Below are 72,089 nucleotides of genomic sequence, written 5' to 3'. Positions count from 1 at the left end.
CTAGGGTTGTTCTGCCTGTATCAAAGGAAATTGAGGGGAGAATTGATAGAGGTGTATAAGGCTATGCCAGTTTTAGATAAGTTGGCAAGGAAAAATTGTTCCCATTAACTATTGGTACAAGGACTTGGGACACAGATTGAATGTTTTGGGCAAGAGATGCAGGGGGAATGTGCGGTAGAACCTTTTTTACACAGTGATTGGTAATGATCTGCAACTCGCTGCCCATGAGGGTGATGGAAGTGGAAACAATCGATGATTACAAAAGGAATTTGGATGGGCCCTTGAAGGAAATAAATTTACAGGGCTACGGGGATCGAGCATTCGAGTGGGACTGACTGGATCGTTCCCTGGAGAGCCGCCATGGATTCGATGGGGCGAATGGCCTCCTTTTATCCCACAAATGACTCAGTGACTCAATGACTCCAGGTCACTCGCAGAGTCAAGAAAACAGAGTGATGGATTTAACACAACATTACAAGTTATGTTTGTTTTGACAAAATGCAATAATAACTCGTCGCCACTCCTCGTGTTTCGAAATCCCACACATTCACTATAATGTGAACAATTATTTCCTGTTGTGTCTCTCTCAGATTTGTAAACTTCACTGTATTGGAGTGAGGTGACATCTACTGGCAGGAAACAAGAACTGCAATCAAGCGGCAGAAACTCCATAGTCTGTCAGGGTTAAAGAAACATTGCAATGTGAGGAAATAGCGAAGTGGTTTGATTGGGTAGATGGAGACATGATTCCACTTGTGGTTGTGTCCGAAGCAAGGGCCGGAAATATGAAATTTTCATTCATAAAAGAAATGAGGAATTCATGAAAAATGTAATTACGTAGTGAATGGTTAGAATGTGGATAGAATAGAAAGTGAGATTGGATGGACAGAAGCAGTCTGAAAGGATGGCTGAGACAAAAGGTGAACACCCTGAAATGTTAACTGTGTTTCTCTCTCCACAGATGCTGCCAGAGCTGTTGAACATTTCCAACACTTCCTGTTATGATTTCAGCATTTACAGGATGTTGCTTTGATCTGAAAAAAAATGGATGAACAGCTTTTCCACAGGAGCTAAAAACACATGTACTGTAAGTGGATTGTTGGTCTAGAGGTATGATTCTTGCTTTGGGTATATAATTGGTTAATATGCGAGAGATCCCGGGTTCAACTCCCGGACGAGCCCATTCTCATTTGTGTTTTTAGTTGAAGGTCATCGATCGGTTGCAGCCTGACAGCAGGCGGAATTGACTTTCATGCGGAGCCTGTTTGAGGACCAGAGAACTGGATTCAAAGAGCCTGTCGACAAAATTGAAATGAACAAAATGTACAGATCACCAAAGGGGTGTATGAAGGTGGAGCAGTAACTGAGAGCTGGATACAGGAACAACACGACTAGTATCTGGTATGGAATGGAATTCTTCTGTGTTTCTGTTGTTTGTCTTGGATTAACTCATGGATTTATTGGTTTTTCACTTTTTTGATGCGTTTGAAGAATTGTGGATCCTTCTTCAGGGTGTTTTCTTTCACCAGGTAGTTCTGACCTCTGATGATGTTGATCGTAATCAGCTTCAACTCACGGATAGTTTTGGAACTGAGCAGATTTCCTTTTCTTAACTCTACAACATGTAACTCAGACTGACATGTGGATCCATGGGAGGATTTGAAAGCTGCCCCTGCATTGGAGCATACAGTTGCATCCATCCAATAAGAGACTGAGTAGAGGTGACAGTTCAGTCAGTCGAACATGAGACTTTTAATCTCAGGGTTGTGAGTTTGAGTGCCATTCTGTTTTTCCCTTTTTTTGGGGCTTCATTAGCAGAGAGTACAAGGAGTGTGTGACATGAAATTCAACAACAGTATGAGAAAGTCTCACTTTGATTCGGGACTCCTCTCTCTGTAGCATCTCGCTGTGAAAGATTGAACTTTATCTCATTTCTTTCTCAGCTCGGGGTCAGTGTGGCTCAGTGGGACTTCTGGCTGTAGAAACATTTGCTATTTGGTTCTGTAGCTTAGTTGGTTAAAACACCTGCTTATTAAATAGGAGATCATGGGTTCAACTCCCAGTGGAGCCTTATGTCATTATTAGCAACATGCTTTAGAAGTTCACATCTGTGTCTTGTGAGCTTGAGCTCATAATTCAAGTTACATGATGAATTTCAGTCACAGGAGAAAACAACCTTTGTGAAGGATGTGAGTTTGGAATGGCTGTTCCTCCTTGTCCAGAAATTTCAAAGGTAACTTCTTTGATAGAAATTTGTTCACCGTTCCATTCAACCTGGAAAACAGCTTGACATTAATCTCACTGAAGGAACGTGTGACCGTGTTCTGTGTTATTATGTGTTGCTTTTAACCGAGACTGGGACATGACGCAAGTGGAAGATTAGATTTTCGATACAGCACTGAAACAGGCCCTTCGGCCCACCGAGTCTGTGCCGAACATCAACCACCCATTTAGACTAATCCTACATTCCCACCAAACATCCCCACCCGTTCCTATATTTCCCCTGCCACCTACCTATACTAGTGACAATTTATAATGGCCAATTTACCTATCAACCTGCAAGTCTTTTGGCTTGTGGGAAGAAACCGGAGCACCCGGAGAAAACCCACGCAGACACAGGGAGAACTTGCAAACTCCACACAGGCAGTACCCGGAATCGAACCCGGGTCCCTGGAGCTGTGAGGCTGCGGTGCGAACCACTGCACCACCGTGCCGTCCACAACTGGGTTTACCTGAGGTTTGGAATATTTGTCAATCAGGAGCAAGAAAAATCAAAGTAACCAAATAAGAAAACCTATGTCTCGTGGTTTCCAAGAAAAGTTCAGAATATATTAAACTTTGTTCCATTCAATACAACTGTGTGAACTTTGACCTTTCCTGCCTTTTATAAACAGTATTTGAAGTGTCTCAGTAAAAATGTTCAGTGTTGATGAGAGTGGGGTCTGGGTGAGCATCTGCTGAGTGTGACAGGGTCAGGACTGGATGCAGGAAGTTCTCTGACAGTCTCTCTCTCTCTCTCTGATGGGTTGAGTTGATTTTCAACTGGCAGCTGTTGGTGTAGTATAAGGATGTAAAGGGTTAATGCTGAAGAGAGTGGGATCAACCCCTCCCACTGTCAGAGTGGTGATGTAACAGTCACATGAGATGAGGTTTGGGAGAAGAGAGAGCAGCACCAACGATGCTAGCTTCGGAGGCTTGATGAGTGTGTATATAGTATTGTGTAAATTAGAAAAGAGTTCTTAGTTCTTTCAGCAGGAAATGTGTCCAGTAAATATCGAGAAACTCACAATTTTATTATTCAGGAGTCGGAACACAGATATTAACACCGAGTGACATTTCTGGGTTCATTAACAAAAAAAAGGTAGCGAATAATATTGCTGACTGATTGAAATCCCCCAGTGAGGAGACAGGTAAACAGGTGATCTGTTGGGACATCCTTCGATCCAAGCTTTCTGCAGCGTTTAATCTCCCTTTTTGGTGAAATTCTCTGTTATTTGCAACTTTTTAAAATCCAGCTTTGATGGGCGAGTGGAAAAACTGAAAAAAATTGAACAGTTCCATTCTTTCTTTTCTTCCTTCTTCCCTTCTTTCCATCAGTTTCGCTTTTCTGTCTCAGATCAATATAGTGATGAGAATCCCAATTTAATCTGTTGTTTCTGGTGTTTTATCAATTCCAATCAGAATTCAACATTCCAATCTAATCTATTTGTTATTCCACAGTGTCTCTCCATGTGTTTTATTCTGTTGCATTCTCTCACAGTCTGTTTGATGATCAATGTTACATCTCACTCTCTGTTCTGGTGAAGATCAGAAGCAGTGATATCTGTTTACACCACCCGACAAGTCGGTCTGAGGCTGTGCCTCGCTGATCATGTAAGGTTCGGAACATAGGAACAGGAGTCGGCCATTCAGCCCATCGAGTCTGCCCCGCCATTCAATATGATCATGGCTGATCATCCACTTCAATGTCCTTTTCCCCACACTTTCGTCATATTCCCTTATGTCATTTGTATTTAGAAATCTGTCAATCTCTGCTTTAAACATAGTCAATGACTGAGCTTCCACAGCCCTCTGGGGTACAGAATTCCAAAGATTTACAACCCTCTGAGGAACAACATTTCTCCTCATCTCTGTCCTTAGTGGCTTCCCCCTTATTTTGAAAATGCGTCCCCTGGTTCTCGACTCCCCAACCAGGGGAAACATCTTAGCTGCATCTACCCTGACTGTCCTTTAAGTATTTTGTAGGTTTCAATGAGATCACCTCTCATTCTTCGAAACTCTAGAGAATACAGTCCCACCATCCCAGGAACAAGTCTGATGAACCTTCGTTGAACTCCCTCCATGGCAATAATATCCTTCCTAAGGTAAGGAGACCAAAACTGCACACAGTACTCCAAGTACGGTCTAACCAAGGTTCTATACAATTGAAGCAAGAATTCACTAATCCTGTACTCAAATCCTCTTGTGATGAAGGCTAACATACGATTAGCCTTTCTAATTGAGTGCTGCACCTGCATGTTAGCTGTCAGTGACTTATTGACATGGATACCAGGTCACCCTTATACTTTATACCTCAGTTAATAAAGGAAAGGATTCCAATAACCTGCTGAACCACCTTATTGACCTGTACTGCTACTTCAGGGATCTGTGGACATTCACTCCAACGTCCCTCACTTCCTCTGCACCGTTCAGTGTTCTCCCATTAATTGTGTATTCCTTTGCCTTTTTTGACCTCCCAAATGCATCACCTCACACTTGTCCAATTTGAATTCCATTTACCACTTCTCTGCCCACCTGACAAGTCTATTGATATCTTCCTGCAGTGTACAGCTATCCTCCTCCCGATCAACAACACGGACAATTTCTGTGTCATCTGCAAACATCTTGATTGTGCCCTCTATATTTATGTCCATATCATTAATATATACCACAAAAAGCAGGGGACCTAGTTCTGAGCCCTGTGGAACACCACTGGAAACAGTCCTCCAGTTGCAAAAACACCTGTAACCAATTCCTTCTTGTTTCCTGCCACTGAGCCAATTTTGTATCCAGCTTGCTACATTCCCCTGGATCGCATGCGCATTTATGTTTTTTTAACCAGTTTGCCATGTGGGACCTTGTCAAAAGCCTTGCTAAAATCCATGTCAACCACATCAACTGCACTATCCTCACAATCCTCATTGTTACTTCTTCAAAAAATTCAATCAAGTTCGTCAGACAGGAGCTTCCCTGAACAAATCCATGCTGATGATACTTGATTAATCTGTGCCTTTCTAAGTGACAGTTTATCCTGTCTCTCAGAATTAATTCCAATAATTCGCCCACTATTGAGGTTAGGCTGACTGGCCTTTAATTGTTCCCTCGCTTCCTTTTTCATAAATGGTGCAATGTTAGCAATAAAAACAAAAAGTGCTGGACATACACAGCAGGTCTGGCAGCATCTGTGGAGAGAGAAGCAAAGTTAACATTTCAGGTCAGTGACCTTTCATCAGAACAGAAACATTAACTTTGCTTCTCTCTCCACAGATGCTGCCAGTCCTGCTGTGTATTTCCAGCGCTAATAGTTTTTATTTCAGATTTCCAGCATCTGCAGAATTTTGCTTTTATTGCAACGTTACGAGACCTCCCATCTTCTGGCATCACACCTGTATCCAGTGAGGGATTGGAAACTGATGGTCAGACCTTCCACTATTTCCTTCCTGGCTTCTTTTAACCTCCTGGGGTACATTTCATCCGGCCCTGATGATTTATCCACTTTCAAGGATGCTAATCCCATTTATACTTCTTCTCTCCCTCAGTTTATCATGTCCAATACTTCACACTCCTTCTCCTTAATTACAATATATGCATCACCCCCTCATTTGTGAAGACAGTAAAGTATTCATTAACAAACATACCCACATCTTCCACCCTGATGGGCCCTACTCTTTCCTCAGTTGCCTCTTACTCCAATGTATTGATGAAATATCTTTGGATCCATTTTGATTTTGCTTGTCAATATTCTTTCATGCTCTCTGTTTGCTCTTCGTCGCTGCTCCCAAATGCCTCTAGTTAAGTCAAAAGACAACTTATCAGACGTGGGATCACAGGGCCGAAAGTGGGGATGTTCACTGATGATTGAACAATGTTCAGCACCATTCATGACTCCTCAGATACTGAAGCAGCCCGTGTCCAGATGTAGCAAGACCTGGACAACATCCAGGCTTGGGCTGATAAGTGGTTAATAACATTTGCGTCACATAAATGCCAGGCAATGACCATCTCAAACAAGAGAGAATCTAATCATTTCCCCTTGATGTTCAATGGCATTACCATCACTGAAACCCCCACTATCAACATTGGGGGAGTTACCATTGACCATAAACTGAACTGGACCAGACACATGAATGCATTTGCTACAAAAGCAGGTCAGAGGCTAGGAATTCTGCAGTGAGCAACTTACCTCCTGTCTCCCCACATCTTTACATCTTTCCACCATTTACGAGGCACCAGTCAGGAGTTTGATGGAATACTCTCCACTTGCCTGGATGAGTGCAGCTCCAACAACACTCAAGTAGCCTGCTTGATTGCCCCCATCCAGCAGCTTCAACATTCACTCCATTCACCACGAATGCACAGTGGCAGCAGTGTGTACAATCTACATGATGCACTACAGCAACACACTAAGTCTCTTTCAACAGTACCTTCCAAACTCTGAACCTCGACTACCGAGAAGGACAAGGGCAGCAGATGCAAGGGAGCACTACCACCAGCAAGTCCCTCTCCAAGCCACACACCATCCTGACTTGGAACTGTATCGCCATTCCTTCATTGTCGTTGGGTAAAAATCCTGGAACTCCCTTCCAAACAGCACTGTTGGTATTCCTGCATCTCAAGGACTGCAGCGGCTCAAGAAGGCAGCTCACCACCACTTTGTCAAGGGCAATTTGTAATGGGCAATAAATGCTGGCATAGCTAGCGATGCCTATGTCCCAGGAACAAATGAAAAAAAGTGAGGAAATAGTGAAGGGCTTTTATAGAATACACGGAGACATGTTTCCACTTGTGGTGGTTTCTGAAATAAGAGCCAAAAATATAAAATCAACATTCATAAAACCAATGAGGAATTCATGAAAAATGTATTTATGCAGTGAATGGATAGAATCTGGAATTTTCTATCACAGGGAGAGGTTGGGGTGAATAGTATTGATGCACTTAAGGGGAGGTGGAACAAATGAACAAGTGTATGGGGAGAAATGAATTGAGGGATATACATATCGGGCTTCATTTTTAAAAATTTGCGCATATGAAGCAGGATGGCTGGAAATATGTGTAGAGCATAGAGCAGTTGGGATGATCCCAATGCAGTGTTTTGTCTGGATGGATCTGCCCAGAACACTTGTGATGCAGGAGCTGGGAGCTTCAGTACTTCAGTGGAGGCTGATACTGACACCGGTTTTCATTAGTGGGTGTTCTTAATGATTATTAATTGAGAAATTAAATTCACCTCTTTGATATTTTGCCCCTCACCTGTTCTTGAGTTATAAGATATATTTTTTCTTCATTGAGGCAAATATTTGAAGATATTGTGATGAATGTGATGGTTGCTGCACTCGAGGCACAAGGAACAGTGCAGCCAACTCCTCTCACACACAGTAGGTACATTATCACTCAGAGTAGAGAGGGATAGACAGTTCATCAGTTCCCTAGTCTCAGACTGCAGAAGTAGTCAGGCTCACATTGATCCCGAGTTCCAGAGACACATTTTCAATCAAACAAAGCAGGAGAAAAAGAAGTTGTTTCCATTTCGCCCCAATTCAGTCCCACTGACAGTCAGATTCAACAATCCCAGGTCAAAATCACACTCATTAACAGATTGAAATACAATGTGTCAATCTAAATATAATGCAGACTTAGCTAGCAATTAAATATCAGATAGAATTGGCACACGCTACTGATTGAATGGCACAGAATCTAAGCTAATGATGTACCCTGAGATTTAAATTAAATATCATACCCAAAGCTCACACCCATTCATTATAAAGGATGTTTAAACATCCCCATAGTGTACCCTGAGATACAAGTTACATACAAGTCCAACATTCATTACAGAGAAAGTTTCAAAGATGCTGAAAGATATTGTAACCTGAGACACAAATTAGATACCAGTTCAGAACTCACGCACGCTGTGAAATTGAAAGATACAGAATCAATTCGATTAGTGTAGATTGATCTAAACATTATATACCATTCTAAAACCTCATACAATATCAAACTGAAATACAGTATTAATTCCATTAGTGTAGATTGATCTAAACATTATATACCATTCTAAAACCTCATACAATATCAAACTGAAATACAGTATTAATTCCATTAGTGTAGATTGATCTAAACATTATATACCATTCTAAAACCTCATACAATATCAAACTGAAATACAGTATTAATTCCATTAGTGTAGATTGATCTAAACATTATATACCATTCTAAAACCTCATACAATATCAAACTGAAATACAGTATTAATTCCATTAGTGTAGATTGATCTAAACATTATATACCATTCTAAAATCTCATACAACATCAAATTGAAATACAGTATCAATTCTATTAGTGCACATTGACCTGAACATTACATACTATTCCAAAAACTCATACAGCATCAATTCCATTAGTGTAGATTGATCTAATCATTGCCAGTCCAAAAATCACACACAGTATCAGATTGAGCAATGCTGATATGAAGTGTAAACTGTGATGTAAATTAGATGCCTGGACAGAACTCACCCAGACTGCGGAAATAAAAAATACAGTTGTCTATGATACGCATTATTTTCCAGCCAAAAACATCTCATACATGATCAGAGTGAAATAGATTATCAATTCCATTTGTGTAGACAGAACTCCACATTATGGCGGCACAGTGGCGCAGTGGTTAGCATTGCAGATTCAAGCTCCACTGACCTGGGTTCAGTTCTGTGGAGTTTGCAAGTTCTCCCTGTGACCGCGTGGATTTCTGCTGTGTGCTCCAGTTTCCTCTTACAGCCCAAGAATTGCAGGCTGTTAGGTAAATTGCCCCTCGTGTGAAGATGTGGGAGGGAATATGGGATTGATGTAGGATTAGTGTATATGGGTGGTTGTTGGTTGGCACAGACTCGGTGGGTTGAAGGGCCTGTTTCAGTGCCGTATCTGAAAATAAAATTACAAACCTGTAAAAACTCTCATCCAGGGGTATGGTGATTTTGTGGTTACTTTACAGGACGAGTAATCCAAAAGTCTCCACTAATGGACCAGAGACATGAGTTCAAATTCCACTGCAGCAGCTGGGTAATTTATAGAATCAAAGTAAGTTTATGGCACAGGAAGAGGCCAGTTGGCCAATTGTGTCTGTGCCAGATGAAAACTGTCCACCCATTCTAATCCCACCTTTCAGCATTTGGTGCATAACCCTGCAGATTACGTCATTTCAGGTGTATATCCAGACTCATTTTGAATGACTTGAGGATTTCTGTCTCAACTCCCCTATCAGGCAGTGAGTTCCAGACCCCCTCCACCCTCTGGCTGAAAAAAAAACTTTTCCTCATCTCCTCTGTAATCTTTATACCAATAACTTTAAATCTATTCCCCGAGTCACTGACCTCTCTGCTAAGGTGAACAGGCCCTTCACTTCAACTCCATACAGGCCCCGCAAAATGTTGTACATTTCAGTCTGATCTCCCCTCAGCCTCCTCTGTTCCAAGGAGAACAGCTCCATCCTATCCAATCTTTCCCCATAGCTGCATTTTTCCAGTCCCGTCAACATCCTCTTAAATCTCCTCTGTACCCTCTCCAGGGCAATTACATCCTTTCTGTAATGAGGTGATCAGAACTGTACACAGTACTCAAGTTGTGGCCTGACTAATGATTTATACAGTTACAGTACAACCTCCCTGCTCTTATATTCTATACCTCGTCGAAAAAAAAAGGATTCCATATGCCTTTTTAACCACCTTATCAACTTGTCCTGTTACCTTCAAGGATCTGTGGACATTTACTCCAAGGTCCCTCACTTCCTCTACACCCCTCAGCATTTTCCTATTAATCGTGTATTCCTTTGCCTTGTTTGACCTCCCCAAATGCATCACCTCACACTTCTCTGGATTGAATTCAATTTGCCATTTTTCTGCCCATCTGACCAGACCATCAAGATCTTCCTGCAGCCTACAGTTATCCTCCTTGCTATTTACCACATGGCCAATCGTTGTGTCATTTGCAAACTTCTTGATCATGCCCCCTACATTTACATCCATGTAGACCACATCATAAACTGCACTACCCTCATCTATTTTCCTTGTTAATTCTTCAAAATTTCGATCAAGTTGTTCAGGCAAGATTTTAGATTAGATTAGATTAGAGATACAGCACTGAAACAGGCCCTTCGGCCCACCGAGTCTGTGCCAAACATCAACCACCCATTTATACTAATCCTACACTAATCCCCTATTCTTACCAAACATCCCCACCTGTTCCTATATTTCCCTACCACCTACCTATACTAGTGACAATTTATAATGGCCAATTTACCTATCAACCTGCAAGTCTTTTGGCTTGTGGGAGGAAACCGGAGCACCCGGAGAAAACCCACGCAGACACAGGGAGAACTTGCAAACTCCACACAGGCAGTACCCGGAATCGAACCCGGGTCCCTGGAGCTGTGAGGCTGCAGTGCTAACCACTGCGCCACTGTGCCGCCCTTAACAAATCCATGCTGACTATCCTTGATTAATCTGTGCCTTTCTAAGTGACATTTTATCCTGTCTCTCTGAATAGATTCCAATAATTTTCCCACTATTGAGGTTAGACCGACTGGCCTGTAATTATTCGGTCTAGCCCTCACTCCCTTTTTAAACAGAGGTACAATGTTAGCAGTCCTCCAATCCTCCAGCACAACACCTGTATCCAATGAGGTCTGGAAAACGATGGTCAGACCTTCCGCTATTTCCTCTCTTGCTTCTTTTAACAGCCTGGGGTACATTTCATCCATCCCTAGTGATTTATCAACTTACAAATAAGCTAATTCCATTAGTATGTCCTCTCTCCCTCTGTTGATCATATCCAATACTTCACACCCCTCTTCCTTATCTACAATATCTGCATCGTCCCCCTCTTTTGTGCAGACAGATGCAAAGTATTTATTAAGAACAATGCCAACATCTTCTGCCCCTACATATAGGTTACCTTTATGGTCTTTTCTGTGCCCTCCTCTTTCCTTAGTTATCCTTTTACTCTTAATGTATTGATAAAACATCTTTGTGTTTACCTTGATTTTGATTGCCAATATTCTTTCATGCCTCTCTTAGTTTTCCTAATTTCAATGTTGATTTCCCCCCTCCACATTCTATAGACCTCTCAGCTTTCTGTAGTATTGAGTTCTCTGTGTCGGGCATCATTTTTCCTTTACTGCCATATCATACCCATAAGCTCCTTGACATCCATGGGGCTCTTGATTTGGCCTTCCCACCCTTTTTCTTTGAGGGAACATGTTGACTCTGAACCCCTGGAATCTCCCCTTGAATTCTTCCCATTGCTCTGACACTGATTTACCGTCAAGTACCTGTTTCCAGTCCACTTTCGCTAAATCACTCCTCAGCTTAGTAAAGTTGGCCTTGCCCCAATTGAGAACTCTAACTCTTGTTGTATCCTTGTCCTTTCCATAATTATGTTAAAACTGACTGAATTATGATCACTACCACCAAAATGCTCTCCCACTGCCACTCCTTCCACCTGCCCATCTTCATTTCCTAAAACTGCGTCCTCTCTTGTTGGACTTGCTACATATTCGCTAAAATATTTCTCCTGAATGCATCACAAGAATTCTGCTCCCTCAATTCCTTTTACACTAAAACTATCTCAGTTAATGTTTGGGTGGTTAAAATCCCTTTCTATTGCTGCCGTACTGTTGCTTTGACAAAAATTGCCACTCTCCCTCCTTTCTTATCTCCCTCCCTATCGCGTCTGAAAACCCTGTAACCAAGACTGTTGAGCTGCCATTCCTGTCCCTCCTTAAGCCATGTTTCTCTCAGAGCTATGATATCATACTGCCACCTGTCTATCTGTCCTCAGCTCATCTGCTTTATTTGCTATACTCCTTGCATTGAAATAGATACACTTGAGCACTGCCAAACACTTTTTTAATTTTCTAAACTTTGTTTCCTCAGTCTTCCAGACTCATCCATTAATTCTCTGCCTTCCATTTTCATTTCTGATTTTGTCCCATCTGACTCTACCTTCCAGTCCCCATCCCCCTGCCAAACTAATTTAAACCCTCCCCAACAGCTCGAGCAAAATGCCCCGCAAGGAACTCCGTCCCAGCTCTGTTCAGGTGCAACCCGTCCGACCGGTCCCAAGAATCTAAAGCCATGCCTCCTGCACCATCTTTCCAGCCACACATTCATCTGTCTTCTTCTATTCCTGTACTCACTTGCGCTTGGCACTGGGAGTAATCCGGAGATTATTACTTTTGATGTCCCATTTGTAAATTTCTTACCTCACTCCCCAAATTCTGACTGCAGGACAACATCCTTATTTCTACCTATGTTGTTTGTTCCGATGTGGACCACAACTGCTGGCTGTTCACCCTCCCCTTTCAGGATGCTCTGTAACTGCTCAATGACATCCTTGATCCTGGCACCAGGGAGGCAACATACCATTCCTGGATTCATGTCTGCGGCTACAGAAATGCCTGATTGTTCCCTTGACTATTGAATCACCTATCACTATGGCTTTTCCAGTCTTCCTTGTACCTCCCTTTGCAGCTGAGTCACCCATGGTTCCATGGACTTGGCTCTGGCTGCACTCCCCAGGGAAGCATCACTGTCCTCCATATTCAGAACTGAATACCCGTTGGAGAGCGTCATGCAGTCAGGGTGTCCTGCACTACCTACTCGATTCTTTTTGACTGCCTGTTGATCACCCATTCCCTCTCTCCCTGCATACTCTTAAGCTGTGGGGTGACCACATCTATAAACGTGCTATCCATGTAGCTCTCTTCTCACGAATGCACTGCAGTGTCACCAGCTGCCTCTCAAGTTCCAAAACCCAGAGCTCAAGCTGCCACAATTGAGAGCACTTCCTGGCACAAATGTTCTCGAAGATAGTGGAAGCATCCTGGAGCTCCCACATATCACAGGAGGTGCACTCTCAAGGTTGAAACACCCCTGCCATTAGTTGACCATTTGCTACTGCTAAAAAAAACCTTAACAGTGCTACAACACCTTAGAATTATAAATAAAACTTTCCGAGTACTGATAAATCCCACTAAAAATCAATACAGTTCACTAGTTAAGATAAACCTTACTCCAAAAAACTCACCAACGATTCACTTGTCCCTTATTATTAATACTTAATTTATACTCTTTTTATTCTGCCTGTTGTTGAAATGCTATAACCCAGCCATTTGCACACCCACCCTAACAGTGGTGTACTAACTATTTACAGTTACTCCCTAACAGCCGTTAATCACAACCAGTCACCTTGCAGCTTTCCTGTGATGTCACTATTCACTTTGTTTCCAAACTCCAGCTTGCTTGGACTCCTGTCCACTCCGCTTTCACCGTTTCCTGCTCTCTGAGTGAACCCTTGCTTACTCTCTCTCTCCCCACCCCGGGCTCTTTATGCTCCACTCTGCTCTCACTGTTTCCCGCTCTCAATGTATGAATATTTGTTTGCGTTGTGTTTAATTTAAAATATGGATTAACTGTATTTCACAGTTGTAGGTTTTATTTGGTAGTCCTGTACAAGTTGTGGATTGGTATTCAATATTTAGCTCTGTGAAAATTATTGTGAATGAAAACATAACTTTCAATCTTATACATGGGCTGGTCTGCAAGCTCCAAGTCCTTCACTTTGTAGTAATGGAATTGATACTGTATCTTTCAGTCTTAATCTCTGTGGGATTTTTGAACTGGTATGTAATGCATAGCTCGGTCTAACGTCTGATGTACATTATTGGGATTCATAGGATCATAGGAAATAGGGGCATTAGGCCAATCAGCCCATTGAGCCTGCTCTGCCATTCAAACAGATCGTGGCTGATCATATCCCTCTTTGTCATTTTTCCCTGCTATCTCCATATCCCTTGATCCCGGTAGTATTTAGAAATCTATTGATTTCTGTCTTGAATATGTTCAGTAATTGAGCCTCCACAGCCCTCTGGGATAAAGAGTTCCACAGATTACCCACCCTCTGAGTAAAGAAATTCCTGCTCATCTCAGTCTCAAATGGCCTGTCCTTATTCTGAGACTGTGTCCCCTTCTTCCAGACTCACTAGACAGAGGAAACATCCGATCCATATCTACCCTGTCACACCCTGTAAGAATTTTGGAAGTTTCAATGAGATCACCTCTCATTCTTTGAAACTCCAGAGAATTTGGGCCCAGTTTCTGCAGTCTCTCATCATAAGGGGATTGGTCTGGTGAATCTCCATTGCATTCCCTCTGTGACAAGTCTATCCTTCCTTAGATAAGGGGAAGTGATGGCGTAGTGGCATTGTCATGGGCGGCACAGTGGTTAGCACCGCAACCTCACAGCTCCAAAAACCGAGGTTTGATTCTGGCTACTGCCTGTGCAGAGTTTGCAAGTTCTCCCTGTGACCATGTGGGTTTTTGCTGGGTGCTTTGGTTTCCTCCCGCAGCCAGAGACTTGCAGGTGATAGGTAAATTGGCTGTTGTAAATTGCTCCCAGTGCAGGTAGGTGGTAGGGAATATGGGATTACTGCAGGGCGAGTATAAATGGGTGGTTTTTGGTCAGCACAGACTCGGTAGGCTGAAGGGCCTGTTTCAGTGCTGTATCTCTAAATAAATATAAAATAAGGAAACCAAAATTGTACAGAAAGCAGTGCTCGACCCCAAGGGTCACTGTTGGAACCACTGCTTTTTTTTTGCTACAGATAAATGACTTGGATCTTGGAATATAGAGCAGAATCTCAAAATATGCCGATAAAACCAAACTTGGAGAAGCGGAAAACAGTGAGGATGAAATGAACCGCCTGCAACAAGACAATGATAGGCGAGCAGAATGGGCAGACAGGTGGCAGATGGAATTTAATAGTGACTAGTGTGAGGTGATGCATTTTGGCAGAAGAAATAGGGAGAGGCAATATATACTTAATGGCACAGTTCTAAAGAGTGTGCAGGAATAGAGGGACTTGTTCACTATAATGTGAACAATTTTTCTTCTTGTGTGGCTCTCAGATTTGTAAACTTCACTGTACTGGAGTGAGGTGACATCTACTGGCAGGAAGCAAGAACTGCAACCAAGCAGCAGATACTCCATCGTCTGTCAGGGTGAAAGAAACATTGCAATGTGAGGAAATAGTGAATGCGTTTGATTGGGTTGATGGAGACATGATACCACTTGTGGTGGAGTCCAAAGCAAAGGCCAGAAATATAAAATTGTCATTATTAAAAGATATGAGGAATTCATGACAAATGTATTCAGGTGGTGAGTGGGTGGAATCTGGATAGAATAGAAAGTGAGATTGGGTGGACAGAAGCAGTGTGAAAGGATGGCTCAAACAAAAGGGAAACGCCCTGAAAGGTTAACTCTGTTTCTCTCTCCACAGATGCTGCCAGAGTTTCTGAACATTTCCAGCACTTTCTGTTTTTGTTTCAGAATTTGCAGGATGTTGCTTTGATCTGAAAAAAAATGGATGATTGGCTTTGGCTGCCAGTGAAATTCCACAGGAGCTAAAAGGAAGTTCTGATATCAGTGGCATGTTGATCTCGGGGTATGATTCTTGCTTAGGGTAAGTGATTAATTAATGTGTGAGAGATCCTGGGTTCAAATCTTGGACAAGCCCTTCTTTGTTGGTGTTTTTAGTTTAAGGTCGTCGATTGGTTTCCCCCTTCCAGAAGGCGGAATTGATTTCCATATGGAGCCTGCTTGAGGACCAGAGGGCTGGATTCAAAGAGCTTGTCGACAAAATTGGAATGAATGAAATGTGCAGAGAGCCAAGTAGGAATATAAAGTTGTAACTTTAACTGAAGCCTGGCTCCAAAAAACAACAGAACTGGGTTCTGGTATGGAAAGGAAACCATTCCCATTTCTGTTGTTTGACTTGCATTGGCTCATTGATTTTCTTGTTTTTCACTTTGTTGATGCATTTGAATAATTGTGGATCCTTCTTCAGGGTGTTTTCTTTCACCAGGTAGTTCTGACCTCTGATGATGATGATCGGAATGAGCTTCACCTCACTGATAGTTTTGGAACTGAGCAGATTTCCTTTGCTTGAGTCTACAACATGGAACTCAGTCTGACATGTGGACCCATGGGAGGATTTGAATGCCACCCCTGCGTTGAAGAATACAGTTGCATCCATCCAATAATAGACCGAGTAGAAGTGACAGTTCAGTCAGTCCAACATTAAACTTTTAATTTCAGGGTGGTGAGTTTGAGTGCCATTTTGTTTTTCCCTTTTTTAAGGCTTCTTGAGCAGAGAGTACAAGGAGTGTTTGAAATGAAATTCAGCAAAACTATGAGAAAGTCTCACTTTGATTCGGGACTCTTATCTCTCTGCAGCATCTCGCTGTGAACGATTGAACTTCATCTCATTTCATTCCCAGCTCGGGATCAGTGCGGCTCAGTGGGACTTCTGGCTGTCTCCTGCTTCACAATCCATCAGTGCTGAGAAAGCAATGGGGAATATTATTCAAGGCTCTGTAACCAGAGGACACCGATTTAAGGTGACTGGCAAAAGAACCAAAGGCAACATGAGGAAAAACTTATTTTGCACAGCGAGTGGTTAAGATCTGATATGCACTGTTTGAGAGTGTGATGGAGGCTGATTCAACCATGACTTTCAAAATGGTAAAAGATAATTATCTGAAGTGAAAAAAGTGCATGTTTTCATGGAATACATGAGTCTGTGGCATGAGCTGAGTTGCTCGTGCAGAGAAGCAGCACAAGCACAATGAACTGAATGGCTTCCTTTTGTTCTGTAACTATTCTATGATCTATGATTCTTTTCAGAGTGAAATCAACACTCACATACAAGAAACTGACAGGTACAATGTAAACCCCACACTAACATACCAGCGAATGCTAGGGACAGAGTAAAACCAACTCAGTCCTAGACTAGAAACTGACAGGTGCACTGTAAACTTCGCATTACCAGACAAGAAATTGACAGTTACAGTGTGAAACCCACAGTCACTTAGCAGCAGTTGGCAGGTAACGTGTAAAAATCTTTCTTTCATATCCCAACTGCAAGGTAAAAAGGAAATTAGGGACAAACCCAGGCTCACACTTCAAAGACTGAGAGATACAAAGCAAAACACATACTCACCGACAAGTACAGAGAAGAAGACACTCTCAGAGGAGGTGCAGATTAAAGACACATGCATGTAACAGAAACTGATAGGGATAGAATCAAACCCTTTCTCACTTCTCAGAAACTGATAGATATAGACAAAAGCTGATGCTCACATACAAGTTGTTGAAAGATATGTGGTGAAACTCACAGAGCAATAGCAGAAACAAACAGGTACTGAATAATACCCACAGTCACAGACCAAAAACTGAAATATACTGAGTTAAACACCACTTTCTCACACCAGAAACTCATGGCTACAAAGTGAAGCTGACTCTATCCTCCCAGGCATTGACAGGTACAAAAGAAAACACTCACGACGATACCAGGACATGAAATGTACGTAATAAAACCTTTCAGCTGAAAGAATAGCATTAATGACAGGTGTGGTACCCAGAATGCTCAGCGGCCTAGAATCCGCCCAATCTGTTACAGGAGCGGGGCGCGCAGGCGCAGTAGAGACAGCTCTGTCAGGAGCTGGAGCTGCGGGTTCGGAGTTTGAGCGGGATATTCACAAAGTGCGAGAAGACCGCGCCCTTTGCGGGCTCACACAGCTGGAGCAGGGCCTCCGGGCCACAATAACATGGAACAATCCCATCTGTATCCCTGTGGATGGCGACGGTGAAGCCTTTCCCGGTGAGGCTTCCCGAAACCGCGTCCATAAATGGATAAGAATTGGGGTCTGGGCAGGGAGCGTCTGGAGATGGATAAGAATTGGAGACTGGGCAGGGAGCGTCTCTAAATGAATAAAATTTGGGTACTGGTCAGGGAGCGTCTGTAAATGGATAAGAATTGGGGACTGGGCAGGGAGCGTCTCTAAATGAATAAAATTTGGGTACTGGTCAGGGAGCGTCTATAAATGGATAAGAATTGGGGTCTGGGCAGGGAGCGTCTGGAGATGGAGAAGAATTCGAGACTGGGCAGGGAGCGTCTCTAAATGAATAAAATTTGGGTACTGGTCAGGGAGCGTCTGTAAATGGATAAGTATTGGGAACTGGGCAGGGAGCATCTCCAAATGAATAACATTTGGATACTGGTCAGGGAGCGTCTGTAAATGGATAAGAATTGGGGACTGGGCAGGGAGCGTCTCTAAATGAATAACATTTGGGTACTGGTCAGGGAGTGTCTCTAAATAAATAAGATTTGGGTACTGGTCAGGGAGTGTCTGTAGATGGATAAGAATTAGGGACTGGGCAGGGAGCGTCTCTAAATGAATAAGATTTGGGTACTGGTCAGGAAGCATCTGTAAATCGATAAGAATTGGGTACTGGTCAGGAAGCGTCTGTAAATCGATAAGAATTGGAGACTGGGCAGGGAGCGTTTCGAAATGAATAAGATTTGGGGACTGGGCAGGGAGCATCTATAAATGCTTAAGAATTGGGGACTGGTTAGGGAGCGTTTTTTTATTCGTTCGTGGGATGTGGGCGTCGCTGGCTCGATCTCAGCTCGAGTAATGTGTCCAGTTCTGGGCACCAGGCTTTAGAAAGGACATCAAAGCTTCTGAGACAGTTCAGAGGAGATTTACCAGAATGATCCCAGAGATGAGAGGTGTCAGTTCTCTGGACAGGCTGGTGAAGCTGGGATTGTTCTCTTCAGAGTAGAGAAGGTTAAGGCAAGATTTAATAGAGGTGTTCAGAATCATGAAGGATTTTCATACGGTAGAGAGGGAGAAACTGTTTCCAATGTCCTGGGGGTCAGTAACCAGAGGACACAGATTTAAAATAATTGGCCAAAAATGTCAAGGGGAGGTGAGGAAAGATCTTTTAACCCAGTAACTGATTCGGATTTGGAATGAATTGTCTGACAGGGTGGTGGAAACAGATTCAATTATAACTTTCATAAAGGAATTGGACAAATATTTCAAAGTGAAATTCTCCAGGATTATGGGGAAATAGGCAGGGGGTTGGACTAATTGCATCTTTTTGTTAGAGAGTCAGCAGAGGCACAATGGGGCCGAATGGCCTCCTTCTGTGCTGTGTGATTCTATGAACATAAGAACTAGAAGCAGGAGTCGGCAATTCAGCCCCTCGAGTCTGCTCTGCCATTCAATACAATCATGGCTGATCTCATCACGGCAGTTCTTGTTTCTTGCCAGTAGATGTCACTTCACTCCAATACAGTGAAGTTTACAAATCTGAGAGAGACAAAACAGGAAAGAATTGTTCACATTCTGGTGAATGTGTGGGATTTAGAAATACTAGGAGTGGAGACGAGTTATTACTTGTCTGCTCGATCCCCATAGCCCTGTAAAATTATTTCCTTCAAGTGCCCATTCAAATTCCTTTTGTAATCCTCGATTATCTCCATTTCCACCGCCCTCGTGGGCAGCGAGTTACAGATCATCACGAATCAGTGTAAAAAAGTTATTCCGCACATTCCCCCTGTACCTCCTGTCCAAAACCTTCAGTCTGTGTCCCTTAGTCCTTGTACCAATAGTTAACGGGAACAATGTTTCCTTGCCAACTTATTTAAAACTGTCATAGCCTAAAACACAGCTATCAATTCTTCCCTCGCTCTCGTTTGATACAGGCAGAACAACCCTAGCTTTTCCAACCTAACCTTGTAACTAAAATCCTCCATCCCTGGATCCATTCTGGTAAATTTCCTCTGCATCCTCTCAAGGACCCTCACATTCTTTCTTAAGTGTGGTAAGCAAAACTGGAAGGAACACTCCAATTGGGGCGTAATCAGAGCTTTATAATGGTTCAGCATAACTTCCCTGCTTTGTACTCAATGCCTCTATTTATAAAGCCCAAGATCCCATATACTTTGCTAACCACTCTCGCAATATGTCTTGCCACCTTCAAAGATTGATGCACATGAACCCCAAGTCCCTCTATTCCAGCACACTCTTTAGAACTGTGCCATTAAGTATATATTGCCTCTCCCTATTCCTTCTGCCAAAATACATCACCTCACACTTATCACTATTAAATTCCATCTGCCAAATGTCTGCCCATTCTGCTAGCCTATCATTGTCCTGTTGCAGGCAGTTCATATCATCCTCACTGTTTGCCACTCCTCCAAGTTTGTTGTCATCGGGATATTTTGAGATTCTACTCTGTATTCCAAGATCAAAGTCATTTATCTTGAGCAAAAAAAGCAGTGGTTCTAGCACTGACCCTTGGGGAACACCTCTGTCGACTATCCTCCAGTCTGACAAAGAACCATTTCATAAGACTCGCTGTTTTCTGTCCTTAAACCAATTTTCTATCCAATTGGATACTGACCCTCCTATTCCACGAACCTCAATTTTGTTAACCGCCCTTTTATGTGGTACCTTGTCAAACGCTTCCTTAAAATCCATATAAACAACATCCACTGCATTCCCTTCATCAACCTGCTCTGTTAGTTCATCAAAAAATGCAGTTAGATTAGTCAAGCATGAACTTTCATTTATAAATCCATGCTCACTCTCCTTAATTAACTCAAACCTCTCCAAGTGACTGTTGATTTTTTACCCTGATTATTCTTTCTAAAACCTTACCCACCACTGCTGTTAATCTAACTAGCCTGTAGTTGCCCAGACTGTCCTTACACCCTTTCTTGAATAAGGGTGTCGCATTTGCCACTGTTTATCCTCTGGCACCTCCCCCGTATCCAGGGAAGATTGGAAGATTATACTGAACCCTTCCGTTATCTGCATCCACATTTCCTTTCGCAACCTGGGATGCAAGCCATCCGGACCAGGTGATTTATCTACCCTAAGCACAGCCAGCCTTTTTAGTACCTCCCTCTCTCAATTTGTACCCTATCCATTGCCTCTACTCTCTTCACTTCTACTGATATTTTGTCCAATTCCACTTCCTTAGTGATCACTGATACAAAGTACTCATTAAGCAGATTAACATTGCCCTGCACCTCTAAGCATATATTATCCTCTTTCTCCCTAATAGGCCCGACTCAACCTCTTACTACCCACTTATCATTTACATGCTGCTCGAAGATTTTTGGGTTTCCTTTCATGTTGACTGCCATTTTATTCTCATAGAAATAGAGAATAAGCTAAATATAGAAGATATAAGTATTTCCCATCCTTGATGAGGTGGAACTTTTTTATGTTGTGGGTAGTAATGACTTGGCCCACGAGTGTGGTGGAAGCAGAGACAATCAATGATTTGAAAAGGAAATTGGATGGATCCTTGAAGGAAAGAAACTTGCAGGAGGAAAGGGATCGAGCTGGTGAGTGGAACTGACTAGATTGCTCCGCGGAGAGCCAGCATGGACGTGATAGGCCAAACGACCACCTTCTGTGCTGCAAATGACTCTGTGTTGTTTCTCAAATTCAATCCACTGGTGTTTGATAAATAATTTCAAAGTAAATTGTGCAACTGGAAAATCAGAGCCAAGGCAAGGGACGCATAAGGAAGCTGAATTGCTGAAACCCGGGATTGGACCAGGGACCTTTAGATCTTCAGTCGAACGCTCTCCCAACTGAGCTATCTCAGCCCGACATTAATAGTGGCTTGGTGTCCTTATTTTGGAAGAAAATACATACATTCAAGTTTTCCAAAAAATTAAAGAACACAACATGTGAGTAATATTCCCCATTGCTTTCTCAGTACTGATGGATTGTGAAGCGGGAGACAGCCAGAAGTGCCACTGAGCCGCACAGACCCCGAGCTGAGAATGAAATGAGATCAAATTCAATCTTTCATAGTGAGATGCTGCTGAGAGGTAAGAGTCCTGAATCAAAGCGAGACTTGCTCATTTCAAACACTCCCTGTACTCTCTGCTCATGAAGCCTTAAAAAAGGGAAAAACAGAATGGCACTCAAACTCACAACCCTGCCATTAAAAGTCTCATATTCGACTGACAGAACTGTCACTTCTACTCGGTCTCTTATTGGATGGATGCAACTCCAACGCAGGGATGGCATTCAAATCCTCCCATGGGTCCACATGTCAGACTGAGTTCCATGTTGTAGACTCAAGCAAAGGAAATCTGCTCGCTTCCAAAACTATCAGCGAATTGAAGCTGATTACAATCAACATCATCGGAGGTCAGAACTACCTGGTGAAAGAAGACACCCTGAAGAAGGATCCACAATTATTCAAAGGCATCAACAAAGTGAAAAACAAGAAAATCGATGAGTCAATGCAAGCCAAACAACAGAAACACTGAAGAATTCCATTCCATTCCAGTCCAGATGTTTTTGGAGTCAGGTCACAATTACAGCAACAACTTTATATTCCCACTTGGCTCTCTGTCCATTTAGTTAATTGCTATTTTGTCGACAAGCTCTTTGAATCCAGTTGTCTGGTCCTCAAGCCAGCTCCGTATGGAAGTCAATTCCACCTTCTGCAAGGCTGAAACCAATAGATAACCTTAATCTAAAAATGCCAGCAGACCAGGGCTCGTCGCGGATTTGAACCCAGTATCTCTCGCATGCTAATTAACCATACTTCCTAAACGAGAATCATACCCCTAGACCAACGAGCCACTGACAGATGAGGCTTTATTAGCTGCTGTGGAATTTCACTGGAACCCCCCAGCCAATCATCCATTTTTTTTCAGATCAAAGCAACATCCTGCAAATGCTGAAATAAAAACAGAAAGTGCTGGAAATGTTCAGCAGCTCTGGCAGCATCTGTGCTGTGAGAAACACAGTTAACGTTTCAGGGCACTCACCTTTTGTTTCAGCCATCCTTTCAGACTGCTTCTGTCCATCCAATCTCACTTTCTATTCTATCCACATTCTAACCATTCACTACGTTACTACATTTTTCATGAATTCCTCATTTCTTTTATTAATGACAATTTTGTATTTCTGGCCTTTGCTTCAGACACCACCACAAGTGGAATCATGTTTCCATTTACCCAATCAAACCACTTCGCTGTCTCCTCACATTGCAATGTTTCTTTAACCCTGACAGACTGTGGAGTTTCTGCTGCTTGATTGCAGTTCTTCCTTCCCGCCACTAGATGTCACCTCACTCCAATACAGTGAAGTTTCCAAATCTGAGAGAGACACAACAGGAAATAATTGTTCACATTATAGTGAATGTGTGGGATTTAGAAATACTAGGAGTGGAGACGAGTTATTATTGCACTCTGCTATTACATCTTTTATAATGGACTCCAGCATTTTCCCCACGACTGATGTCAGGCTAACCAGTATATAATTCGCTGTTTTCTTTCTGCCTCTTTTTTTAAATAGTGGAGTTACATTAACTACCGTCCAATCCATTGGAACTGTTCCAGAGTCGATAGAATTTTGAAAAAAGACCAGAAATGCATCTGCTATTTCAAGGGCCACTTCCTTAAGTACTCTGGGATGTAGATTATCAGGCCCTGGGGATTTATCGGCCTTCAATCCCATCAATTTCCCAAACATTCCCAACTAATACTGATTTCATACAGTTCCTCCTTCTCACTAGACCCTATGTTCCCCAACATTTCTGGGAGATAATTTGTATCCTCCTTTGTGAAGACAGATCCAAAGTATGTATTTAATTGGTCTGTCACTTCTTGGTTCCCCATTATAAATTCCCCCGTTTCTGACTGGAAGGGACCCACATTTGTCTTCACTACTCTTTTTCTCTTCACATATCTATAGAAGTTTTTACAGTCAATTTTGATGTTCTCTGCAAGCTTATTTCCACTTGTTAATCAATCCCTTTGTCCTCCTCTGCTAAATTCCAAACTGCTCACAATCTTTAGGTTTGCTGCTTGTTCTGGCCATTTTATATTTCTCCTCCTTGGATCTAATACTTTCCTTAATTTCTTTTGTAAGCCACAGTTGAGCCACCCTTCCTGTTTTACTTTTGCGCAGACAGGAATGAACAATTGTTGTAATTCATCCATGCGCTCTTTAAATGCTAGCCATTGCCTATCCACTGTCAACCCTTTAAGTAACGTTCCCCAATCTATCATAGCCAACTCCCGCCTCATACCTTCATAGTTTTCTTTGTTTAGATTCAGGACCCGAGTCTCGGAATCAACTCTCTCACTCTCCATCTTAATGAAGAATTTTATCATATTATGGGCGCACTTCCCCAAGGGACCCCACACAACAAGATTGTTAACTAATCCTTTCTCATTGCACAATACCCAGTCCAGGATGGCCTGTTCTCTGGAGGTGTTAGACACCTCTATCAATTCTCCACTCAATCTCCTTTGAGAAAGGCAGAATAATCCTAGCTTTTCCAACCTAACCTTGTAACTAAAATCTCCCATCCCTGGATCCATTCTGGTAAATCGCCTCTGCGTCCTCTCAAGGACCCTCACATTCTTTCTAAAGTCTGCTGAGCAGAACTGGAAGCCGCACTCCAATTGGGGCCTAACCAGAGTTTTATAATGGTTCAGCATAACTTCCCTGCTTTTGTACTCAATGCCTCTATTTATAAAGCCCAAGATCCCATATGCTTTGCGAACCACTCTCGCAATATGACTTGCCTCCTTCAAAGATTGATGCACATGAACCTCAAGTCCCTCTATTCCAGAACACTCTTTCGAACTGTGCCATTAAGTATATATTGCCTCTCCCTATTCCTTATGCCAAAATACATCACCTCACACTTGTCACTATTAAATTCCATCTGCCACCTGTCTGCCCATTCTGCTAGCCTATCACTGTCCTGTTGCAGGCAGTTCATATCATCTTCACTGTTTGCCGCTTCTCCAGGTTTGGTGTCATCGGCATATTTTGAGATACTACTCTGTATTCCAAGATCCAAGTCAATTACCTTGAGCAAAAAAGCAGTGGTTCTAGCACTGACCCTTGGGGAACACCACTGTCGACTATCCTCCAGTCTGACAAAGAACCATTTAATAAGACTCGCTGTTTTCTGTCCTTAAACCAATTTTCTATCCAATTGGACACTGACCCTCCTATACCACGAACCTCAATTTTGTTAACCGCCCTTTTATGTGGTACCTTGTCAAACGCTTCCTTAAAATCCATATAAACAACATCCACTGCATTCCCTTCATCAAGCTGCTCTGTTAGTTCATCAAAAAATGCAGCTAGATTAGTCAAGCATGAACTCCTATTTATAAATCCATGCTCACTCTCCTTAATTAACTCGAACCTCTCCAAGTGACTGTTGATTTTTTACCCTGATTACTCTTTCTAAAACCTTACCCACCGCTGCTGTTAATCTAACTAGCCTGTAGTTACCCGGACTGTCCTTACACCCTTTCTTGAATAAGGGTGTCGCATTTGCCACTGTTTAATCCTCTGGCACCTCCCCCGTATCCAGGGAAGATTGGAAGATTATAGCAAGCCCTTCCGTTATCTGCATCCGCATTTCCTTTCGCAACCTGGGATGTGAGCCATCCGGACCAGGTGATTTATCTTCCCTAAGCACAGCCAGCCTTTTTAGTACCTCCCTCTCCGAATTTGTACTCTCTCCATTGCCTCTACTTTCTTCACTTCAACTGATATTTTGTCAAATTCCACTTCCTTAGTGATCACTGATGCAAAGTACTCATTAAGTAGATTAACATTGCCCTGCACCTCTAAGCTTATATTATCCTTTTTGTCCCTAATAGGCCCGATTCAACCTCTTACTACCCACTTATCATTTACATGCTGCTCGAAGATTTTTGGGTTTCCTTTCATGTTGACTGCCAGTCTATTCTCACAGAAATAGAGAATAAGCAAATATAGAAGATGTAAGTATTTCCCATCCTTGATGAGGTGGAATATTTTATGTTGTGGGTGGTAATGTCTTGGCCCACGAGTGTGGTGGAAGCAGAGACAATCAATGATTTGAAAAGGAAATTGGATGGATACTTGAAGGAAAGAAACTTGCAGGAGGAAAGGGATCGAGCTGGTGAGTGGAACTGACTAGATTGCTCCGGGGAGAGCCAGCATGGACGTGATCGGCCAAATGACCACCTTCGATGTTGTAAATGACTCTGTGTTGTTTCTCAAATTCAATCCACTGGTGCTTGGGAAATAATCTCAAAGTAAATTGTGCAACTGGAAAATCAGAACCAAGGCAAGGGACGCATAAGGAAGCGAAATTGCTGAAACCCGGGATTGAACCAGGGACATTTAGATCTTCAGTCTAACGCTCTCCCAACTGAGCTATTTCAGCCATACATGAACAACGGCTTGGTGTCCTTGTTTTGGAAGAAAATACATACATTCAAGTTTTCCAAAAAATTAAAGAACACAACATGTGAGTAATATTCCCCATTGCTTTCTCAGTACTGACGGATTGTGAAGCGGGAGACAGCCAGAAGTGCCAATGAGCCGCACAGACCCTGAGCTGAGAATGAAATGAGATCAAATTCAATCTTTCATAGCGAGATGCTGCAGAGAGGTAAGAGTCCTGAATCAAAGCGAGATTTGCTCATTTCAAACACTCCCTGTACTCTCTGCTCATGAAGCCTTACAAAAGGGAAAAACAGAATGGCACTCAAACTCACAACCCTGCCATTAAAAGTCTCATATTCGACTGACAGAACTGTCACTTCTACTCGGTCTCTTATTGGATGGATGCAACTCCAACGCAGGGGTGGCATTCAAATCCTCCCATGGGTCCACATGTCAGACAGAATTCCATGTTGTAGACTCAAGCAAAGGAAATCTGCTCACTTTCAAAACTATCAGCGAATTGAAGCTGATTACAATCAACATCATCAGAGGTCAGAACTACCTGGTGAAAGAAGACACTCTGAAGAAGGATCCACAATTATTCAAAGGCATCGACAAAGTGAAAAACAAGAAAATCGATGACTCAATGCAAGCCAAACAACAGAAACACTGAAGAATTCCATTCCATTCCAGTCCAGAACACAGTCCTGTTGTTTTTGGAGTCAGGTCACAATTACAGCAACAACTTTATATTCCCACTTGGCTATCTGTACATTTAGTTAATTGCTATTTTGTCGACAAGCTCTTTGAATCCAGTTGTCTGGTCCTCAAGCCAGCTCCGTATGGAAGTCAATTCCACCTTCTGCAAGGTTGAAACCATAGATAACCTTAATCTAAAAATGCCAGCAGACCAGGGCTCGTCCGGCACTTGAACCCAGGATCTCTCACATGTTAATTAACCATACTCCCAAAGCGAGAATCATACCCCTAGACCAACAAGCCACTGACAGGTCAGGCTTTATTAGCTGCTGTGGAATTTCACTGGAACCCCCCAGCCAATCATCCATTTTTTTTCAGATCAAAGCAACATCCTGCAAATGCTGAAATAAAAACAGAAAGTGCTGGAAATGTTCAGCAGCTCTGGCAGCATCTGTGCTGTGAGAAACACAGTTAACGTTTCACGGCACTCACCTTTTGTTTCAGCCATCCTTTCAGACTGCTTCTGTCCATCCAATCTCACTTTCTATTCTATCCACATTCTAACCATTCACTACGTTACTACATTTTTCATGAATTCCTCATTTCTTTTATTAATGACAATTTTGTATTTCTGGCCTTTGCTTCAGACACCACCACAAGTGGAATCATGTTTCCATTTACCCAATCAAACCACTTCGCTGTCTCCTCACATTGCAATGTTTCTTTAACCCTGACAGACTGTGGAGTTTCTGCTGCTTGATTGCAGATATTGCTTCCCGCCAGTAGATGTCACCTCACTCCAATACAGTGAAGTTTCCAAATCTGAGAGAGACACAACAGGAAATAATTGTTCACATTATAGTGAATGTGTGGGATTTAGAAATACTAGGAGTGGAGACGAGTTATTATTGCACTCTGCTATTACATCTTTTATAATGGACTCCAGCATTTTCCCCACGACTGATGTCAGGCTAACCGGTATATAATTCGCTGTTTTCTTTCTGCCTCTTTTTTTAAATAGTGGAGTTACCTTAACTACCGTCCAATCCATTGGAACTGTTCCAGAGTCGATAGAATTTTGAAAAAAGACCAGAAATGCATCTGCTATTTCAAGGGCCACTTCCTTAAGTACTCTGGGATGTAGATTATCAGGCCCTGGGGATTTATCGGCCTTCAATCCCATCAATTTCCCAAACATTCCCTACTAATACAGTTTTCATACAGTTCCTCCTTCTCATTAGACCCAATGTTCCCCAACATTTCTGGGAGGTAATTTGTATCGTCCTTTGTGAAGACAGAACCAAAGTATGTATTTAATTGGTCTGCCATTTCTTTGTTCCCCATTATAAATTCCCCCGTTTCTGACTGGAAGGGACCCACATTTGTCTTCACTAAACTTTTTCTGTACACATATCTATAGAAGCTTTTACAGTCAGTTTTTATGTTCTCTGCTAGCTTACTCTCATACTCTATTTCCCCCTTCTTAATCAATCCCTTTGTCCTCCTCTGCTAAATTCCAAACTGCTCACAATCTTCAGGTTTGCTGCTTGTTCTGACCATTTTATATTTCTCCTCCTTGGATCTAATACTTTCCTTAATTTCTTTTGTCAGCCACAGTTGAGCCACCCTCCCTGTTTTACTTTTGCACAGACAGGAATGAACAATTGTTATAATTCATCCATGCGCTCTTTAAATGCTAGCCATTGCCTATCCACTGTCAACCCTTTAAGTAACGTTCCCCAATCTATCATCTCCAACTCCCGCCTCATACCTTCATAGTTTCCTTTGTTTAGATTCAGGACCCTAGTCTCGGAATCAACTCTCTCACTCTCCATCTTAATGAAGAATTTTATCATATTATGGGCGCACTTCCCCAAGGGACCCCACACAACAAGATTGTTAACTAATCCTTTCTCATTACACAATACCTAGTCCAGGATGGCCTGTTCTCTAGAGGTGTTATACACCTCTATCAATTCTCCACTCAATCTCCTTTGATATAGGCAGAATAATCCTAGCTTTTCCAACCTAACCTTGTAACTAAAATCTCCCATCCCTGGATCCATTCTGGTAAATCGCCTCTGCATCCTCTCAAGGACGCTCACATTCTTTCTAAAGTCTGCTGAGCAGAACTGGAAGCAACACTCCAATTGGGGCCTAACCAGAGTTTTATAATGGTTCAGCATAACAACCCTGCTTTTGTACTCAATGCCTCTATTTATAAAGCCCAAGATCCCATATGCTTTGCTAACCACTCTCGCAATATGTCTTGCCACCTTCAAAGATCGGTGCACATGAACCCCAAGTCCCTCTATTCCAGCACACTCTTTAGAACTGTGCCATTAAGTATATATTGCCTCTCCCTATTCCTTATGCCAAAATACATCACCTCACACTTGTCACTATTAAATTCCATCTGCCACCTGTCTGCCCATTCTGCTAGCCTATCACTGTCCTGTTGCAGGCAGTTCATATCATCCTCACTGTTTGCCACTCCTCCAAGTTTGGTGTCATCGGCATATTTTGAGATTCTACTCTGTATTCCAAGATCCAAGTCACTTACCTTCAGCAAAAAAAGCAGTGGTTCTCGCACTGACCCTTGGGGAACACCACTGTCGACTATCCTCCGGTCTGACCAAGAACCATTTAATATGACTCGCTGTTTTCAGTCTTTAAAACAATTTACTATCCAAATGGACACTGACCCTCCTAATCCATGAACCCCAATTTTGTTAACCACCCTTTTATGTGGTACTTCATAAAATGCTTTCGTAATATCCATATAAACAATATCCACTGCATTCCCTTCATCGGTATTCTCAGATAGTTTATCAACAAATGCAGTTAGATTCGTCAAGCATGAACTCCCATTGATAAATCCATGCCCACTCTCCTGAATTAACTCAAACCTCTCCAAATGACTTGATTTTTTCCCCTGAGCTGTTGATCTCATGCTGATAGCAAGCTCACCATGGAGCATGTATTTGGCAATGTGACCGTCATCCATTTGGCCCAGTCAACAGAGTCACCGCTGACTCAAGAGGGCAAACATTTTGCGGATCCCTGCACGCTGGTGTACTTCCGCATTCGGCACTCTGTCCTGCCAGGAGATGCCCAGTATCCATCTGAGGCAGTGGAGGTGGAAGCTGTTCAGCCGCTTTTTTTGGCTTGTATAAGTTGTTGATGCTTCTCTACTATAAAGGAGGGTGCTGAGAACACAAGCCTGGTACACGTGGAGCTTTGTATTTTCGGTCAGTTTGCTGTCGGTTCACACTTGTCTTCTCAACTTTGACATGACAGCTGCAGCATTGGCAATCCTGGTGCTGATTTCAGCATCAAGGGCCAGATTGCTGGTGATTGTTGATTGAAGGTATGTGAAGCTGTTGACAACCTCCAAAGTGAGGTTGTCGATGTTGATGGGAAGTGGAGTCTCTACGTCCTGGCCCGTAACTTTCATCTTCCTGATGCTGATTGTCAGTCCAAACTCTTTGCAGGCCAGGGAGAACCGATCTACAAGCTGCTGTGACTGAACTTCATTATGGGATGTCAGCACAGCATCATCAGCAAATAGCAACTCACAGACTAGGAATTTACCCACTTTGGTCTTGGCGCACAGTCTTGCCAAGTTGAACAGCTTGTCGTCAGCTCTGATGTGCAGGTGAACACCTATATCTGAGTAATTGAAAGTGTACAATAGCAGCATGGAGAAGTATATGTCAATTATAAAGGATGTGATAACTAGACAGTTCGAAAATGATGACATGATTGGGCAGAGTCAACATAGATTTATGAAAAGGAAAACAGGTTTGAAAAACCTGTTGAGATTTTTGAGGATGTTACCTAAAGAACAGATAAAGGAGAACCAGTGGATGCGTGGTATTTGTATTTTCCTTTGGTAAGGTCCCACACAGGAGGTGAGTAAACAAAATTAGAGCACATAGGCTTGGGGATAATATACTGATATGGATTGAGAATTGGTTAACAGACCGAAAACAGAGAGCAGGAATTATGGGTCCTCCTCAGGATGGCAGGCTGTTACTATTGGGGTACTGCAAGGATCAGTGTTGGAGCCACAGCTGTTAACAACCTATATAAATGATTTGGATGTGGGGATTAAATGTAATATTTCCAAGTTTGCAGATGACACAAAGCTCGGTGAAGTGTGAGTTGTGACGAGGATGCAGAGAGGCTTCCAGGGGACCTGGAGAGGCTAAGTGAATGGGCAAGAACATGGAATATAATGTGAATTAGTGTGAAGTTATTCACTTTGGTAGAATAAACAGAAAGACAGAGTATTTCTTAAATGGTAAGAGGTTGGGAAGTGTCGATGTCCAAAGGGACCTGGGTGTCCTTGTTCCTGAGACACTAAAAGCTCTTGTGCAGGTGCAGCAATCAATTAGGAAGGCAAATGGTATGTTGTACCCACACGAGGGGTCATGAGTACAGGAGTAAAGATGTCTTGCTGCAATTGTCTAGAGCCTTGGTGAATCCGCACTGGAGTATTGTGTACAGTTTAGTCTCCTCATCTGATGAAGGATACACTTGCCATAGAGGGGGTGAAACAGAGGGTCAACAGACTAATCTTTTTTTTGCATTTATTTCATTTCATCTCAGTTTGTTCAGTTTGCTTACCTACTGTTTTTTTCAGGTTTGTACTTCCTGCTGTTCAATATTCAGTCCATTAACACCTAATCTGTACGAATGCTTTGTCTTTCAACACACCATTAACATATTGTTTACCTTTGCTGCATGACCTTTTGGTCAGCTATGTGGCCTTGTCCAATCTACACCTTCTCCTTTGTTATCTCTTGCCCCACCCCCACCACACTTGCTTATCACCTGTGACTTTTCTAATATATGTCAGTTCCAAAGATGGGTCACTGACCTGAAACGTTAACTCTGCTTCTCTTTTCACAGATGCTGCCAGACCTGCTGAGTGGTTCCAGCATTTCTTGTTTTTATGTCACCAGACTAATCCCTGGGATGGTGGGATTGTCTTATGAGGAAACTGGGCCTGTATTCCTTAAAGTTTCGAAGAATGAGAGGTGATCTGATTGAAACTGACAACATTCTTACAGGGCGTGACAGTGTGTATGTAGACAGGATGTTTGCCCTGGTTGGTGAGTCTAAAACCAAAGGACATCGTCTCAGAATAAGGAGTAGGCCATTTAAAACTGAGATGGGTGGAATTTCTTCACTCAGACGGTGGTGAATCATTGGAATACTGTGCCCCAGAGGGCTGTGGCAGCTCAATCATTGAGCATGTTCAAGACAGAAATTGATAGAAATCTTGATACTCATGACATCAAGGGATATGGGGATAGCATGGGAAAGGGGCTTTGAGGTAGGTGATCAACCATGATCGAATTGAATGACAGAGCAGGCTCGACGGGCTGAATAGCTTACTCCTATGTTCCTCTGTTCCTAAGAGAGTTGGCGCCAGCACGCAGCCCTGCTTTACCCCACTGCTGATCTTGAAAGCGTCTGATGTTGCTCCATTGTAACTGATGGAACTGTGCATGTTCTCGTGGAAAGAAGAGATGATGCCCAAGAGGTCAGGAGGGCAGCCTATGTTCCATTGCAGTTTGAAGAGGCCGTCTCTGCTGACAAGATCAAAGGCCTTAGTGATGTCAATAAAAATGTGTGAGGCTCTGTGGCGCAATGGATAGCGTGTTGGACTTCTAAACAATGATTAAGACGATATTCAAATGTTGTGGGTTCAAATCCCACCAGAGTCAGATTTTGGACCAGAAACAGAGGAGCACAACGGAACAACAAATGAAGAAATGCGCCAAAAGCACAGACTCGGAGACAGAACGAGAGAGAGAGGAGCAGAGCAGGGGAAAAAAAAATCGAGGAGTGACGTCACAATGGAGAATGAGAGCAGGGAAACAGAGAGCCGCTGGGGTGAGGATACAGGATTTGGTTCTTTCTTCGGTGCAGTGGAAGGAGCTGTTTGGTGAGGATCTGGTAAGCTGTGACATCCAGGTAGTTGATTGGTTTGGAAGAACCGACCTGCTTGATGCACATCTGGTAAGTGATTAAGATCCATTTTAGTCCTAACGTTTAAAATAGTAAACAAACTAGTGGTTAGTTTCATAAAATATGCAATAAAATGAATAATTGAATAAAATATTTAAGTAGTTAATTGAAACACGTTAAGGATGACAGGACAGGTGATGTGTCACAGCTGCAGCATGTGGGAGTTCCTGGATGCCAGTGTGATCCATGGCAAACACGTCTGCAGTAAGTGTTTGCGGCTCAAAGAGGGAGAAAAAAGGAATGTAGTGGTAGTAGGGGACAGTATAGTAAGGTAGATTGACTCTGTTCTCTGCAGCAAAAGCAAGAGTCCAGACGGCTGTGTTGCCTGCCGGTGCCAGGATTCAGGACATCTGCTCAGGGCTGGAGCGAAACATACAATGGGAGGGGGAGGATCCAGTCGTCGTGGTCCATGTCGGTACCAAAGACATAGGCAGGACAAGGATAGAGGTTCTGCAAAGTCAGTATGAGGAACTAGGCACCAAATTAAGAAGCAGAACCTCAAAGTTAATCATCTCTGGATTATTAACTGAGCCATGTGCAAATTGGCATAGGACAAATAAGATTAGACAAAGTAATGTGCGGCTGAAAGACTGGTGTGGTAGTAGTGGGTTCTGGTTCGTGGGGCATTGGCACCAGTACTGGGGAAAGAGGTGGATGTACCGTTGGGACTGTCTACACCTGAACCATGCTGGTGCCGGTGTTCTAGCGAGCCACATAAGGAGGGAAGTAGAGACGGTTTTAAACTGAATAGTGGGGGCAAGGGATCAAATTTGGGAAGATATGGTGAATCAAGGAGGAGAGACAAGGCAAGAGAGAAAGGTATAAATATGGGAAATGATAAACAGACTGTGACAGGAAGGGACAGAATGTACAAATCTAAGAGTAAATCGACAGATAAGGCTAGAGGTGACAAAAATAATAAAAGGACAAAACTAAATGCTCTGTATCTGAATGCATGGAGCATTTGAAACAAAACAGATGAACTGGGAGCACAAATAGAATAAATAAGTACGATCTGATAGTCATTACAGAGACATGGCTGCAGGGCGACATAGATTGGGATGTGAATATTGGAGGTGACATGGCATTTTGGAAGGACAGGAAGATAGGAAAAGGTGGCGGGGTAGCTCTGTTAATTAATGATGGTATTAGCGTAATAGAGAGGGATGACCTGAGTTCTGGAGTTCAGGATGCAGAAGCAGTTTGAGTACAAATGAGAAATCATAAAGGCAAGAAGTCACTTGTGGGAGTGGTGTACAGGCCACCTAACATTAACCACACTGTCGGATGGGATATCAAGGAAGAAATAATGGCAGCTTGTCAGAAAGGTACTGTGATAATTATGGGGGATTTTAATCTGCATAAAAATTGGAAAATTCTGATGGGCAGAGGTAGCGTAGATGAGGAGTACATAGAATGTTTTGGGGATAATTTCTTGGAACAATACATTCTGGAGCCAACCAGAGAGCAGGCTGTACGAGACCTGGCATTGTGCAACGAGATAGGATTAATTAATGACCTCATAGTTAAGGTGCCCCTAGGTAGTAGCGATTATAATATGATTGAATTTTACATTCAGTTTGAGGGAGAGGAGAGTGGGTCCCAGACTAGTATTTTAAATTTAAATAAGGGCAATTATAAGGTCATGAAAGCAGAGCTAGCTAAAGTGAACTGGCAAATTAGGTTAAGGGATAAGTCAATAGAGATGCAGTGGCAGACATTTAAGGGGATATTTCAGAATACACAGAATAGATACATTTCAACGAGAAAGAAAAGTTCCAAAGGTGGGACTCACCATCCATGGTTCACGAAAACAGTTAAAGATACTATCAAACTTAAAGAAAAAGCCTATAATTGTGCAAAGATGGGAGGCAGGTCAGAAGATTGGACAGAATATAAAACAAACAGCAAAGAATGACTAACAGATTGATAAGGAAGGTAAAATTAGAGTATGAGAGAAAGCTCGCAAGAAATTTCAAGACAACTAGTAAGAGTTTCGATAGATATTTTAAAAAGAAAAGAGTTAACAAAGCGACTGTTGGTCCAACAGAAAGTGTGTCTGGGGAATTAATAATGGATAATTAAGAGATGACAGATGAATTGAACAGATACTTTGCATCGGTCTTCACTATTGAGGATACAAATACCATCCCAGTATTAGCCGTATATCAGGAAATTGAAGGGATGGAGGAACTCAAGAAAATTACAATCACCAGGGAAGTGGTACTAAACAAATTGTTGGAGCTGCGGGTTGACAAGTCGCCAGGTCCTGAATTGGCTAGTGAGATAGTTGATGCGCTGGTTTTAATATTCCAAAATTCCCTCGATTCGAGAAGGTTCCGTTAGATTGGAAAAGAGTGAATGTAACTCATTTATTCAAAAAGGGAGGGAGACAGAAAGCAGGAAACGACAGGCCAGTTAGCTTAACATTTGTCTGAGGGAAAATGTTTGGAGCTATTACAGAGGATGTTATAGCAGGGCATTTAGAAAAAATTAAGGTAATCAGGCAGAGTCAACATGGTTTTTTGAAAGGGAAATCATGTTTAACCAATTTATTGGAGTTCTTTGAGGGAGTTACATGTGCTGTGGATAAAGGGGAACCAGTGGATGTATTGTATTTCGATTTCCAGAAGGATAAGGTGCCATATCAAAGGTTATTGCAGAAAATAAAAGCTCATGATGTCGGGGGTAACATATTGGCATGGATAGAAGATTGGATAGCTGACAGGAAACAGAGAGTCAGCATAAATGGGTCACTTTCTGGTTGGCAAGATGTAATGAGTGGTGTGCCACAGGGATCTGTGCTGGGGCCTCAACTTTTTACAATTTATATAAATGACTTAGATGAAGGGACCGAAGGTATTGTTGCTAAATTTGCTGATCACAAAGATAGGTAGGAAAGTAGGTTGTGAAGAGGACATAAGGGGGCTACAAAGGGATATAGATAGGTTAAGTGATTGGGCAAAGACCTGGCAAATGGAGTATAATGTGGGAAAGTCGGAAATTGTCCACTATGGCAGGAAGAATAAAAAAGCATATTATCTAAATGGTGAGAGATTGCAGAGCTCTGAGATGCAGAGGGATCTGGGTGTCCGAGGGCATGAATTGCAAAAGGTTAGTATGCAGGTCCAGCACGTAATTAGGAAAGCTATCGAATGTTATCATTTATCACCATGGGAATTGAATACAATAGTAGGGAGGTTATGCTTCAGCTATACAGGACATTGGTGAGACCTCTTCTGCAGTACTGAGTACTGTACTGGTCTCCTTATTTGCGGAAGGATGTAAATGCATTGGAGGTAGTACAGAGAAAGTTTACGAGACTAATATATGGAATGGGTGGGCTGTCTTACGAGGAAAGATTGGACAAGCTGGGCTTGTCTCCGTCAGAGTTTAGAAGAGAAAGAGGCGACATGATTTGTTATTTAATTTATTAATTAACAAATTAGCTATCCTCCAGTCTTCCGGTACCTCACCCGTGGCTAACGATGATACAAAAATCTCTGCCAGCGCCCCAGCAATCTCCTCCCTTGCTTCCCATAGCATCCTAGGATACATCTGATCAGGCCCTGGGGATTTATCCACCTTAATGCGCTTCAAAACCTCCAACACCTCCTCCTTTGTAATGTTGATATGCTGCAGGATATCGCTGTTCCCTCCCTTGAACTCACTAGCTTCCATGACCTTCTCCACGGTAAATACAGACGAGAAATATTCATTTAAGACCTCGCCCATTTCGCGTGGCTTCACACATAGATTGCCACACTCTCCCTAGACCTACACTCTCCCTAGCTACCCTTTTACTCTTAATACACTTATAGACTCTTTTAGGATTCTCCTTTATCTTATCTGCCAGGGAAATCTCATGGCCCATTTTCGCCCTCCTAATTTCCTTCTTAAGTATACTCCTATATCCCCTATACTTCTCGAGGGACTCGCTCGATCCCAGCTGCCTATACCTGACGTATGCCTCCTTCTTTGTCCTGACCAGACCCTCAATATCCCTCGTCAACCAAGGTTCCCTAAACTTGCCAGCCTTGCCCTTCCATCGAACAGGAACATGCTGGCCCTGAACTCTTCCTATCTCACTTTTAAAGGCCTCCCACCTGCCAGACGTCCCTTTACCTGTAAACAGCCTCTCCCATTCAACTTTTGAGAGTTCCTGTCTGATGCCATGGAAATTAGCCTTCCCCCAATTTAGGACTTCAACCTGAGGACCAGTCCTATTCTTTTTCATAACTATCTTGAAGCTAATAGAGTTATGGTCACTGGTCCCAAAGTGCTCCCCCACTGCCATATCAACCACCTGCCCATTCTCATTTCCTAAGAGGAGATCGAGTGTAGCCCCTTCTCTAGTCGGGCCATTCACGTACTGCTTCAGAAAACTATCCTGGACTCACTTAACAAATTCTTCCCCATCTGATCCCTAAGCACTAAGGCAGTCCCAGTCAATATTAGGGAAGTTAAAATCACCTACTGTTACAACCCTATAATTCCTATACCTATCTGTGATTTCCCTACATATATGCTCCTCCACTTCCCTCTGACTATTGGGGGGCCTATAGTATAATCCCATCAAAGGGATCACCCTTTTATTATTTCTAAGTTCTACCAGTATGGCCTCACTGGACATTCACCCCGGGATATCCTCTCTAAGTACTGCCGTGATGTCCTCCCTAATCAATAGTGCAACTCCCCCTCCTCTCTTACCTCCACCTCTGTCACGCCGGAAGGATCGGTACCGCGGAACATTGAGCTGCCAGTCCTGCCCATCCCTCAACCACGTTTCCGTAATAGCTACAATACCACAATCCCATGTACCGATCCATGCTCTGAGTTCATCTGCCTTACCTGTAAGGATACTTGCATTAAAGTAAATGCAGTTTAGCCCACCAGACCTTCCACGCTCCCTGTCCTGCCCCTGCCTGGCCTGCCTACTGGACTTGCTTGCTTTAACCTCTCCATTTGCCTCAACTATCTCATCGGAGAGACTACTACTTTGGGTCCCAACCCCGCTGCAAGACTAGTTTAAACCCTCCAGTGTATTACTATAAAATCTCCCTACAAGGATATTGGTCCCCTTCCAGTTCAGATGCAACCCGTCCCTCTTGTACAGGTCACCTCTGCACCAGAAGAGATCCCAATGATCCAAGTACCTGAAGCCCTCCCGCCTTCGCCAGTCTTCAGCAACGCATTCATTTGCCTAATCCTCCTATTCCTACCCGCACTAGCACGTGTCACAGGGAGTAATCCTGAGATTACAACCCTCGAGGTCCTGCTCTTTAACCTTCTGCCTAACTCCCTATATTCACTTTGCAGAACCTCATCTCTCTTCCTGCCTATGTCGTTCGTACCAATATGGACCAAGATCTCTGGCTGCACACCCTCCCCTTTCAGAATTTCCGGCAGCTGCTCAGAAACATCCTTGACCCTAGTATTAGGGAGGCAACATACCATCCTGGAGTCTCGTTTGCGGCCACAGAAACGCCTATCTGCACCCCTTATGATAGAATCCCCTATCACAATAGCTCTTCCACCCCTTTTCCTCCCCTGCTGTGCGGCAGAACCCTTTGTGGTGCCACGGACCGCGCTGTTGCTCTTTTCCTCTGGGAGGTCATCCCCCCAACAGTAACCAAAGCAGTATCTCCGTTTGAGAGGGGGATGGCCACAGGGGACTCCTGCACTACCTGCCTGCTCCTACTATTCCATCTGGTGGTCACCCATCCCTTTTCTGCCTGTGCATCCATTACCTGCGGTGCGACCACCTCACTAAACATGCTATCCATGACGTCCTCAGCTTCGTGGACGCTCCACAGTGAAACCACCCGCACTTCCAGCTCCATAATGCGAGTAGCCAGTAGCTGCAGCTGGATACACTTCCTGCACACATGGTCGTCATGGAGACTGGGAGGGTTCCTGAATCCCCACATAGCGCAGGAGGAGCATATCACGGGACTGAGTTCTCCTGCCATGACTTACCCTTAGATTAATTAGTTACTCCCTTAATTAAAAAATGCTAATGACACTCGGGGCCTTGTTCTACCCAGTACAATCTAAAGTCCTTCATAAGTTACACTGAATAAAAAAAACACTTTAGTAGTACTCATCTTATCAGCAGAGATTTTTTTATCAACTAAAAAACTTTGCCATTTTCTTTATGATATTTAAATACACTAACAGCAGTGACTCACCAACCAATCACCTTGCAGCTCTCCTCTGACGTCACAGTTGGCTTCTTTTTTTTCAAAACTCCAGCACACTGGAAGATCTCCACTCCATTCCTGGAAGGTAAGAGACTGGGCCTCGATCCTCGGATTGGATTTATAGGCTCCGCTGTCGGCGTTCTCCTCATATCGGTCCATATAGGTCTGCTCCGCTCCGCTCCTCTCCGCTGCCGGAAGGTAATTCACCAGCTTTTGCAGAAAAGTAGGTCTTAAGCTGTTGCAGTACCTGTTAGAAAGATCGTCTAAGCTATTCTGAAGTCATCTTCCAATGTCATCTACATGGAAGCAGGATTTTAAAGGATAAGATGTAGTTTTTAAAAGTCACTTCAATCTTACTCGAGTCTTGACAAAGAAGCCAAGTAAATCTTGATAAAAAGTCATATATATTTAGAGATCTTTTAAAAACACTTCAATCTTGTTAATAAAAAGTCAGATGTAAATTTAAGAACTCTGATCAGGCCATGCTAAAAACTTACATACAATTAAGAAATAAAATACAACATTTAAAATGTCTGAAATCCTTTCTGAAAGTTGACAACTGCTGCTGCCGGTGTCTTCCTGGAATAGTGGAGCTGTTGTGTCAACAGAAAAGTCCTTCCCGAGCGGCCCAGAGCCTGTTGGTACCGGCTTTAATCCAACCCAGGTAAAAATCAGGGTACATTGTGGGCAATGAGCCCAAATTGCTGAGCTACAGGTCCCTGTCACTTTAAAGAGTGGGCTGGTGCGATTATGATCAGAGGCTCCTTCTAAGCACATTTCTCACCACCACAACTTCCAGATGCTGGTGTTAGTGTGTGCATGTACCAGCAGTTGCAGTGCTGTTCAGACCCTCAATAGCAGTGAAAGTCTCAGAGTTCACCACTATTGGGGCTGTAAAATCCAGGCCAATATCTCACAGTCCTGTTAGATTTGCTCTCCCTCTGTACAAAATCAAACTCCACACATTGTCTTTCACTCACTCCTGTTTCCAGCCCTGATGGTGCAGAAATCCCCTCTCAAAGGTACACAATCCAGTTGATTTCTGATCAAATACCTCCTTCGTCATTCAATAGAGGAAACAGAGACATGAACAGGAGTCAGGTGCAAGAAAGTTTCACCAACAGAGCAAAGAAAGGCACCAACAAAAGTCACCCCTACTTTCCAAATCATTTCACTGGAATATTCTTTCACTTGTTTTGTCGGATGACTGCAATAAATCTGAAAATGAGCACCATGAGGTTTGTGTTCACTAGTCACTTGTTCTCCTGTGTTTGTCTGTCAGGTTTGTAATTCAGTTTGTATTGGATATTGAAGAGAATCTCTTTTCAAGATGATTGCACATCGTACTGTGTTCAAAGCAACCAACTTGGAAAATGGCAGAAAATGAATGTTTCAATACCTGTGTGACCAGATTCTTCCAATGCTTTTCAACAGCTAGATTGATGATGCTTGTAATCTGTATCCTGTGGAGAATGGGAGAGGAGAATAAAAACATGGTGCATGAACAGGACAGACTGTGTAAAATGGGAGCACAGAAATACTGCCACCTCATTGAAAGTTAATGAGATTTATTCTAAGTCAGACACCTGTCCACAATGAACAAGTGAATACATTAATTGTCCACTTTCAATCTAAATGGGACTGAGGTTCCAACAGAGAAGTTTTCTGGAAAATACCTGCTGCAGTTTTAACATTGATGAACTGGAACATCTTATACTAACTTTCAAATAACTGTAGTGATTGTATAGTTCTCATAGTGGAGAGAAGGAGTTGTTTATAAATATAAGCAGAAAAACACATTTGTGGATTGGTGAATGAGCTTTATCTTTCTGAAATGTATTTGTCCATTGGTTGCAGGTCACTGGAAATTCTTTTTTACATTTCAATTGTAGCAGCAGCAGTTAGCAGCAAAATGTCTGATTAATCAGAGTAGTGGGTCTGGGAAACACTTAAACAGCCGAGACCCTGTAAAACAGAACTCCAAGTAATAGTTTAAATAAGGCACTGAACTGACAGAGCGGTAAAGGCCTGCTCAGGTCAGGAAAAAAAACCCGACACGAACCTAACAGAACCACATTGGACTCGAGCCCGACCCGGCCCGAGTATCTGAATTTATTCCCACGCCCAAACCGACCCGAGCCTTACCCGACCACCGGAATGTTCACTTCACCTACCTCCCGATTCCGAATCTACAGGAAGCTGCAGCATGAGCGCAGTGACATCATTGAGATGCTCACTTGCTCACTGAGCAGACTCAGAGTTTCCCTCCTTGATGTCCCGGACTCCCAGCTCAGGTTGGCTTTTCAACTTTTGACACTTACTAAACTCAACTTCCCAGCAGAGCAAAATGTAATACTTCCTGTGTGTTTCCGACCCGGACACAGCCCGACCTGGACCCAGCCCGACCCGAACCTGGCCCGACCTGACCTGAGCCCGAAAGCCAGACCCGGAAGAGCGACCCGACACGACCCGGACCCGACACAGGTCGCGGGTCTCGTCGGGTTCAGGTCGGGTAGCAGGCCTTCACAGAGTGGAGGTCAGATGAGGATTGAATTAATTTCAATCACTGAATCTAAACAAGAAGTAAATCTGTCAGGAATGAAACACTTTATTTTATTTGTGAGCTAGTGGCATAATGGTAGCGCGTCTGACTACAAATCAGAAGATTGTGTGTTCAAATCACGTTAGGCTCAGTTATGTTTTACAGCAGCTCAAGTTCCTGGATTTTATATCAGAAGAGAGTTCGATCGATTGGAATGTTCAGTGAATGGTTGAATTTCAAGATCAACTTCAATACATTAAAGTCCTGATTTCTGGTACCGTTCCATTGCCATGCTCAGTTCTTATTTCACACTGTTTTATATCAGCACAATGTTTCAGGGATGTGATGTGTCCATTGTTTGCACAATCGCTCTGTCACCCAGTGTGAGAAATAAAACACAAACCGCCCAGCGTGCAGCTCAAACCCATACCTGGCTCTGTCTATAGGCCGCTTAGTTCAGTTGGTTAGGACGCAGTGTTGATAACAACAAGGCTGTGGATTTGATCCCCATGTGCGCTGTCACATGGTCAGTCATTAATTTGACACATTTTTGTAACACTTAAAATCCAACTTTTAGATGCAAACAAGTTTACATAAAATGTCAGAGGGAATTTATTTTGAATAACATCCATTGCATCTTTGTCACTGGTCTGGAGTAACACAGAATTCTTTCCAGTTATCTTCCATTTGCTGATAAACATTGAACTCGTGGCCTGTTCTCGTTAATGGTCACGAGCAGCAAAAACAGACAGAGCAAGTCTAACCACCCAGAGATGTGGAAAAGGCTTCAGTTTGGGACAAATGCAGCAAATCAAATGTTCTCCCGGCCCCGAAAGATTCAAAAACTGGGGAAAAGGACACAAGGAGATAGAGAATAAGCTAAAGCTGACAATGTAAATATTTCCCATCCTTGATATCTCTCTATTCCAATCCAACCTTCAGAGTTGGGGAAATAATTTCAGTGTAAATTGTGCAGCTCAAGAGTCAAAACCAAAGGGCGATGCAGAATAAAGGAGAACTGCCAAAACCCCAGATTGAACCAGGGATCTTCAGTCTCACACACTCCCAACTGAGCTATTTCAGTCTCACAGGCTTGGGATGATAAGTGGCAAGTAACATTCGCACCACACAAGTGCCAGGCAATGACCATCTGCAACAAGAGAGAATCTAACTATCTCCCCTTGACATTCAATAGCATTACAATCACTGAATCCCCCACTATCAACATCATGGGGGTTACCATGGGGAGCCACACAAATAACGTGACTACAAGAGCAGGTCAGAGGCTTGGAATCCTGAGACGAGTAATTGCAGTGCAGCTGTTGGCTCCACCCCAGGGGCTGAATTTGTTCTGTAAACCATGAAGCAGCTTCCTCTCAAATCCCAGATTTATCAATAAATCCTCTTACAAAAGCCCCAAAGTGTGATATATTCCTCTCACTCATCCATGACTCCTGACTCCCCAAAGCCTGTCCACCATCTGCAATTCACAAGTCAAGAGTGTGATGGAATACTCTCCACTTGCCTGGATGGGTGCAATTCCAACTCAAGAATCTCAACACCGTCCAGGACAAAGCAGCCCACTTGATTGGCACCCCATCTACAAACATTCCCTCCCTCCACCATCGGCACACAGTGGCAGCAGTGTGTACCGTCTACAAGATGCACTGCAGCAATGCACCAAGACTCCTTCGACAGCACCTTCCAAACCCAGCAACCTCTACCACCTAGAAGGGCAAGGGCAGCAAATGCAGGGGATACCACCACCTGCAAGTTCCCCTCCAAGCCACACACCATCCTGACTTGGGAACTATATCGCCGTTCCTTCACTGTCGCTGGGTCAAAATCCTGGAACTCACTTCCTCACAGCACTGTGAGTGTACCTACCCCACATGGACCACAGTGGTTCAAGAATGCAGCCCATCCCACCACCTTCTCATGGGCAATTAGGGATGGGCAATAAATGCTGGCCTGGCCAGCGATGCCCACATCGCATGAATGAATGAATAAAAATGTGAAGTATCCCTTGTGTCATTGTTTTGGTAGAAAATATAACCCTGGTGCAATTGCCCCTCCCAATCACACCTCACTTCATACAACATAGAAAATGGAAAAAATTTATGGCACAGAATGAGACCATTTAGCAATCGTGTCTGTGCCAGCTGAAAAAGAGTGATCCAGCCCAATCCCACTTTCCAGGTCTTGGGAATGGGATTCGAACAGATCTCAGAGCTCACATTATGTGAATGTTCTGTTGAAGTATTGGTGAGCTGATATACCAGGGGAGATTCACACTGTTAGACACAGTGTGAAATACATTCAAGTATTTATAAAACATTACAACATGTGAGTAATATTCCCCATTGATTTCTCAGCACTGATGGATTGTGAAGTGGGAGACAGCCAGAAGTCCCAGTGAACCACACTGACCCTGAGCTGCGAATGAAATGAGATAAAGTTCAGTCTTCAGCAGTGAGATGCTGCAGAGAGGTAAGAGTCCTGAATCAAGGAGAGACTTTCTCATACTGCTGTTGAATCTCATTTCAAACACTCCTTGAACTCCCTGCCGAGGAATTCAGAGCTGGATAACGCCTGTAAAATCAGCCTAAAAAGGAAATAAAAAACACCCACCGTGGGCTCAAACTCAAAAACTTGAGATTCAGAGTTTCATGTTTTCATCGACTGAGCTCACTAGGCCTGAGACAGTGTCCCCGGCCTGTCTGTTATTGGACGGTTCAGCTGTTGGCTCCACCCCAGGGGCTGAATTTGTTCTGTAAACCATGAACCAGCTTCCTCTCAAATCCCAGGTTTATCAGGAAATCCTCTTACAAAATCCCCAAAGTGTGATATATTCCTCTCATTCATCCAGAATAAAAGTTACATCTTTTGCTCTTTTTACCTTTCAAACATTGACTTCTATTTTACTCAGCGTTTATTTCTCTCTCCTTTTTATGTTCTGCATTTCCTAATAAACATTTCATTTCAATTATTTATGAGGGATGAAATGAACAGAAAAGATTTTCTGCAATGGTACCAGGGGTGTGGGACAGAGTGAGTGGTTCGGATCTGGAATACACTGCCTGAGAGTGTGCTGGAGGCAGATTCAATCGTGGCTTTCAAAAGGGAATTGGATAAACACCTGAATAGAGAAAATTTGCAGGGCTACAATGAAAGGGCAGAGGAGTGGAATTCGCTGATCTGCTCTTGCAAAGAGCTGTCATGGACATGATGGACTGAATGGTCTCCTTCTGTACTGTAACCATTTGATTCCTTGATTCTAACTCTGTCAAAGTTGTTCTGAACTTGCTCTGCTCCAAGGAGAACAACCCCAGCTTTTCCAGTGTCTGCACATAACTGAAGTTATGTGGCACCATGGGGAACCCACTGCAAACCAGACAGAAATACAACTGTTCACCACCACACTGTGACCCAGCTGTTCACATGATTTGGATGCGGGGACCAAATGTAGTATTTCCAAGTTTGCAGATGACACAAAACTAGGTGGGAATGTGTGTTGTGAGGAAAATGCAAAGCGGCTTCAAGGGAATTTGGACAGACTTAGTGAGTGGACAAGAAAGTGGCACATGAAATATAATGTGTAAAAATGTGAGGTTATCCACTTTGGTAGGAGAAACAGATGTGCAGATTATTTGTTAAATGGTAAGAGTGTGAATGTACAAAGGGGCCTGGGTGTCCTTGTCAATAAGTGACTGAAAGCTAACATGCAGGTGCAGCAAGCAATTCAGAAGAGGAATGATATGTTCGCCTCTATCACAAGAGGATTTGAGTATAGGAGTAGTGAAGTCTTGCTTCAGTTGTATATAACCTTGGTTGGACTGCACTTTGGAATACTGTGTGAAGTTTTGTTCCCCTTACCTTCGGAAGGATATCATTGCCATCGAAGGAGTGCAACGAAGGTTCACCAGACTTGTTCCCGGGATGGCGGGACTGTCAAATGAAGAGAGATTAGGGAAACTGGGCCTGTATTCTCTAGAGTTTTGAAGAACGAGAGGTGATCTCATTGAAACTTACAAAATATTTAAAGGGATAGACAGGTAGATGAAGCTAAGATGTTTCCCCCGGTTGAGGCGTCTAGAACCAGGGGACACAATTTCAACGTAAGGGGAAAGCCACTTAGGACAGCGATGAGGAGAAATTTCTTTGCTCAGTGGGTTGTGAATCTTTGGAATTCTCTACCTCAGAGGGCTGTGGAAGTTCAGTCATTGAGTATGTTTAAAGCAGAGATTGACAGATTTCTAAATACAAATGACATAGGGGAGATGGAAATAGTGTGGGAAAAAGGCATTGAAGTGGACGATCAGTCATCATCATATTGAATGGCAGGGTGGGCTCGATGGGCTAAATGGCCTACTCCTGCTCCTATGTTCCTATCAGTCTGCAAACTTCATATGCATGCTGTCATTGTCCCTTTTATTCCATGGGCTTCAGTTTTACTGGCAGTCTAGTATGTGACATCATCAAGAAGGTTTTCAATAAGTTAAATAAGGAGAAATTGTTTCCAGTGGCAAAAGGGTCAGTAACCAGAGGATGTATTTATCAGGTGATTGAGAAAAGAACCAGAGGCGAAATGAGGAATGATTTTTTATACAGTGATGTGTTGTGATCTGAAATGCACTGTCTGATCAGGACTTGAAAGCAGATTCAGTAGTAACTTTGAAAAGCGATAGGGATAAATACTGGAAGGAAAAATGTACAGATTACAGGAGACAGCACTGACACAATGGACCAAATCGTCTCCTTCTTTGGGTATCATTCCATGGTTTTATGAACATAATGTTGATACAATTCGCTGAGTTGGAAGGGAAGTGAACCCAGATTCCGGGTATTCTAAACACCAGACCCAAACCAAATGAACAAGCCTGTTGTTTAATCTCTGTTTTTCACACCAGCTTCTCCTCGCTCTTTCTGTGTTTCCAGCCTGGTCTGTTCCTCTGACCTTCATTCCTGACACTCGATTGAGAATGGCCAACTCACTGCGCCTCTCACTCCCACCGTCACTCCACCCCTTCACCCACTTCCAAACCTCTCTGTTCAACAGTACCTCACATCTGCTCCTCTGCTCCATTCATATAACAGGAAAACGTTTTCAAACAGACATCTCCAGACAGTGAACGTTCCAGTAAGACAAGGTAAAGAGCAGATTCATTCACTTTAAACACAGAGAGAGCAGCTCTCCCTGTTCAGTCGAAGGAGCAGATCTGGTTTCACTCCCATTAGTCTTAGAGACATGCGCCAGAATCTTAAGGGACCGTTGGAGACGGGAATGGAGGCCGGGGAGGGGGAGGGGGGGTGTATAAAATAGGGATGGAAGACGTTGGACCGGATTTTTCAGTCGGCGGCTGACATGGAGGGCAGACTTCGCACATCCACATGGCAAGAAGGCATTTAAAGTATTTATGAGTCCAATTGTCAGCAATTTTATTCACTGGATCCAATTGAAATAATAGCACACGGGAACCACGGGGCTTCCGAGCCTCGCCTGGTTAAAGGAGGTGACTGGGAGGTGGGAGCTGAGTGTTGTCTTCACTGGGAAGCTATCGGGTGAGGCAGCAAAACTTGGCAGCAAGGGTGGAGGGGAAAGGGCATCGGGAAACACTGTCAGGAGTGGGGGCCAATGTGCCAGCTCTGCAGAGGGAGCAACACCAGGGTGCCATTGGGGCAGTGCCACTTCATTGAGGGTGACAAGTGAGGTAAATGTGGCTGGGTGTTGTTTCCTGTGAAGGCCTTGCACTCAGGGAGGGGCAACCTGTCATGGGCCTCATTCGAGGCTCTCATTGGATTCGAGGCTCCCATTGAGGAGGAGGAGGAGGAGTAGAGAGGAAGGGAGGGAGGCGCAGGCACCAGCAGGGGCACCACAGCAGCTTGGGGGCCCACAGGAAGGCCAGCCTCGAACAGGAGGCTGGAGAAGGAGGCAGAGGAACACGTCAGCCGAGGTTCAACTACCACCAGATGTCCGAGTGACAGTGTCTCCGCAGACTGCACCTCTCCACGGAGGTCGTCACTGATCTCTCTGCCATGATGCAGCTTTGCCCCATGCGACTTGGTGGTCACCTGATGCCAGTGTCACTGAAGGTCACCGTGCCACTGAACTTCTTCACCACCAGATCATTGCGGGGATCCACTGGAGATATGTGTGGAATCTCACAGTCTGTAGTGAATCAGTGCATCAAGGAGGTCACCAATGTCCTGTTCAGGAGGGCCGGTGACTATGTGCACATTGATCCAAACAGTCAAGCTGAGAGAGCTACAGGATTCGGGGCCATCGCTGGATTCCACCATGTGTAGGGTGTCATTGACTGCACCCATGTGACCATCAAAGCTACTGCAGACCAGCCAGCAGCCTTCAACAGGAAGGGCTTCCACTTGCTCAGTGTGCAATTGGTCTGCGACCACTGCAAATGGATCCCATAGGTGTGTGCACAAATCCCGGGAAGCAGCCACAACGCCTGCATACCAAGGCACTCCCAGGTGCTAGAACCTTTCCGCGGCCCCATCCGCTTTCAGAGATGGATCCTTGGAGACAAGGGCTACCCACTGAGGACATGACTACTGACGTCTGTGAGGAACCCACGCACGGATGCAGAGGAGAGGTACAACACCTGCTGCGGGTCAACCCGAGCGACCATCAAGGAGGCCATTGGTCTCCTGAAGATGAGATTCAGGTGCCTAGATCGATCCAGTGGAGCCCTTCAGTATGTCCCGGCGAGGGTCTCGCATATCGTGGTGGTTTGCTGTGCACAGCACAATCTGGCATTACAGAGCGGTGAGGTGTTGACTAGTGAGGATATCGTGGAGTGTGGTGTCTCCTCTGATGATGAGGATGTGGAGGAGGATGCTGCCCAAGCAGTGCCAGATGAAGAACCTCAGGCACAGCAGGAAAGGGGCCATGAGATACACACAAGGGAGACATGAGACACCCTTATACATTCAAGTTTCCTTTGAGCCTTACCACCTTCTGGAATCACAGCAATAAAGTCTTAGCTTTAAGCAGCCCTGTTGTCACCTCCTTCCTTCTGTTCTGCAGCGTCCAGGTACACATCGCACAGTGACAAGGCCGAAGCTATGTAAACTCAGGGCTTGGTCCCTCACTTCCAGCCCCTTGGGAGGAAGGGTTTAAATGAAGTCCCAAAGGGTATCAACAATAAGAAGGAGACATAGTGAGAGAACATCATTTCTTTATTCCGTGTGACACCAAACACAACCCTATCCATCTGGAATGTACATTCACCCGTGAACCCCTCAGTGAATCTAGGTGCTCTTCTTAAATCTTTTCCGGGTGCTCCTACGTGGTGCTCCCCCTGCTCTGTCAGCTGAGATGGAGACAGGCTGCTGACCTTGCTGCCCCATGGCTTGGAATGACATTGGTGGCCGTCCTCTTGCTGCCGGAGGCCTGGAGGGCCCCGGCACACTGAGGGCCTCCTGCACAGGTACAGGGACACCCCTCTGTCATCGAGGATGATGGAGGCAGGCACTGGCATCACTTGTGTCACTGGCAGAGGGGCTTTGGAGCTACTGTCCACACCAGGAGCACCCTGAGAGGAGACCCCAGATGTAGCAGCCAGCTTCTCCTCCCCCTTATAAGACACACTTGTAACTCGCTGCTGACCTGAGAGGGACGTGGACCTGGTGAAGAGTTCAGGTGCCTCGTCCCCCCTCTCACCTTGTCACCGCTGGATGGATCTCATGGACAAAGCGATGGAGTGCAAGTCTGCGCGCATCTCCGGCAGCCACTGATTGGTCGGCTGGATCTGGCTCTCCATCAGAGTCACCAATCTCTCAAGGAAGGAAGCCAGACACACCCCCATCAGAGACAGTACAGCATGCAAGGCCTGGATGGACTCCTCCATCATCCGAACTTGGGTACACATAACCTCCGGCAACTCTGCCAGATGTTGCCTGACCTCTTGCTGCAGCTGCAGTATTTCCCGTGTTGCTGGTGACACCAGAGGCACATCATCAGCCTGGGACTCAGCATGGGCCTGGCCTCCCACAGACTTCCAACTGCCAGTGGCCTCGGCTGTCACAGCCTCCGTCAGCTGCCCGGGCCTGTCTGTGACGTGCTCACCAGCTTGTGTGCCCAAATCTAACATCAAGTGGATACCCACCGAGTGAGGGTTTCTGTGCTGGTGGAGGGTGCAGGGGAATGAGGTGATGGTGCACCATCTGAGGCTCCCTCCTCCTCCTCAGAGGTGTCTGGCTGTCCCACAGTCTCTCCAGCTCTTCGCTCTTGTCGTTCATCCTAGCCTGCATGTGAAAACAGGGACATTGAAGGGTTAGGGTCTGCCCATCGTGACATTCCAACCACCCCTACTGTGCAGCTCCATTGATGCAGTGGTGAACAGATGAGCAGTATGGCTCCTTTGCAGCGGATGCTCCCTTGTGCCCCAGGAGATGTTCACTCACTCTCTTAGGTAGGTGTCCCTGTCTCTCCATCAGCTATGGAGCAGCTACTTTGCTGCCCTGCCTGTTCCATGGCCTCCTCCTCCATCGGGATGAGGACATGGAGATAAGGCATCCACTGCCAGTCTTGACATGCTCTTTCCGATTGTGGGATGTCTTCTCCTGCAGCCACTATGATCAACAAAGTTAGTCTCCCAGCGGGGACAAGCCCAATATCTCTGATGGTGATAGTCCAGCAGTCCATGATGTGAACACACATATTCCTCCTGCATGTGGCCCCTCTCGAGGGACTGTGTGAGTTTATACAATGACTGATGTGCACCTCCCACCGAGATGCAGCCAAGCCTCAGGCAGCATGTCCTGCTGCCCTTCCCCAATACAAATGACTGGGTGGTCACTCCCTTTCCACCAAACACTCCCTCTCACTCTGCCATGCGCAATGTCCAAAGGGTCCAAAGTGTTTTGAGTTTGCGCCTGAGCAGCCTGGATCCGGTCATTGACCCACTTCGTGCACTGGATCCATGTCTTGGGGGTGACCCCACGGCCGCAGACTTCACCTACTATCTCAAAGCAGCTTTGCTTGGTCAGGTGGACAGGTCTCCATCTCCCATCCCTGGGGAAGGGGATCTTCCACCTATCTGTTGTCACCTGGAGGCGAACCTGCAGGAAGGCATCGCCAAACCATTGGACCATGGTCACTGCAGGCTCGCATTCAGCTCCTTACCTATCAGGCAGCAGAGGCAGCAGAACAGGTCCTGGGGCAGCAGAGGCAGCAGAACAGGTCCTGGTGCAGCAGATGCAGCAGAACAGGTCCTGGGGCAGCAGAGGCAGCAGAACAGGTCCTGGGGCAGCAGATGCAGCAGAACAGGTCCTGGGGCAGCAGATGCAGCAGAACGGGTCCTGGGGCAGCAGATGCAGCAGAACAGGTCCTGGGGCAGCAGATGCAGCAGAACAGGTCCTGGTGCAGCAGATGCAGCAGAACTGGTCCTGGGGCAGCAGATGCAGCAGAACAGGTCCTGGGGCAGCAGATGCAGCAGAACAGGTCCTGGGGCAGCAGATGCAGCAGAACTGGTCCTGGGGCAGCAGAGGCAGCAGAACAGGTCCTGGGGCAGCAGATGCAGCAGAACAGGTCCTGGGGCAGCGGAGGCAGCAGAACAGGTCCTGGGGCAGCAGATGCAGCAGAACGGGTCCTGGAGCAGCAGAGGCAGCAGAACGGGTCCTGGGGCAGCAGAGGCAGCAGAACGGGTCCTGGGGCAGCAGAACGGGTCCTGGAGCAGCAGAGGCAGCAGAACGGGTCCTGGGGCAGCAGAACGGGTCCTGGGGCATCAGAGGCAGCAGAACGGGTCATGGGGCAGCAGAGGCAGCAGAACGGGTCCTGGGGCAGCAGAAAGGGTCCTGGAGCAGCAGAGGCAGCAGAACGGGTCCTGGGGCAGCAGAACGGGTCCTGGGGCATCAGAGGCAGCAGAACGGGTCCTGGGGCAGCAGAACGGGTCCTGGAGCAGCAGAGGCAGCAGAACAGGTCCTGGGGCAGCAGAACGGGTCCTGGGGCATCAGAGGCAGCAGAACGGGTCTTGGGGCAGCAGAACGGATCCTGGGGCAGCAGATGTAGCAGAACGGGTCCTGGAGCAGCAGAGGCAGCAGAACGGGTCCTGGGGCATCAGAGGCAGCAGAACGGGTCTTGGGGCAGCAGAACGGGTCCTGGGACAGCAGAACGGGACCTGGGGCAGCAGAGGCAGCAGAACGGGTTCTGGGACAGCAGAGGCAGCAGAACGGGTTCTGGGACAGCAGAGGCAGCAGAATGGGTCCTGGGGCAGCAGAGGCAACAGAACGGGACCTGGGGCTGCAGAGGGCTCTCAGGAAGACACTCCTTTAAACCAGGCAGCAGTGAATGCAGGTCTGGCAGCCCTTTCAATATGGTGCCAGCACCTGCCGTTGTGTCAGATGTCGGTGCCATCGGTGCCTCGTTCCCTACCTCTGGTCCTTGTTTACATGGGCCCCACGCCTCCCCTTCATTAATTGGTCGGCTGCTCCGTGATCGGGGTCGGTCGGCCACATTTCACTCGTGTGGTGATGACACCTGCTTCCGGTGCCTCTGCCGAGAGCCGCACCGTTAGTTTAAAATTCAGCCCATGGGGACAAGAGTGGAAAATCTCCCCTCTGATTCTCTCTAGTTAAAATGAAGGAGACACCAAATTAAAACTGATGAAACCAGGGATTGTATCCTGGTTCTTCAATCTAGTGTTCTCCCAACTGAGCTGTTCCAGCCTCACTGTGAACTCATCTTCATTGGAGACAAATATAACTCCAGGCGGAATTTCCCCACCCGTTCATTCCTCACTTCAGGGGAATGGGACCCGACCAGATCGCGGAACTCAGATTATGTTAATGTTCTGCTCTTGATATCTTAATATTATCTTGCGTTTGAGCCACTTTTAATCAGGTTCACGGACAAATTCTTCCATCATCCCTTCTCCCACATTCTATCTCTCTCATTCATTCTTTATTCCTCACAATCCAGAAAGGGTTAGGAATCAGAGCTCACCCCCAAACCCTCTGCACACAGTCCTCTGTCTGTTACCCTGTTTGATCCAAGAGACCAGTCAATAAATTACACTCTTTATAAACACAGAAAGCTGCCTCAGAGTGTTGGACAGAGATAAATACACTGAAGTCTTTTGAAAAAAGTTCATCTTACGGGTTGTTACTGAGCCCACAGAGCAGGGCGGGCCCAGGCTCCAGCCCCAGCCCCAGCCTGTGCTATGTTAGCTGATGCCACCTGGTGTGATATTGAGCCACACGGAGCAGGAAAGGGCCTGGTTGTCTTCATGGCCTGTGTTGTGTTAACTGATCCCACTCAGTGTAGTAGGAGCCACACAGAACAGAATGGGCCCAGGCTCCTTCCTCAGCCTGAGGGATGATAGTTCTTCTCACACGTTGTTGTACAGAGCCCCACACAGAACAGGGAAATCTCAGGCTCCATCCCCGGCCTGTGGTATTTTACTTCATCGCACCTGGTATGGTACGGAGTCCCCAGAGCAGGAAAGATCCAGCTTCCATCTCCGGCCTGTGCTGAATTAGCTGATCTGACCTGGTTGGCACTGAACCGCAATCAGGGAAGGATGGGCCGAGGCTCCATGGCCTGTGGTGTGTTAGTTATTCTCATTTGGTGAGGTACTGAGCACCATATAGAGCAGGATGGGCCTGTGCTCAGTGAGCTGATCTCACCTTGTGTGGTCCTGAGACCCACACACAAAGCAGGACAGGCCTAGGCCTCATCCCCGGCCTGTGTTCAATTAGCAGATCTCAGCCAAAAGATTTTGATAAGGTTCCACACAAGAGGCTTCTCTATAAGATTAAAGTCCCTGGTATCAGTGGTAATATATTGATCTGGATTGGGAACTGACTGGCAGACGTAGGCAGAAAGTAGTTACAGATGGATCTGGATCTGTTTGGAGACCAGTTACCAGTGGTGTCCCACAGGGATCGGTGTTGGGACTGTTGCTCTTTACTATTTTTATTAATGATCTGGATGTAGGTGTAGGGGGCACCATCTGTAAATTTACAGATGATTTGAAGATCTGTGCGAGTGTTTAGACTGTAGACGATACTCGACTGTTTCAGGCTGATCTTAATGTGTTGGGAGATTGGGTTCATGACTGGTAAATGATGTTTAATTTGGGTAAGTGCAGTGTTATTCATGTGGACAGGGCGAATGTTCAACATTCATACACCCTTCAGGGAAAAACATTAAAGTAGGTGGAAAAAAGAAAATAATTTTGAGCAGAGATCTGGATGTTCTCGTGCACAGATCTCGAAAGTTACAGCAGCAATGATGTGAAGTGATAGTTGGAGCAAATAGAGGGTTGGGCTGCATTCAGAGGACAATTGAGTATAAGATGAGGCATATTCTTTCATGGAATGTGAGCGACACTGACAAGTCCAGAATTTGTTACCCATCCCTAATTGTCCTTGACAAGGTGGCGGTGAGCTCCCTTCTTGAATTGCTGCACTCCATGTGGTGTAGGTACACCCACAGTGCTGTTAGGAAGGGAGATCCAGAATTTTGACCCAGCATTAGTGCATGAACAGCGATATATTTGCAGATCAGATGGTGTGTGACTTGGAGGGGAGCTTGCACATGGTGGTGTTTCCATGCATCTGCAGCCCTTGTCCTTCAAGGTGGTGGAGGTCTTCGGTTTGGAAGGTGCTGTCTGCGGAGCCTTGGTGAGTTGCAGCAGTGCATCTGGTAGATGGTACACACTACTGCCACTGTGCGTCAGTGATGAAGGGAGTGAATGTTTAAGGTGGTGAATGGGGTGACAATCAAGGCGGCTGCTTTGTCCTGGACAGTGTCGAGTTTCTAGAGTATTGTTGGTGCTGCACTCATCCTGGTTTGTGCCTTGTAGATGGTTGACAAGATTTTGGAGAGTCAAAAATCACAAAATTATTGCAGTGCAGAAGGAGGCCATTCGGCCCATTGTGTCTGCATAGAATCATAGAACATAGAAAGTTTACAGCACAGGCAGGCCAAAAAACGAGCCACCCAGCTGAATCCCATTGCCCAGCATTTGGACCGTAGCCCTGCATGTTCAGGTACTTGAGGTGCACATCCAGACTCCTTTTAAATGAGTTGAGGGCTTCTGCCTCAGCTACCCTTCCAGGCAGTGAGTTCCAGACTCCCACAGCCCTCTGGGTGAAAAAACCTTTCCTCATCTCCCCTCTAATTGTTCAACACATCACTTTAAATCTATGCCCCCTCGTCACTGACCTCCCTACTAAGGTAAATAGACCCTTCCCATCCATTCTATCCAGACCCCTCACAATTTTGTACATTTCAATCAAATCTCCCCTCAGCCTCCTCTATTCAACCCCAGCTGATCCAATCTTTCCTCATCGCTGCATTTTTCCAGAGCTGGCAACATCCTCGTAAATCTCCTCTGTAACCTCTCCAGTGCAATTACATCCTTTCTGGAATGAGGTGACGAGAACTGCACACAGAACTCAAGTTGTGGCCTAACTAATGATTGACACTGTTCCAGCATAACCTCCCTGCTCTTATATTCTATGCATCGGCTAATAAAGGAAAGGATTCCATAAGCCTTCTCAACCAACTTACAAACCTGTCCTGCTACTTTCAGGGATTTGTGGACATTCACTTCAAGGTCCCTCACTTCCTCTACACCTCTCAGCATTCACCCATTAATTGTGTATTCCTTTGCTGTGTTTGACCTCACCAAAGGCATCACCTCACACTTCTCCAAGTTGAGTTCCATTTGCCACTTTTCTGCCCACCTGACCAGTCCATTTCTCCAGCTCTCCTAATGAGCATTTCACCACGTGCCTTGAGCTGAGTTACTCATCACAGAATTCCCACTATCTGATTTACTCTTGTAGCCAGAGTATGTATATGAATGGTCCAGTTAAGCTTTTGTCAATGGTAACCCCCAGGATGTTGATGGTGGGGGGGGGGGAATTCAGCGATGGTAATGCTGTTGATCGTCAAAGGGGGATGGTTACATTCTCTCTTGTTGGAGATGGTCATTGCCTGGTACTTATGTGGTGTGAATGTTACTTGCCACTTAGCAGCCCAAGTCTGAATGTTGTCCAGGTCTTGCTGCTTCTGGACACGGACTCCTTCAGTATCTGAGATGTCCCGAATTTGTCCTTTTATGAAACCTTGGTCAGGACTCACTTGGAATATTGTATCCAGTCTTGGTCTCCTCACATGATGGGTGATATTGAGGCTTTGGAAAGGGTACAGAGGAGAGACATTCGACAAATTCCCAGTATAAGACATCTTGGTTATCAAGTTAGACTAAAAGAGTTGGGACCCTACACCTTAGAGAAACCTAGACTGAGGGGTGATCCGATTGAGGTTCATAAATAATGAAGGGTCCAATTTAGCATGGGAGAGGAGTCATAACTTGATATTGGAAAAGGCCAGATGGCACCCGGATCACATTAAACTTCATTTTCAGTGATGGGTTGATGTACCAGGATGGCCGAGTGGTTAAGGCGTTGGACTTAAGATCCAATAGACATGTGTCTGCGTGGGTTCAAACCCCACTCCTGGTATCTGTGCTTACGAAATGTTACTTATTCTTTCCCTGACTTTTGCCTTGCACCATCATCTCTTCTGTCATTTAATCACTCTTGCCTTCCAACTGATCACAGCTTCCTATTATTTGATCTGCCCCAGCACCGTTCCTTGGCTCTGCGCTTGCTTATAAACTGGTAAATCTTTAACTTAATCTCCTCTGTACCCTGACAATGACCTTCTCATCCTTCCTGGATTGTGGTTCCTCACAGGATCCGCTGCCTCTCCGACTCCCCTCCAGGTAACTGAAGGCCCTGAGCCTTGGTCTCGCTTTATACGCTAGCTGGTAGTTGATTCCTTGCAGGTCTGCCACCGCTCAGGAGAAGCTCAAGACCCAGATCAAGCAAAGTATCAAGAGGAATGTGAACAAAGGCTCCCTGGTGCAGAGCAAGGGACAGGGAGCCTCCGGCTCCTTCAAAACCAGCAAGAAGGAAAACCCAGGGAAAAGTGGGAAAGAAGGTGAAGAAACCAGCAGCCAAGAAATCTTTAGTGAAGAAACCAGCAGACAAGAAATCTTCAGTGAAGAAACCAGCAGACAAGAAATCTTTTGTGAAGAAACCAGCAGACAAGAAAGTGACAACAAAGAAAGTAACAGCCAAGAAAACGAGCAGCAAGGCGGCGGCAACGCCAAATAAGGCGGTGAAGAAAGCAGCGCTTCAGAAAAAGTCTCCTGCGAAGAAGGTCAAAAAAGGCAAGAGTGCGGCGGGCGGAAAGGCGCTGAAGAAAGTGCAGACATGGAAGAGCAAGGTCAAGCCGAAAGCAGCGAAGTCTCAGAAAGCAGGGTCTGGAAAGAAGTGAAAGCGCGGGAAACTTGTAAACATCTGAACACAAAGGCTCTTCTCAGAGCCACCCACATCTCTCAGGAAAGAGCTGATCCCCTGATCAAATGATCCCTGTCCAGGCCCCGCCTGCAGATTCCACATGGAAATGATTTGGAGTAAATCCAGGATCCCTGGTGACTCCCCTCCACCCAGCCCTTTCCCCACTCTCTGTCATAAAACAAAGGGATGTCCGGCCCTCACTCTAACTGGGGATGTGTTCGGTGCAGTCTCAGTTCACAAATTCAGGGGGAGAGTTTGTAAGACAGTAACACTGGCGGAGAAACCCCACCTCACAACTCAAACCCCAACACATGAGTTTCTCCAATTCAGCTGGAGTCGGGTGACAACAGGAGCTGGGATAGGCTGTGATCGGGAATGTTAGGAATGGATTTGTTCAGGGAGGAACGTACCTGGAATCTCCGAAAATAATAGTTCCTTATTTCCCCAGATGACACATTCTGCAGTGAGAATGAAAAGTCTCTTCACTGCTTCACATTTACTAATTGTTTGGTTCGAGATGAATAATGAGTCAGAGAGTAATGACAGGATCTGAAGCTTCTCTCACACCAGCCCTTGAATGACTCAGTGTGAAGTGTCCAATGTGTGAAGCTACTGCCAGGGTTTGTCAATCTGAACAGTTTCAGCTCAGTTACTGGGGGCCTGGAATCCCCGCAGTTTGACTCTGTCTCTGATTGGTCACCCGCTTCTCAATCCAATTCTTAACCAATAGGAGAATCACATATAAGTAAATAGAAGTTCTCATTGGCTTATATTTTCCAATTGGAAAAAGCCTGGCAATTCCAGAGCAGGAAGGAATTGAAGTGATGGAAAATTTCAATTTTCAGGCAACAATTTTAAAACCTCTCATTTTATGTTCTGTTTTACTGTATTTACCGTCACAAAATCCTGACGCGATTTTAGGGAAGGGAAAAGGGAAGAGGAGCAGAGCATTAGTCATTGGGGACTCCATAGTTAGGGGAACAGATAGGAGGTTCTGTGGGAACGAGAGAGACTCACGGTTGGTGTGTTGCCTCCCAGGTGCCAGGGTACGTGATGTCTCCGATCGTGTTTTTGGGATCCTTAAGGGGGAGGGGGAGCACCCCCAAGTCGTGGTCCACATAGGCACCAACGACATAGGTAGGAAGAGAGATGGGGATTTAAGGCAGAAATTCAGGGAGCTAGGGTGGAAGCTTAGAGCGAGAACAACCAGAGTTGTTATCTCTGGGTTGTTGCCTGTGCCACGTGCTAGCGAAGAGAGGAATAGGGAGAGAGAGGAGTTGAACACGTGGCTGCAGGGATGGTGTAGGAGGGAGGGTTTTGGTTTCCTGGATAATTGGGGCTCTTTCTGGGGTAGGTGGGACCTCTACAAACAGGATGGTCTTCACCTGAACCAGAGGGGTACCAATATCCTGGGGGGGAGATTTGTTAGTGCTCTTCGGGGGGGTTTAAACTAAATCAGCAGGGGAATGGGAACCTAAATTGCAGTGCCAGTGTACAGGCTGTTGAGAGTAGTGAGGTAGGGGATAAGGTTACAGGGACGCAAGAGGGCACTGGCAAGCAAGAACTTGGTTTAAAGTGTGTCTACTTCAACGCCAGGAGCATCCGGAATAAGGTGGGTGAGCTTGCAGCATGGGTTGGTACCTGGGATCCTGATGTTGTGGCCATTTCGGAGACATGGGTAGAGCAGGGGCAGGAATGGATGTTGCAGGTTCCGGGATTTAGATGTTTCAGAAAGAACAGAGAAGAGGGTAAAAGAGGGGGGGGGGGTGTGGCATTGTTAATCAAGGAAAGTAGTACAGCGGCAGAAAGGACGTTTGAGGACTCGTCTACTGAGGTAGTATGGGCCGAGGTTAGAAACAGGAGAGGAGAGGTCACACTGTTGGGAGTTTTCTATAGACCTCCGAATAGTTCCAGAGATGTAGAGGAAAGGATAGCGAAGATGATTCTCGACAGGAGCGAGAGTAACAGGGTAGTGGTTATGGGGGACTTTAACTTTCCAAATATTGACTGGAAATACTATAGTTCGAGTACTTTAGATGGGTCTGTTTTTGTCCAGTGTGTGCAGGAGGGTTTTCTGACACAGTATGTGGACAGGCCAACCAGGGGCGATGCCACATTGGATTTGGTACTGGGTAATGAACCCGGCCAGGTGTTCGATTTAGATGTAGGTGAGCACTTTGGCGATAGTGATCACAATTCGGTTAGGTTTACCTTAGCGATGGGCAGGGACAGGTATATACCACAGGGCAAGAATTATAGCTGGGGGAAAGGAAATTATGACGCGATTAGGCAAGATTTAGGATGTGTAGGATGGGGAAGGAAACTGCAGGGGATGGGCACAAACGAAATGTGGAGCTTATTCAAGGAGCAGCTAATGCGTGTCCTTGATAAGTATGTACCTGTCAGGCAGGGAGGAAGTTGTCGAGCAAGGGAGCCGTGGTTTACTCAAGAAGTTGAAGCGCTTGTCAAGAGGAAGAGGGCGGCTTATGTTAGGATGAGACGTGAAGGCTCAGTTAGGGCGCTTGAGAGTTACAAGCTAGCCAGGAAGGATCTAAAGGGAGGGCTAAGAAGAGCAAGGAGAGGACACGAGAAGTCATTGGCGGATAGGATCAAAGAAAACCCTAAGGCTTTCTATAGGTATATAAGGAATAAACGAATGATAAGAGTTAGAACAGGGCCAATCAAGGATAGTAGTGGGAAGTTGTGTGCGGAATCAGAGGAGATAGGGGAAGCGTTAAATGAATATTTTTCATCAGTATTTACAGTAGAGAAAGAAAATGTTGCCGAGGAGATTACTGAGATACAGCCTACTAGGCTAGATGGGATTGAGATTCACAAGGAGGAGGTGTTAGCAATTTTGGAAAGTGTGAAAATAGATAAGTCCCCTGGGCCAGATGGGATTTATCCTAGGATTCTCTGGGAAGCCAGGGAGGAGATTGCAGAGCCGTTGTTGTTGATCTTCAAGTCGTCATTGTCGACAGGAGTAGTGCCGGAGGACTGGAGGATAGCAAATGTTGTCCCCTTGTTCAAGAAGGGGAGTAGAGACAGCCCTGGTAATTATAGACCTGTGAGCCTTACTTCGGTTGTGGGTAAAATGTTGGAAAAGGTTATAAGAGACAGGATTTATAATCATCTTGAAAAGAATAAGTTCATTTGCGATAGTCAGCACGGTTTTGTGAAAGGTAGGTCGTGCCTCACAAACCTTATTGAGTTTTTCGAGAAGGTGACCAAACAGGTGGATGAGGGTAAAGCCGTGGATGTGGTGTATATGGATTTCAGTAAGGCGTTTGATAAGGTTCCCCACGGTAGGCTATTGCAGAAAATACGCAAGTATGGGGTTGAAGGTGATTTAGAGCTTTGGATCAGAAATTGGCTAGCTGAAAGAAGACAGAGGGTGGTGGTTGATGGCAAATGTTCATCCTGGAGTTTAGTTACTAGTGGTGTACCGCAAGGTTCTGTTTTGGGGCCACTGCTGTTTGTCATTTTTATAAACGACCTGGATGAGGGTGTAGAAGGGTGGGTTAGTAAATTTGCGGATGACACGAAGGTCGGTGGAGTTGTGGATAGTGTCGAAGGCTGTTGTAGGGTACAGAGGGACATAGATAGGCTGCAGAGCTGGGCTGAGAGATGGCAAATGGAGTTTAATGCGGAGAAGTGTGAGGTGATTCACTTTGGAAGGAGTAACAGCAATGCAGAGTACTGGGCTAATGGGAAGATTCTTGGTAGTGTAGATGAGCAGAGAGATCTTGGTATCCAGGTACATAAATCCCTGAAAGTTGCTACCCAGGTTAATAGGGCTGTTAAGAAGGCATATGGTGTGTTAGCCTTTATTAGTAGGGGGATCGAGTTTCAGAGCCACGGGGTCATGATGCAGCTGTACAAAACTCTGGTGAGGCCGCACCTGGAGTATTGCGTGCAGTTCTGGTCACCGCATTATAGGAAGGATGTCGAAGCTTTGGAAAGGGTGCAGAGGAGATTTACTAGGATGTTGCCTGGTATGGAAGGAAGGTCTTACGAGGAAAGGCTGAGGGACTTGGGGTTGTTTTCATTAGAGAGAAGGAGGAGGAGAGGTGACTTCATAGAGACATACAAGATAATCAGAGGGTTAGATAGGGTGGATAGTGAGAGTCTTTTTCCTCGGATGAGGATGGCAAACACGAGGGGACATAGCTTTAAGTTGAGGGGTGAAAGATATAGGACAGATGTCAGAGGTAGTTTCTTTACGCAGAGAGTAGTAGGGGCGTGGAACGCCCTGCCTGCAACAGTAGTAGACTCGCCAACTTTAAGGGCATTTAAGTGGTCATTGGATAGACATATGGATGTAAATGGAATAGTGTAGGTCAGATGATCGGCGCAACATCGAGGGCCGAAGGGCCTGTACTGCGCTGTAATATTCTAATTCTAATTCTAATTTTAGGAATCGTTTTCATTTGTCAATCTGTTAACTGTAAGCGGCGGGAGGAAGGTCCAGTTCAGCAATTTAAAACGGGACAAATATCAGCTTCCACTCTGTAAAAGGAACAAATTAGCGACTAACCGCTTCTCACAGGCTTCTCGGGGACTGACAGAAACGAGCGGTTTCTGATCCTTTCTCCTGAAAGAGGCGGATAATGCTGCAGGGAGCAATGAACTGCCCTTCACTTTCTGGCTGCTAATACACCCCTGACTTTAAACAGTTCAAACAGCGACTGATGCTTCTGCCGGAAAATGAGCAGATTCACCAGAATGATCCCGGTCCATCATGGCCAAAGACATCCAGCTGGCCCGCCGCATCCGCGGGGAACGCACCTAAAACCCAGCTTCAGTAACAAGTGTAACAAGGGCTCTTTTCAGAGACACCAAATCAGCAAAGGAAAGAGCTGCCATCTCTGTTCATCATCAAACCCATTAGATTGGAGGGGCGGCCACATGGTTTCTGTTTTGTCACATCACTTTCCCGAAAGGCCTGTCGGACTGAGAGCTGATCTGGAATTTAGAAAGCAGCATTACCGGAGACTCATTGCTGCTCAGCACAATCTCAACCCCGCTCCTGGGATCCGTTAGCTGGCATTTGGGGAAAAGAAATGGATCCCAGTTTTATTTGGAAGGCATTAATGGAGCCGGGTCCGTTCACATGAGGGTTATTTACAAACATTACCCAATAAGTTCACTAATATTTGAATCCATTGGAGATTAGTACACAGGATATGTAAGGCAGCTCGGTCACTCTGACTGAAACCGCCAGTTCCCCGGGGTTGCAGGCCCTGACACTGCGGGGAGAGAATCCCCGACTCTATCCCGCTGCCGGATGAAACAGACAGCTCTGTGTCCGGAGAATAGGGAGGGCCGGGGGGAAGGCACATATTAAAGCGCTGCAATGGACTCAGCTCCTGTGTGTGAACAACTCTCACTGATTCCGTCCTCTGGGAACAGTGCGTTCTAAACAGATCAGGTTAGGAGAGAAACACACAGCCCGAGAATGGCCTCTTTCTTCCTGCATTTACTCTGTTCTGGGAGCAGATTCTCATTGAGAAGCGGCGCTCAGATCACCAGAGAGAAAAAAAAGACACAATTCAAACTGTCCAAATGAAAAACAGAGAATTAACCCGGACACTTCCATTATTAAATTAATTCATCAGCTCCGAACCAGTTCCCGTTAATGTACCGGGATAATCTCGGGATTTATCAAATCGAAGGCAGCGGGATTGATTAAATTGTTGATTCTGACACCCTGTAGTTCAGTTCTTCACTTAACTAGAGGGGAAGATGTGTGAGCAGAGAAACAGAGCAAACTCCAGAGAGGGAACTGAAAACACACCTGGACAGATGTGAAACAGGTCAATCCACTGTGACAATAACTCCATCTCTGACTCCTTCCTGACAGTAACCAGTCCTTTCACAGAGACTGTGAGTGGCTCTGAAAAGAGCCTTTGGTTTATTAGATGACATTTTGGCCGCTTTACTTTTTCTGGGAGCTCTTGAGTGCTGGTTTTCTTGGGCAGCAGCACGGCCTGCATATTAGGCAGCACCCCGCCATGAGCGATAGTCACCCCTCCCAGCAGCTTGTTGAGCTCCTCGTCGTTGCGGACGGCCAGCTGCAGGTGTCTGGGAATGATGCGGGTCTTCTTGTTGTCCCGGGCCGCGTTACCGGCCAGCTCGAGGATTTCAGCGGTCAGATACTCGAGCACAGCAGCCAGATCGACCGGGGCTCCGGCACCCACACGCTCAGCATAGTTACCCTTTCTCAGGAGCCTGTGAACACTGCCCACCGGGAACTGCAGTCCAGCCCGGGAGGAGCGAGACTTGGCCTTGGCCGGAGCTTTCCCGCCGGTCTTTCCTCTTCCAGCCATTTCCACAATCTCACAAATACTTTCACAAAGAATGAATAATTTCCTTAGCATTAATTGCATATCACCAGCAGTCAGGATGGCCGAGCGGTCTAAGGCGCTGCGTTCATGTCGCAGTCTCCATTGGAGGCGTGGGTTCGAATCCCACTTCTGACAAGTTGTGTTTTGACTGAACTGGAGGCGTTTGGGAGCAGCGGTAAAAAGCAAAGAAAAAGCAGGAAAGAACATGGGAAAACAAAATAACAATGGACCCAAAGATGTTGCATGAAAACATTAGAGTTCGAGGCAACGAAGCAAACAGCAGGGCACAGAAAAGATCAAAAATGTAACCTTTGTATCGGGGTGGAATATGTTGCCAATATCCTTCATGAATACTTTACTGTCTTCCCGAATGAGAGGGTGATGCAGATATTGTTATTAAGGAGTAGGAGTGTGAAGTATTGGACGTGATAATTTAAGGAGAGAGGAAGTCTTAATGGGATGAGCATCCTTGAATGTGGATAAATCACCAGGACCAGATGAAATGTACCCCAGGCTGTTGAAAGAAGCCAGGGAAGAAATAGTGGAAGATCTGACTATCATTTTCCAATCCCTCACTGAATACAGGTGTGGTGCCAGAGGATTGGAGGTCTTGTAACGTTGCAATAAAAGCAAAATACGAGGCAGATCAAGCATGGCTGATCCTTTCGAGTAGAGAAACAGGGCTGAATTCCCTGAACCAGTGCTACAGCTTTCAGAATAGAAGGAGCCTATACACACCTGATGGGTTCCACTTAAACAAAAGAGCTGGAGGTGTTGACGGTCAGAACAGATAAAATGTGGAGGAGTGTTTGAAGCAGATGCTGTGTGGTTACTGTAGTTGTACTATGGAGTTATTTCAAGGAAGTGATTCTGAATGTCATGGATCAACGTGGACCCGTCCAAGGCAAAGGTTCCAAGCTTCCCTGTGGTCCAGCCTGATTGAATGGAACTGAAGCAAACAAATCATACAGAAGTGGAAAAGAAATATAAGGCCATGAAAGCACAGAATTCAGATGGATGCAATACCAGATGGTATGGCAAGAGTGTAAAACAGCAACAGACTGGTGAATAAAACTTTCCCATTGAATGAGACAAGAGAAGAGAAGGGTAATAATAGTGTCAGGTGAGTTGTGACACTATTCACATTCCACCTTGATCTGAATAGGACTGTTGAAGGGAGTGATTGAGAAAAATAGAGGAGAAATGAAAAGAAAGGAGAAATAAACAAAAGGTCTTTTGATTTTAGAATGCTTGTTTTTGGAAATGACAGACTGTAAAGTGTGTGTGTCAGAAGATATAGAGCGAAGTTGGGTATGACAAGATCACCGGAAAGTTGTGCCCTGAGACAAGGTGTGTGTTGACAGGAAAGCTGCTTTCTTTTGCACAAAATGTAATTTATTCATATAATTTCTGCAATTACATTGCAAAGCAGTTCAAATTTAATATTACATAAGGTACAATACAGATCAGTGTCCTTCAATAATGTACATGATGTATCTCACTATCCCTGCCTGCACAGGTTATATTTACAGTATTTACATTACACATCAAACATTCTCTGGTGCAAACAGTCCGAGGGGTTTTACACGGGTTCCAGCCCCTCACTGTACTATGGCCTACTAGGGCCTCAGACTGCAGCCTTTCCCCATTGAGTCTCCATGGTGGCTTCCCCAAGCTTTAATGCCGTCCCACAGCACATAGTCTTGGACGTTGCAATGTGCCAGTCTGCAACATTCGGTCATGGACAGCTCTTTGCACTGGAATACCTGTCCCACGGCCGGGCTCGTTCTTAACAGAGATCATTTCAAATGAACATTTCCTAAATCCGTGCTTTCTCTCTCGCAATAAAGAGAACAGGATGTCTAGCAGATTCAGTGTGAGACGATAACACTGCCGGGTAAAGGCCGCTTTCCAACTCCAATCTTAACACAGGAGATTCCCCAAGCAGCTGTAGTCAGGTGCTGTAAACTGCTGGAAGCGGATGTGTGTGGAAATGGTGATGTTACTGAGGAGGTTTCTTGTTATCGAATGGACTGTGTTTAGGTGGGAATATTACTGAGCGTTATTTGCATCGGGACCATATTTAAAAGCTCCGGCTTTCTGGAAAGCCTTGACTATGAAGACCGAGTCTGGAAGGCTTTCTGTGGAGAGCTGGGTTTCGGTTCCACTGTTAATAAAGGGTTTGAAATTGGCAGCCCGGAGGAAACTGGAGGTGGAGCTGAAAGATGAGGAACCGTTCTCTCTCTGTCTGTCACTCTGGGTGTCTCCTCCATCTAGCTCTCTGTTTAATCTTCACTCTTGTCTCCTCCCCTCCCTGCTCTCACTCTGCCTTTCTCAGCCAGTTCCGGGTGGCCTGTAAAAAAAGGAGCCTGACGGAATCAGTCTCTTTTATTGTGCACTGATTTGAGGCAAGAATCAACATGTCTGGCAGTAAACAAGAGTATGCTCCAGGCTGGCAGGATGTTAGAATCCATGAGAAAAGGCATCATCACCCTCATCGACAAGCGGAAGGGGGAGCGGACAGAAATAAGAAATTGGTGGCCCATCTCACTGCTTAATGCTGACGATAAGATTCTGTTAAAAGTCATAGCCAGTCGATTCAAGTCTGCTCTGGAGTTGGTGATTCACCCTGATCAGACCTATACTATACCAGGCAGGACAATCTCTGATAGCATTGCGCTACTCAGGGATATGATCACCTATGTACGGGACAGGAGGGTGGACACCTGCCTCATCAGCCTGGACCAGGAGAAGGCTTTTGACAGGATATCGCACACTTACATGATGGATGTGCATTCCAAAATGGGGTTTGGGGAGGGAATCTGCAATTGGGTCAAACTACTCTACACAAACATCAGGAGTGCAGTCTCAATCAATGGGTGGGAATCAGAAAGTTTCCCGATCCAATCTGGAGTCAGATAGGGCTGTCCTCTCTCCCCTGTCTTGTTTGTTTGCAGTATTGAACCCTTTGCTGAGTCTATTAGGAAGAATGCGAGCATCAGAGGGGTGACAATCCCAGGCAGCGGAGGCACTCAGGTTAAAACCTCCCTGTACATGGATGACGTCGCCGTTTTATGCTCGGATCCACTGTCTGTGCGCAGACTGATGAGCATCTGCGACCAGCTCGAACTGGCCTTGGGAGCCAATGTTAAACACGGCAAGAGCAAGGCCATGTTCTTTGGGAACTGGGCTGACCGATCCTTTGTCCCCTTCACCGTTAGGTCAGACTACCTGAAGGTGCTGGGGATATGGTTTGGAAGGGCTGGGACGTGCACCAAAACCTGGAAGGAGCGAGTAGCCAGGGTACAACATAAGCTGAGCATGTGGGAGCAGCGATCTCTCTCCATTATGGGTAAGAACCTGGTCATCAAGGGCGAGGTGCTCACATTGCTGTACGTGGTGCTGGTCTGGCCCATACCGCATTCCTGCGCTGTGGCGATCACCTGAGCCATTTTTCGCTTCATCTGGGGATCCAAAATGGTCCGAGTCCGGAGGGACACGATGTTCAAACCTCTGGATAAGGGCGGGAAAAATGTACCCAACGTCGCCCTCATCCTTCTGGCGACCTTTGTGTGTGTAGGTCCCCAGTTTGCAAACTTCAAGTTTCACTGCGTGCTGAGGTTCTATCTGTCCCCGGTGTTGCAAAGGATGGGCCTGGTCATATTGCCGTGGAATGCTCCATCCAGTTGGACTATGCCATACTGCCTATCCTTCATGGAAAAGTTTCTGTGGAAAAACACCTTTGACCACCAATCCATCAGGCAGTGGTCTGCACGGAATATCCTCAAGGCCCTACGGGAAAAGGAGATGGTGGATCCTGTCGGATGGTCCCCTGAGCAGATGTCCAAAGTCATTTGGCAGAATGCCTCATCACCAGAACTTTCAAACAAGCACCAAAATGTAGCCTGGCTGATGATGAGAAGAGCCCTCCCCGTCAGATCCTTCCTGCACACCCGAAGTCTCACCCCATCCACAGGCGGCCCTCGAGGTGGCTGTGGTGGAAAAGAGACGTTGCCCACCTCTTTCTGGAATGTGTCTTTGCAAAGCAGGTGTGGAAGAGATGCAGTGGTTTTTGTCGAGGTTCATCCCAAGCAGCTCTGTAGCACAGGAGTCTGTGCTCTGTGGGCTGTTCCCAGGGACGCACACCGAGATAAACATCAACTGTTGCTGGAGGACTATCAATTCGTTGAAAGGCGCTCTTTGGTCTGCCCGAAACTTGCTGGTCTTCCAGTGCAAAGAGTTGTCCACGACCGAATGTTGCAGACTGACACATTCCAAGGTCCAGGACTAAGTGCTGAGGGACGCACTAAAGCTTGGGGCAGCTGCAGCAAAGGCTCAATGTGGAAAGACCACTGTGTAAGGTCCCCTCACCAAGCTGAACTGAGGGGCTGGATCCATGGGAAACCACTCGAACTGTAGCCAGAAAATATTTGTTTGCTGTAAAATGTACATGGCATGACAATGAAATGGAAGGGTTGTGAGGCAACTCACTCCTGTATTGAAGGAAACTGATCTCCTTAGCACTCTCTGTATTGTTTGACTTGGTGCTTTTTGGAACTGTTTTGTAATGTATTTTTTTTTTACAGATTTTTATGAATAAAGTATATTTTGGAAATTAATAAAAGAAAGTCTGGCAGAGGTAAAGGAGGGAAAGGACTGGGCAAAGGCGGAGCAAAGCGGCACCGCAAAGTGCTTCGTGATAATATCCAGGGCATCACCAAACCAGCAATCCGCCGCCTGGCTCGCCGTGGCGGGGTCAAGCGGATCTCGGGTTTGATCGATGAAGAGACTCGCGGGGTGTTGAAGGTTTTCCTGGAGAATGTGATCAGGGATGCGGTCACCTACACTGAATACGCCAAGCGCAAGACGGTCACTGCCATGGATGTGGTGTACGCTCTGAAACGGCAGGGCCGCACTCTCTACGAATTCAGCGGCTGAACAACTCGACCCTTTCCAGCAAACACAACAAAGGCTCTTCTCAGAGCCACCCACCGCCTCACAGAGAGAGCAGTGACCTGGAAACGGGAGCTGGGATAGGCTGTTTAGAACTGTCTGGAATAAATCTGTGCTGTGTTCGAGATGCAAAACTAGAATCCCCCAATTTGACATTTCATTTGTAGCAAGGATATGCAGTGGATTTGATTTTCTGAACGGGCTGTGTAAACAGTGCCCGAGGCTCTGCAGTTAGTTATTTCTCCAGTCGACACATGCCCTCAGTGAAAAGCCACATCACTCCTCCAGAATCACTCATTGTTTTCATAGAATTTCAAAATGATTTCGCTGCAATGAGGGAATCCGGGAGTTTTGCAGCAGCCATCGCTGGAACCAGACCCACTTGTGATGTTATTTCCCCCGAGACAGTGTTTCCTGCACTGAAACTGACAGGGTTTGTGAAACTGATCAGTTTCAGCTCAGTCATTCAGGGACCTGGAATTCCCGCAGTTTGAGCCCGCGCTATCCAGAGCCCACTTCTGATTGGTCACCCTCTTCCCATTCGCATGTCTTAACCAATTGCCGAGCCTCGAATTAGAAAATACAGCAAATCATTGGCTTAAATTGTCGTCCTGGCAGAAAGGTTGAATTCAAAAAAGCCGCCAATTTCAGTGTTGGGCAGAATCGAATTACTCAACGAATCTCAATAACGAAATTGGCGGCACATTTTATACTTCCCCGATTTTCCTTTCCATCGATTGGGGTGCTAATTCACTCGGGTGCGTTTGCTAATACTAACTGTAATCCTCAGATCCATTTAACATTTCAGTAATCCTATTAAATACAAAAGGAATTTGATGATTGAATTTCCATTGGAAGATAGTGAATTAGTACCCCGATCGATGGAAAGGAAAATCGGGCAGAGGATAAAATGTGCTGCCAATTCGTTATTGTGATTTGTTTATATAACTGACCAGGACTGACTTCACCCGAACACAGCTACTAGCTCCCACCCCACTGACCGTTCTCCCCCCTCTGCAACTCGCTTTCTCCCCCTCCTCCCTACTGGTGAAATTCTGCACTCTGGCTGTTCGCTCTCCGCACCCCCACCCCCACCCTGTCCCAGCCCAGCCCACAGCTGCTAGCTCTGGCCGTGACACTCGCTCCCACATTTCTTCACCAGGCGCCACCTGTAGAAGCAGGAGGGCCGCAAGGGGTGACAGGGCGACGGAGGAGTGAGTGGCTGAGAGGAGGGAAGCGGCGCGGCCTGGAGCGAGTGGCCAGAGAGTGGGGTGGTGCGAAGCGAGGAACAACTGGCCAGGGGAGTGGGGGGGTGGGGGAGCAGCGAGGTCTGGAGCGAGCGGCTGAGGGGGGGAATCGTCGAGGCCTGGAGTGAGTTGCCGAGGGGTGAGAGCTACAGCTTCAAAATCTCCCATTCAGCCACTTCCTCCAGCCAAGTGGTGGGGGGATGGGGTGGCTAGATACCCAATGACGCTTTATCACGCATGCACGAAGATGGATTTGTTGCGGAAATGTGATGACGTTGGCGCTGCAAAATGACATCATCCCGTGCACGCGCCACTCAATCCTGGCAAGATGTCAAAAATCACTGTATTTTTTTTTGGTTTTTTCAGTGCACTCCTCTTTCTTTAGTTGCCTCTTACCTTATTGTATTGAAGAAACATCTTTGGGTCCATTTTCATTTCACTTGTCAATATTCTTCCATGTTCTCCCTTCACCGCTGCTCCCAAATCCCTCCAGTTCAGTCAAAACACAACTTGGTAGATTTGGGATTTGAACACACGCCTCCAGAAAACACTACGACCTGAACACAGCCCTTTCGACCACTCGGGCATCTTGACTGTTTCAAGCTTATGACAAAAGCTGAGAAATTATCCATTCTTTGTGAAAGTATTTGTGAGATTGTGGAAATGTCTGGAAGAGGAAAGACCGGCAGCAAAGCTCGGTCCAATGCCAAGTCTCGCTCCTCCCGGGCTGGACTGCAGTTCCCGGTGGGCCGTGTTCACAGGCTCCTGAGAAAGGGCAACTATGCTGAGCGTGTGGGTGCTGGAGCCCCGGTCTATCTTGCTGCTGTGCTCGAGTACCTGACCGCTGAAATCCTCGAGCTGGCCGGTAACGCGGCCCGGGACAACAAGAAGACCCGCATCATCCCCAGACACCTGCAGCTGGCCATCCGCAACAACGAGGAGCTCAACAAGCTGCTGGGAGACGTGACCATCGCTCAGGGCGGGGTGCTGCCTAATATCCAGGCCGTGCTGCTGCGCAAGGAAACCAGCGCTCAGAGTTCCCAGAAAAAGTAAAGCGGCCAAAATGACATCTAATAAACCAAAGGCTCTTTTCAGAGCCACCCACAGTCTCTGTGAAAGGGCTGGTTACTGTCAGGAGGGAGTCAGAGATGGAGTTATTGTCACAGTGGATTGACCTGTTGCACATCTGTCCAGCTGTGTTTTCATTTCGCTCTGTTTTTCTGCTCACACATCTCCCCCTCGAGTTAATTGCAGAACTGAACTACAGGGTGTAGAATCAACAATTCCCAGGAGCGGGGGGTGAGATTGTGCTGAGCAGCAATGAGCCTCCAGTAATGCTGCTTTCTAAATTCCAGATCAGCTCTCAGTCCAACAGGCCTTTCGTATTTTAAATATCACAACAGAGCTGAGCGGGGGTGAGCGCAGCCTCAGCTGCACCGAGTCTCAGGGGCTCTCAGGACCCCAATCAGAGCCACCAGGCCTGGCGGGCGTGCAGCAAGGACCCGGGGGAGGGAGGGTGCACCATTAAAGTGATGGTGCAGCACCTCCCCCATCCTCGCCGCCACTTCCCGGTTTCTTCTCCCGTTTATCTCAACATTAAGAAGACGCTTTTGATCTGGACTACACTGGTTATAAAGTAAGACCCAACTTTGTCTCTGAAAGTGATGAATAGCAGCAACAACAGCAGAATCCAACCCCTGCAGTTACATGTGAACTTGCTGATGTTGCAGCAGATTGAATGACTGAGTGAATCCCTTCCCACACACATGGCAGGGGAACGGCCTCTCCCCAGAGTGAATGTGTTGGTGTTTCAGCAGATCATTACTGCTTTTCAAGCTCTTCTCACAGTCAGGACATTGAAAAGGTCTCTGATCAGTGTGAACAAGTTGATGTTCAGTGAGGTTGGATGACTGAGTGAACCCCTTCCCACACACGGAGCAGGTAAATGATCCCTCCCCAGTGTGAACTCACTGGTGTTTCAGCAGGTTGACTCTGGCTGGGTTCAGTACTACACTCACTGGTTCCTCTCTCTGTCTTCCCCTGAAGGTGCTGATTCTGACTGTATGTATGTGCTCTCTCCCCCTCCGACCCTCCCTGTCCAATGTAGTATCTCCCAGTTTTGGTGATGTGCTCTCCCTGACCTGTCTCCATTTCTCCTTCTTGTACAGACTTGCCCTGACTGTCACTATTTCATAGAATCATACAGCACAGAAGGAGGCCAATCGGTCTTTTGTGCCTGTGCTGAATCTGTGAAAAAAATGATGCAATTAGTCCAACCCCCTGTCTATTTCCCCATAGTCCTGGAGAAATTCACTTTGAAATATTTGTCCAATTCCTTT

The 72,089-nt window shown here is 45.4% G+C and overlaps 4 non-coding genes across 4 annotated transcripts; 3 read left to right on the top strand and 1 right to left on the bottom strand.

Moving 5' to 3' along the window:
- Window positions 1-26,303: 26,303 nt before the first annotated feature.
- On the bottom strand, window positions 26,304-26,376 carry trnaf-gaa (transfer RNA phenylalanine (anticodon GAA)). The gene has a single exon. It is a non-coding gene; the product is annotated as a tRNA-Phe (tRNA).
- Window positions 26,377-32,724: 6,348 nt separating this feature from the next.
- On the top strand, window positions 32,725-32,815 carry trnar-ucu (transfer RNA arginine (anticodon UCU)). The gene is given in 2 exon segments: window positions 32,725-32,761; window positions 32,780-32,815. It is a non-coding gene; the product is annotated as a tRNA-Arg (tRNA).
- Window positions 32,816-56,277: 23,462 nt separating this feature from the next.
- On the top strand, window positions 56,278-56,360 carry trnal-uaa (transfer RNA leucine (anticodon UAA)). Its single transcript has one exon. It is a non-coding gene; the product is annotated as a tRNA-Leu (tRNA).
- Window positions 56,361-63,602: 7,242 nt separating this feature from the next.
- On the top strand, window positions 63,603-63,685 carry trnam-cau (transfer RNA methionine (anticodon CAU)). Its single transcript has one exon. It is a non-coding gene; the product is annotated as a tRNA-Met (tRNA).
- Window positions 63,686-72,089: the final 8,404 nt, after the last annotated feature.

Source organism: Heterodontus francisci, unplaced genomic scaffold, assembly GCF_036365525.1.
Source record: "Heterodontus francisci isolate sHetFra1 unplaced genomic scaffold, sHetFra1.hap1 HAP1_SCAFFOLD_59, whole genome shotgun sequence".
Classification (NCBI taxonomy): Eukaryota; Metazoa; Chordata; class Chondrichthyes; order Heterodontiformes; family Heterodontidae; genus Heterodontus; species Heterodontus francisci.
Note: the sequence above shows the minus strand (reverse complement) of the source record. Positions and strands in the feature narration are given on the sequence as shown.